The sequence below is a fragment of the Lissotriton helveticus genome, chromosome 1_2 (genome assembly GCF_964261635.1).
Source record: "Lissotriton helveticus chromosome 1_2, aLisHel1.1, whole genome shotgun sequence".
Lineage (NCBI taxonomy): Eukaryota > Metazoa > Chordata > Amphibia > Caudata > Salamandridae > Lissotriton > Lissotriton helveticus.
In genome coordinates, this window is record NC_136058.1 from 10477006 (window position 1) to 10549094 (window position 72089).

General features: G+C 43.3%; 1 long non-coding RNA gene across 2 annotated transcripts; it reads left to right on the plus strand.

Annotated features, from left to right (window-relative positions):
• Nucleotides 1–12112: 12112 nt before the first annotated feature.
• Nucleotides 12113–57237, plus strand: LOC144797721 (uncharacterized). Of its 2 annotated transcripts, XR_013603454.1 has the most exons (5): nt 12113–12213; nt 12316–12422; nt 53224–53364; nt 54037–54521; nt 56267–57237. It is a non-coding gene; the product is annotated as an uncharacterized LOC144797721 (long non-coding RNA). The 2 variants fall into 2 exon arrangements; XR_013603453.1 differs by lacking the exon at nt 53224–53364.
• Nucleotides 57238–72089: the final 14852 nt, after the last annotated feature.

Below are 72089 nucleotides of genomic sequence, written 5' to 3' on the forward strand. Positions count from 1 at the left end.
CCGGTCCAGGAAAGACATGGCTTGGCAATTCGGGCTGGACTGTTCCCATGAGGCACAGGGTCAGACTGATTTGCATATAGCCATGTCTGAACTGGGGTGGCAGAGTGGGCTAAAGAACGGTGATGGATTAAACCCAGATCTTTTGACTGGGTGTGAGTGTTTGATTGATTCAGATGCTCCATCCATTACCACCCCCTTTTCTACCACTTTTGGCAGCCATAAGTGTGGCAGGGTATGCTCAGACGTGAGTCCCTTGCTCACTTTGCCACTGGATTCAAGCAAGCCGGCTGAAGACGGCTGGAATGCCAGAAACCGGTCTTCGGAAGCTTGTTTCCGGTCCAGGGAAGACATGGCTTGGCAGTTCGGGCTGGACTGTTCCCATGAGGCACAGGGTCAGACTGATTTGCATATAGCCATGTCTGAACTGGGGTGGCAGAGTGGGCTAAAGAACGGTGATGGATTAAACCCAGATCTTTTGACTGGGTGTGAGTGTTTGATTGATTCAAATGCTCCATCCATCACCACCCCCTTTTGTACCAGCTTGGTCTCCAGCAGACCCCGCTGCTGCTGCAGGCGTACTTTTTTTTCCCCAAAAAAGTTGCGGTCGGCACACCAGTCTCCTTGGTAAGTGTCGCCACTTGCTTCTTCTGCTCCTTACTGGCAACTTTCTTGCTAGAGGAGCTAAGGGCAACTTTTTTTGGGGCCATCTTCTTCAGATGTAAGAACAGCAGGCCGCAGTTGCAGAGTTGTCTGTGGCCACACGTGACGTTGTGCTGCACACACCGAAGCAGGACTTCTTCCTGGCACTGATGAGGAACCATGAATCTGATGATTCGTCTTTCTGCACCTAAAAGCAAATGAATCCAGAGGAACATCAGTTAAATAAATGTTGCATATGTAGCGCTTCAATTAATAGTTTGCAAGTAAGCATTTTTATTATACCAACCCCCCAAAATGGAAAGACCAATAAAATGCACCACTGACAGAGTACCCCTATGCATAATGGATGAAACCATGGCAGACTTGGTGCAGGCCTATGGCACAACAAAGCACACTGCCTGGCTTCAAAATGGCCCCTTAACCCCCACCACATGGCCAGGCCCTGCCTGTACCAGTCCTCAAAATGGCCCCCACCCACATGGCCATGCCCCATCAACACCCCAAAAAATCGAAAAACACACAAAAATCAACACAATCCAATGCCATCCATGCCCTCAATGATGTTCACATTCAAGACACCCCACAGAAAGACTAGGCCCATGCACCACTGAGTAACCCTGGGCATAATGGATGAAAGCAAGGCACATTGGATGCAGGCCTATGGCACAAAGCACACTGCCTGGCTTCAAAATGGCCCCTTAACCCTCACCAAATGGCCAGGCCCTCCCTGTACCAGACCTCAAAATGGCCCCCACCCACATGGCCATGCCCCATCAAAACCCTAAAAAATCGAAAAACACACATCAATCACCACAATCCAATGCCATCCAAGCCCTCCATGATGTTTACATTAAAGAGACCCCACAGAACGACTCAGTCCATGCGCCACTGAGTACCCCTGGGCAAAAGGCCCCAACAACAGCCAAAAAAATAATAATCGAAAAACACACAAAAATCACCACAATCCAATGCCATCCATGCCCTCCATGATGTTTACATTAAAGAGACCCCACAGAAAGACTCAGTCCATGCACCACTGAGTACCCCTGGGCAAAAGGCCCCAACAGCAGCCAAAAAATAAAAAAACACACAAAAATCACCACAATCCAATGCCATCCATGCCCTCCATGATGTTTACATTAAAGAGACCCCACAGAAAGACTCGGTCCATGCACCACTGAGTACCCCTGGGCAAAAGCCCCAACAACAGCCAAAAAATCGAAAAACACACAAAAATCACCACAATCTAATGCCATCCATGCCCTCCAAGATGTTTACATTAAAGAGACCCCACAGAAAGACTCAGTCCATGCACCACTGAGTACCCCTGGGCAAAAGGCCCCAACAACAGCCAAAAAATCGAAAAACACACAAAAACAACCACAATCCAATGCCATCCATGCCCTCCATGATGTTTACATTAAAGAGACCCCACAGAAAGACTTAGTCCATGCACCACTGAGTAACCCTGGGCAAAAGGCCCCAACAACAGCCAAAAAATCAAAAAACACACAAAAATCACCACAATCCAATGCCATCCATGCCCTCAATCATGTTGAAATTCAAGACACCCCACAGAAAGACTCGGTCCATGCACCACTGAGTACCCCTGGGCATAATGAATGAAAGCATGGCAGACTGGGTGCAGGCCTATGGCACAACAAAGCACACTGCCTGGCTTCAAAATGGCCCCTTAACCCCCACCACGTGGCCAGGCCCTGCCTGTACCAGTCCTCAAAATGGCCCCCACCCACATGGCCATGCCCCATCAACACCCTAAAAAATCAAAAAACACTCAAAAATCACCACAATCCAATGCCATTCATGCCCTCCATGATGTTTACATTAAAGAGACCCCACAGAAAGACTCAGTCCATGCACCACTGAGTACCCCTGGGCAAAAGGCCCAAACAACAGCCAAAAAATCCAAAAACACACAAAAATCACCACAATCCAATGCCATCCATGCCCTAAATGATGTTGAAATTCAATAAAACAGTTGTATCATGCACCCATAACTAACCCTGGTCCTACTGGATACTATGGCTACCCACAATATATTTTATTTAATGTTCTGAAAAAGTTCCAAAATTGTAGTTGCAGCAACTGTAATGCCCCAAACAAACTTACTTGTGAAATGTCTAATCCAAAAGTGATCCAAAGAAAGTCAAAAAGGCCTCAAATCCAAATATCCAGCAGCATCCTTAAAAAGTAATCCTTCCAGGTCAAGATCCAAATCAAAGTGACCAGGACATGAACAAAGCACTGGGAGGAGCCTGCTGGACAGGAACAGGAAGTTGGAGACTGTGGGGCACTTCCTTCCTCCCACCCCCCCAAAATGTACTCCTTGCAAAAAAAAGTGCAGGCAAATGTCAACCTGAGGAGTTATTCTGATAAAAATCATCATTTTCAGAAGGTTTATGCTGCCTGCTGGTGGATTTCTTGTGCAGAATTGCAAATTTTGCAATTTCACGAGCACGAGATTGTTGCTGCCCGCCGCATCTACGTGTTCGAAATTGTTTGCTCCCGCGATGCGTGATCACGGGCCTTTATGACGTACTCGCGTTGACAAACTCTCGCTGTGCAAGGTGGCGGGCCGCGATGACGTAATCGCGGTCGACAAACTCCCGCGGGATCACGCAGCAAGATCCAAAATGGCGCAGCACACGCAAACATGGAGAAAAACAACTCTTCAAGCGCTGAATGACGGCAAGTGAACGCCGCGCGCCGCTATATTGTATTAGTCAAGCGCAACCAAGCAAAAAAATCCGCTGCGTGCGAATTTTCGAATTTTCGGCAAATTCGCGAGAATTCGCGGATTGCGAATTTGCCGAAAATCCGCAAATTCCGTGAGCAGAACGGATTTTACGCCCATGCTTATTCAAAATTTAAGAGGGTGATAGGTCTATAGGAGCTGCAAAGGTCATGTGGTTTGCCCTTAAGAATCACAACTATAGCCGCCACTCTCGTGTCTTCTGGAAGTAGTCCCACTTCTAATACCTTCCTAAACTTGTTGAAGGGGCTTGCTTGCTTGTCACACATTTAAACCGCTTTCCGGACAGCAAGTCTCTCATGGCGTTCTCTACTTCTTCCAGATGGAAGTCCGAGTCTAGCGCTTCCCTGTCATCCAATCCAAGAGACGGCAGTGAAATGTCACGAGGGAAGTCAGTGCAGTCCGACTCCTCCCATGTGGATTGAGACTGGTAAATGTTTTCATAACACTTGGTGAAAATTTATGTCAGTGCCGCCCCAGTCCCACCCTGTGCCCCCTTTATACTTCGAATCTCAGAAACCCAATTGATACTCCTGTCCCTCTGAGCCGCATTCTTCACCAGGTCCCCAAGGGACTTTTCTTTAAGTTTAAGCAAATGCTTGAGCCCGCCAAAATCCCCAGAGTCTGCGGACACCGTGCGCTCCAAGGTGAGTATCTCCCGCTTGAGTTCTTCGCACTGGACAGGTTTTTCTTTATGTTGAGCACCACTCGCCGCCTATACAAAATCCCTCGCCAACACCTTACATGCCTCCCAGAGGATACCGGAGGAGCCAACAGAACCGACATTTTCGCCAAAGTATAGGTCCGTGCGTTCCTCAAAACATTCTCAAAAGTCCTGATCTCGAAACATAAAGGGGACCAATCTCAAATGAAGGGACCAGTCGCGAACTGACCCGTGCAGCTGCACCGCCACCGGCGAGTGTTCTGATAGCCCTTGCACCATATGGCACCCATCCTGAAAAAGATCAGTCGAGATAGTGTGGGTAAAAATATAGTCCAGTCGTGCCCCACTGCCACATGCCGCAGAGAAATTAGTGTATTGTCTCACCCTATGGTTGTGGCAACTCTAAACATCCACCCTGCCCAACGCACGTGCGAATGTAAATAGTGGACCGGCCCCCTTACCCCCGGGGGGGAAGTTGCTCTATCTATGTTGGGTGTCAGTGTGTCGTTCATGTCACCCCCAAGAGCAAAAGACCTGGCGGAAATTCCAATAGAAGATCACTAAGAACCGGAAACATAATGTTGTGCAGGCGCAGGGAAATGTGTACCGACCATATATTCATCACCTGCCCCTCCCAAGTCCCTGACAGAGCCACATATTGTCCCAGGTGATCACACTATGTGCGCTGTATCACTAGAGGGATTGCATTTTTAATGAGTATGGCCGTGCCCCCCTCCAAGCCCGTAGAGACCCTTCCCTTAGGCGCGGCAGGGCCCAACCCGTAATAAGGTGTCATCTGACACAAATTTTGAAGCATCGGATATGAAACAAGAACCAAACATTGAATAAAGCAAAAAACACAGACACCCTTATTAGTGTCCCCCCACTCTGCACCCCTGCCTTGTTGGTCTAAAACTACCCACATCCTAAATAGCAGAGCGCCTGTTGCCCCTATGAACAAACAACGAATGCAGGGCTGTCTGGCACCACCACCCAATTGCGCCCCTGCCTGGGCCCGAACTCCACCCTTCAGCAGATCATAAAGCTGGAGCTTCCTAGATAGACAGTCTTTAGAGCTCATAGTCCGATACTATAGACATATGGGACATGTCCAGATGAGGCGCTTCCTAGATAGCGCCTCATCTGGACATGTCCCATATGTCTATAGTATCGGACTATGAGCTCTAAAGACTGTACCTGAAGCCCCTCATAGCACATACAACCGTGCACATTGAAGAGTCCCGTCCCATACTTACTACTGGATCTGGACTCCGACCTTTCCCCCTTCTTGTGTCAATGTGGAGACTCGAGAGTGCGAAGCAACTACCACGCCAGTCCCCCTCATTGCGGCGAGTCGGTGATCACTGGTGTGCCCCATCTAGCCATTGTTGGACCTCCGCAGGCAACGTGAAGAACAAGGATTTGTCATTGACCTTGAGCTTGGCTGGAAAATCATCATGTACTTTATCCCCTTCTCTCGGAGGGCACGTTTCACCCTGTCAAAGGTGCGCCTCTTCTGCTGCACTCTCACCGTAAAATCTGGGAGGAACCGTACTGTTGAATTCTCGAAAAGGAGGTCGCCACTCATACTACCCACCTGCGAATTTGCGTCCCGGTCTTGAAAGTTCAGTACGCGCACAATATTCGTCCGAGGAGGAGGCCTGGGTTTCTGCTTGGGGATCGGGGCTCTATGTGCTCTTTCCACAGTAAAAAAGTAGACAGTCTCTTAGGCTTAAGGTGGTTCAGGATCAGATCTTCAATGAAGAGGACCATGCTGGTACCCTCCACCTCCTCAGGCACCCCCACCACCCTAATGTTGTTGCAGTGGGCCCTAGCTTCCTGGTCATCCAACTGCGAGGCCATCAGCTTGTGTTGGTGCACCAATTTCTGTACACGTTCCTCTGACTTACACGTCGCAGATTGGAGATCCCTTACGCTCTCCTCAGTCGCTGTGACCATCTCCAAGCTTTTTGGCATGTCCACCCACATTAAGTTCATCTCGATAGTGACCTTGTCGATCTTCGTCTCTAGAGTCGTTCCCAAAGATTGGATCGCCAACATGATAGAGCTCAGGGAGGGCTCCTCTCCGGCCGATTTATCTCCAGTCGTCCCCTCTTCGGATGCCAGCTGGCGTGGCACAGCATTTTTGTCAAGTTTATGGGTCTGCATCGCAGCTGTGGCCCCCTTCGGCTTCATCATGGTCAAGTGCACAATGTTTGGGGGCACAGAAACGCTTCATTGTTGTGCAGTTCCGCTGCAAGTCACTCTCCTGACTTGACTCTGATGGTCCAGATATACCGGCGCGGACCGTGAGTGCAATTGCTCCCCTTGACACTCGCTCCAGTGAGCACAAAACGACCTCTGTGCAGTGGATCCCAGTGTTAGTCACAGCTATAATAGCCCAGCTATATGCCTTTATAAAACTCAAAAAGTGCCCCGGAAACAGATGTTGTTGATAACAACTTCAAAATCAAAAGACAATGACAATTATCATCAAAATCTGGGCTCAGGTGAGTCCATTGATCAGCCATGAAAACTTAAGACAGGTTTGGAGCCTTTTAGTCCTGTTCTTGTGGAGAGTTGTAAATTCTCTGATCTACAATACTAGGTCCTCAAAAGATTATTCTTATTGAGTCAAGTCAAGATCCCACAACACATGCCCAAATGGACATTTCGTTAAACTATGCTGATCTCTCCATTTTGGATAAGTATGATGTACATAATTCCGTGGATGCAAGATCGTTCAAACATCAAAATACAGCTGTACGAAAGTGCCCCTTTTGCATGGTTGCCCCCACTTTTTGCCTAATGTTGATGTACTTTGACTGAGTGTGTCCCGGGTTCCTGCCAAAGATGTACCCAGGGCCTACGTTCTTTCCCTAAACTGTACTGTTGCAAAACTCAATTGGCAACTCTCTGGCCACATGTAAATCCCTTGTAAAATGTACCATAGGTACCAAAGGGTACTGTGACCAGGGAAATCCTCTAAGGGCTGCAGCACTTCTTGTGCCACCGTTGGAGGCCCTGTCCCATATCAGACATACACTCCCGTTGCAGGCTGCTTGTATTGATGCAGAGCAATGTGAAGAGTCGACATGACACACATCTCGGTGTGCCATGCCTACAACCATGGCAAAGGTAAGCCACCCCTCTAGCTAGGTGCACTATACCAGTGTTGAGGGTACAGGTGCATGCGCCTTGTACCCCTACAGTGACTAAGTCAATTCTTAGACATTGTAAGTATAATAATGCTATAAAGAATATACGGTATGGGAGTTTGTCATTACGAACTCCATAGCACCAAAATGGCTTTACTGAAAACCGGGACATTTGGTACCAAACTTCTCAGCACATTAAACCCACACGGATGGCAGTGTGGGTTTTAATGAAAAATGCACTGAGAGGGCATCTTAGTGATGCCACCTGAAAAACAACATAACTCTAGGGTCCTGGCTGAGTGACTGCTTGCCAGTTGCCACCACCTAACATGTTTCTGAACCCCTGTGTCCAGAGCCTGCCGCTCTTAGGGTCCTGAAAAAAGCACATCCTGGTATGAGGTGCTAAGCCTCCTCCCCCAGGATGGGCAGGGTTCTTGAAGCTTCAAAGTCTTGCCATCTTTCTGAGTAACCCCAGTCATTTGCTGCTACCGGAAACTGCCCCCCCCACCGGTTCTGACCCCCACTTTGGGTGGGAGAATCAGAAAGGAAAACCAAGATAGGAGGAGAGGTGTGTCCACGTTTGTCAGGAGGCGAGGTGAAGCAAAACTCTAAGTTCCCGCCATTTTGCAGGTGGGGAGACCCAGCCAACCAGACTGAGTCTTATGCCCCCTTCCACTGGAGGGTAGCATAATCGGGGGCATACCCACCCCAAGAAAGGGTCCCATTGGTCCCGACCTGTACCTACCTGTAACACCCTTAAACTTAGTATTTAGGGGCAACCCCAAACCTTACCTCCTCAGACCAGAGCCAACAAGAAGAAACAAGAAGAATAAGGACTGATCAGCCGTGCTGAGAGATGAAGAGAACTGACTTGGCCCAAGCCCTACCGACCTTTCCCAACCTCAGACTCCTCCAGCAAAACCTTGGTGATTCCTGCAGCCAGCAGCCCTCAAGAACCCAGAGGACCTGCCCTGCCTTCACAATCCAAAAGACTTTGTCTCCTGTGAGCATCCGACTTGCTCAAGACCATCCAACCCGTACTCCAGCCTATTCAGTGAGTCCCCCACCACTCAGCACCTGGGGCCTTGAGCCAAAGCCAGAGTGGTTCAACACCCAAAGAAGGTTCGCCAGTAATCCTAGCCTGGGGTGCAGTGACCCCTGAACCTCCACAAGCTTCTAACCCGAGTCTGCAGCCCGTATATGGGAGGTGTCTGCCAACCACAACCGAAGGTGACACCCGACCGAATCTCGGACCGAAACGACCCAAAGAGCCCAACCACAACTACCCGACCGACTCCATTTGCGAGCCCTTCTGGCCACAAGGTTCCAACTTCCTCACTCTGCTGGATATTGAATTATAAAATGGATGTCATCAAAACATTTGGCTTTAGTGAAGAGGACTTTAATCGCCTCATTGGATCATCTACGTCCTCTGAACAACCTCTTTCCATGAATAAAGGCTCTAACGATGAATGGTTAAAACTCCTCAACCTTAAGAAAAAGGCCAAGAGAACCGAATCCCATGCAGAATTTATGATACAGTATCTTAAAGCCGGAGTGATTCCTAATGGCCTCCGTGTGAGGAATATTCCAGGCTTATTTGCTGAAATTCGCCTTTTCTTGGAAAGATGGTCACTGATTGCAAACCGCTGTTCGAGAGATCTTATGTTATTAATTATTGAAACCGCCAGGGAAGTGGCGAATAGTCTATTGAAAGAAATTGCCGAAATGGAAGACTTGCTCCTAAAAAATGACATGGTGGGTGATGCAAAGCGTAAATTAGAAGAAGTCAACATAGAATTAGACTCTTTCAATGAATACATCTTACGCAGAAAAACTGAAAAACTTTTAAAAAAAATCCGCTACTTCGCTGAAGAGAAGGTTTACCCCTACTTACACGCTCAATACTATTCCTCTAGAGAAATGCCACAGGGAGACCAACAATATTGGTCGGATAAACATCTCAGGAATTTCTCCGAGACATCGGAATCTGACAATGAGGGGGCATCTAACTCCAATGAGAACTTCTCGCATAGAGGTACACCATTTAACGGACCCCAGAGATCTAATCGTTTTTTGGGGAATCGCCGAGGGACTTCCCGAGTAAGATTCAGACCCCAAGAGAATACCCGATACCAACAGAGCGGGTATCAACCAGTAGAGAACCCCCCTCGTTTTCTGGAAACGAGGCGGAACCAATATTGGAGGGAATAGCGGACAATTTGGATTCCTCTACTGTATTCACTATCCCTATTTTTAACTCGTCCAAAAAACCTATAGATAGTACTACAGTAGATCTCTTATCTCGAGGATTATCCTTCGTACCCACCGCTCCATTCAACCTATTTGAACTTCATAGAGACCTTCAATCTTTTTATCGCAAAATCAGACTTAAGAAGTTCTTTATGAATAAAGAGATGAAACCATCCAATAATATCTCAGGGTTCCGACCACCTTCAGTTTTCACACCATCTCTGGAACAGGTTGGTCCAGAGGTGGGTGTCTTTGAAAAAGCAGTGAGTATCAAAATTCAGAGTCTTGCCAAATATGTCCCTAAACCATCATATAACCTTAGATATGATTAATATCAGGCACTCAAGAAGTTGTCGGCTGACAACTCCCTCATTGTTAAACCCTGTGATAAGGGAGGAGGGATAGCGTTGCTAGACAACACTACCTACAAGGAACGTATACTGTCCATGCTTAACTGTCCAGAAAATTTCACCAAAGTGAGTAATTATCCAGCGAGAAGAATTATGACGAAAATCTTTGACATTACCAACGGTGCTTTATCAAGGGGGTCTATCTGCAGTCAGGAATTCGACTTTTTTAACAAAACCTCCTACAAAATACCGGTTATGTACGGACTCCCTAAACTGCACAAAGATCTGATGGAACCCCCATTCAGGCCCATTGTGTCGACGATTGGCTCTTTGACAGAACCACTCTCGAAATATGTCGATGCATGTTTAGCACCCATCATTTGTCAGCTCCCGGCCTATGTCCGAGATACTGGACATCTGATCTCTTAGATTGAAGGCCTCAATTTTAATCCTCAGACAGACCTTCTTGTCTCTATGGACATTGAGGCGCTTTACTCTAATATTCCGCAAGAAGGCGCACTCAAAGCTGTCAAAAAAATGCTTGACGGTACTAACTGTAGATTTGAAAAACTCTTCGTACTTGAGTGCCTTGCTGTAGTGCTTAAAGAGAACTTCTTTGAATTTGATAAAAACATCTATAAGCAAATATTGGGAATCAGCATTGGAGCTGCATGTGCCCCCAACGTAGCGAATGCTTACATGGGGATGTTCGAAGAGAAGCACGTCTATAATGAAGTTGCTCCTTTCTTTGAAAATGTCACCCAGTACAACAGGTATATAGATGATATCTTCTTTATATGGCAAGGCTCCCTAGAACAGCTGAATGAAATCACCCTGTGGATTAATCTCTGTGATCCCCATCTTAAATTCAGCACCAACATCAGTTCCAAGAAAATTGAATTTCTTGATGTGTGGATCTTTGAAAATAACAACCTCCTAGAAGTATCTCTTTATACGAAACCATCTGCACGCAACACTTTGCGTATGTATGATAGTTTCCACCCCCGCAGCCAAAGAAACAACATTCCTTTTAGCCAATTTCTCAGGCTTCGTCGAAACTGCTCTGATCTAAACAACTTTGAACATCATGCAGGAATAATGAAAAAGAATTTCTTAGACAGAGGCTATCCTAAGCGACTTATTAGGCACTCTTACAAGAGGGCCAAATATTACAACAGGGAAAACCTCTTGACACCCAAAGACAAAAGAGAGGATGACAAGCTCGTCATGATCTCTTCTCACTCAAATTTTAATGACAAACTAAGGTTTGTGATTAATTCGCATTGGCATCTCCTCAACTTAGATAAAACATCTGACAAACTAGACAAACCTATCTTTGCGTTCCGACGCAATAAGAACCTGAGAAATGTCTTAGTTAGGGCATCTACCTCAGACCCTTTAGGTTGTGTCCAAAAGAGCATTACAGGAGCTAATCCAAATCTGGGTAGTCACAGGTGTGGCGGCTGCCACGCGTGCGACCAAGTGATCTGTACCCCCGAGCTTAAATGGGGCAAAAGAAGTATCAAGTTTAAGGAGATGTTTAACTGTAAGTCTAGCAATTTGATATATTTACTTACCTGCCCTTGCCCGAAAGGGTATGTCGGAGAAACAGGTAGGGAATTCCGTCAACGATTTTCCGAACATAAATCATGCATCAGAAACTCTCGGATGGGAGCTCCTTTGGTGGCACATTGGAACGAAATGGGACACAAAATCGAAGACCTTAAGTGGTTGATCCTTGAACGGATACACAGTCCCAAAGATGGCAACATCGATACCCTTAGAGGTAAAAGGGAAGTTTTTTGGATCTTCACTATGGAGACGGCTGTCTCCGGGTTAAATGAGTTTATTCCCTGGGAAAACGCTATACAGTAGCATTCCTAGATTATTTCCTTTCATCTCATTTCCACTTTTGGCACAGTCCATCTGATAATTATTCTTTAGGGTTTTTTATTATTTTCTGTACATCCCCTTTCTGCTCCCTCGTTTTTTTGTTTTATCCTGGTGTATTTTTGTGTATTTTTTTATATCATGTCTGCAAATATATTCTTTTTTTCCTTCTTTTTCCTACACCCTATTCATTATTACGAGTATTTTCTTTATGTTTAATAAGAGACTCTGAGTTCCGTCAGTCCACTTTCTATCGCTATGCACTTCTGGGGAACTCGTCAGTCCTCTTTTGCGCTCTTTGTTTATTTCTTGAAGACGTTTATTACCGTTCGAGCGAGGCTTTCAGGTGAAGAGGATTAACCTAGCGCGGATGGGCTTTAAAAACAGGCGCCACCCCTAGTCATTCCCCACACCCCGATGAAGAAGGCAGTAGACTGTTTGTATATCCGGCACGACAGCTCTGAAGTAAGTTCTTATCTGGAAGGAAATTCGGTCCTTCTTACGAGTGCCGTTGCTAGTTTGCAAGCTGTCACCTCTCCAACTAATCTCCCGCTCTGCATTTTTCAGAGTACCTGTCAGAGCAGAAGACTGTCGTGTTTATTCTTTTAAATCAGCCCATCCGTAGCTGTTCTTCACGCTCAAGCATCACACGGGACTCAGTACAGCTTCCTCGAGTAAGTTTGTGAAGCAGCACACCTACCCTGACTATCGGTCTGTTTTTTATGTGCTGTTCTATTTTCAATATAACTACAGGAATACCTATTCTTGTTTCGGAAATTTTGTAAGCACGGACTGTTCTACTCCGTGTGACCTCCTGTGGGGTTCCTATACTACCGACCGGCTGTTCTTGGAAATATACACATTTTCAGCCCATCCGTAGCTGTTCTTCATGCTCAAGCACCATACGGGACTCATTATAGTTTTCTCGAGGAAGTTTTTTAAGCAGCACGTCTACCCCGACTATCGTTCTGTTTTTCATGTGCTGTTTTATTTTTTATTTTCTATATAACTACAGGAATACCTATTCTTGTTTCAGAAATTTTGTAAGCACGGACTGTCTTACCCCGTGTGACCTCCTGTGGGGTTCCTATACTACCGACCGGCTGTTTTTGGAATTATACACATTTTCTCTGAAACCTTGCAGTTATTTTCTGCGTACTTATGCTCTGTTTCTATTCGTCTTTAGTTAACGTATTCTATCTAGCTTTACTTTTTGATACACTGATCGCAGCCTCAATGAGTCTCTGTATACTGTATATTGTAATTTCTTTATCCTCTGACAGAATTTATAATATGTCTTTAAGGGTTTAATGCCAATCGATTTTTCCTCCCCCTTACAGTAATTCGTATTCTGGTACATCCACATGCTTTTAGAGGCCTCCCATTCCAGCCCGTCCTTTTGAAATTGTACGTGTGTTGTTTCAAGAGGTGAGCTATCTACTTCTGTGTGGGAACATTTTTTGTTAAGAGTTTACACTATGGAAAGGAATTCGAGATACGGTCTCGGTCTGTTCCTTTATTTTTTCCCGTTCTGCTGACACTTTTAATTGTAGAGCTAGTGCTTACCGGGCCATCATGAGTGGATTGACAGTTGAGAGACTGTGTGTCCACTATTCATATTTTGTTCCCCTTTATTGGTATCCTGCTCGATAGGACCATTAGTTCTACACTAATTCTCAATATGAAAGTTCTTTGTCCCTATTGCCTTCTAGACATTGTTGTGCGAGTGTAAAAAATCTTTTTAATATGTATATATATATGTGTGTTATATTACACGAATGACCAGCTTCCCTCCCCCCCTTTTTTCCCCCTCATCATTTTAAATTATATCTCTTGCCCTTTTGCCCACAGAAACGCCAAGCTTTGCAACCTGTTGCCCAGCAAAATTGAAATGAATATATAATCATTCCCTACCTGCGCCCTGATGAAGGAATACTTACTGTTGGCACTTTTTCCGAAACACGCGTCGGCGCTTTCTTTTGTTTGTTGGTCTTAAATGTGTTCACAGTTTTCGTCTTTGATGTATATGATGATGGCTGAATGTGTGTATGCCTGAGAGTCTGAGTGAGTGTTGTATATAATGTTTTATTGCTTCTTGTGCTGGGCTAACACTGTTATTGTAAATGTATTCTTAGATTATGAGAAAAAAATCTATTTGAACAAATGAACGCTTTTTTATGAATGTTTCTCGCATTAAGAAATATATGAAAATAAAATAAAATGATTTGATAATTCACAACGTTTCTGTGGGCAATTTTCTAAATGTCTTTGAACTTCCTAGTCCATTAAAGTTATGGGAACCTCCCTCTCATGTTCTTATTGCGATCCAACTCCCAAAGACCCCATTCACCGATCCGGTTGCTGACCTCCTCACAGGAAACCCTGACCAAATCTGCTGCTCCAACCAAGATTAAAGGCCTCCAATGAGAAACCCTGGGATTCCAGACGACCGCATCACACACCCGGCTGCCTCAGTGCTGCTGGCAGTGTAATTATTGTGCTGGCATTGGGCCCTTCAGTGTTAACCTCAACACCAGGAGCTTTTTCTTCCCTCCACCCGGTGGCCTGCTTGTCGTCAATCCCCAAACCAACAACCTTGCGTAGCCTGTTGGCTAACGTGTGGTCCCTGCACTCTACACCCTGCCACTGGTGTTGCGCACCGAGTGTCCATCCGACCGAGTCCTACTCATGGACTGGAACCTAATTTTTGTTCTTTCAGGATTATGAGGTTCTCGTGAGTAACCTTGCAAAACTGTGATTGTACTTATTTCCCTCCTCTTAGGAAATGTACCAGTGTGGTATCTAGGGATACCTCACCGGATAAGAAAAGACACTGTAAAGTAATTTCACCAGTTTTTTGCAAAGTTTACAAACCTGTAACAAAAACAAAGTTAATGTCAAATGCATTTTTGTGATACCTTGCCTTTGAGAGTACGATTCTGCCTATTTGGTTCTAGCTATAAAATAACACCAAATAATATTTATGAACAAACAAATTGGTCTGAGTTCAGACTTTGAATGTGTAAAATCTTTTCTTGCCTGAGCATGTACAATAAATGCTTAGCACTACCCTCTGATAAAGCCTTACTGCTCGCCCACACTACCACAAATAGCGAGTGAGGTGTTATATACCTTTTACCTCTGCCTACCTTTGGGATCCACTGGACTCTGTGCACACCATACCTTGCTTTGGTATAGTTTATCAAGAGCCAGCTTCAGACAACAGCTGATTTTGGTGTATGGTGAAATTTGCTAGGAACAATGGATACTATATCAACAATGTTACATTTTCATTCTAATACATTTGATATTCAGGTGGAGCTATTAAGTACCCTAGCTGTGTATGTTGCTGGGGAAAATTCCAAATTAGACAACTTAACTAACCTTGTGATAAGAGCTCAATTAGATGTCAATAACCAACTAATAAAGTGTACATGCTTCGTGGATAACATGTCTGAACTTCCAACTATTGTTGGGTCCCTTGTGGATAAAGTAAAGAAGCTGGCTTCCCAATCAAAGGCCAAGCCAATGGTTGCAATGCCTTTAGGCAGCAGTGTAGGCAATGCTACTGGTAGTCCGCAGTCTCAAAAACTTCAATCAAATGTTTTTGCATGTGTTCAAAGTGACCAACAACTAGGCCACTCATTCTGTTGCTGTTGAAGATTAATATAGGAAAGCCAAATAAGTTCGAATGAGCCCTGGGGTCAGGAAACGAAGATAGTTCTGGCTTTAGAGAAGATCTGGACAGTGAAGGAAGACTAGTCCCAAGTAATACTGACCCCTATGAGGCTTCTAGTGGTCAGTCACCTGTTACAAAAAGTGCCAGAATGAGACTAAGGAAACCCTGGAAAAACTTTAAGAAGGTTCCAGAAATATTGACATAATCAATTAAGCTGCCCATTTAAAGTTTTCCCATTTTTAAACCAAGTGGTCAGATTACAGAACCTACAGAACAGCAGGATGCAATTTCAACCAGAGTGGGGGAGACTAATCCTGTCCAGAATCAAACATCGGAGGTGAGTTCTCAACCCATTCCTAAGTTATTAGGCCCCCAATTAAATGACTGCTTAGAAATACCAAGGAGGATTGAAGGTCATCAATCACAAATTCTTGCAAATAGTAGAATGGTTTCTGTCCCATATGTCAGTCTTAATCAGACCATTTCAGGGCCCATGTTGGATACTGGAATTAATTCTGCAGGTAAGGGTAAATTTTCCCCTAAGTGTAAACGGAACAATTTGTCAGTAAGCAGTCCACTCTTGGGCACAGAACCCACTAAAGTGTCCTCAGTTGGGCATATACGGAGAAAACATTCCCTTAATGATTTGAAAATAATATTTCGTCCTCAATATGAATGCAAAGGTATTCATGACATTCTGAACAGGGGAACACTTTTGAAAGTAATTTCTTCACTTCCTCAATTATCCTTTATTACATCAGTTGATCTTGTATCTGCCCAATTTAAGTGCGCTCTACCAAATTCTGTATGGAAGTCTACCATCACAACTTGGTCTACCAATGAAATAGTTCATAAAATTCAAGAGTGACGCTCCTACTTCTCAGAATGGGGCATAACGGGTAAGAAACCTACCCCTATAAAATATCCCTCTGTGTTAAAAGTGGCAATTCCAGAATCTGCGACTGTCACATTTAACATAAGAAAAGGTGACATTGAAAAATCGACTGAGTAACTCAGTTAATCTTACCGGTTTTTCTATTACAAATACACTATCAGGAGTTTGTACCTGTTAATTAATGGTCAAAAATAAAAAGTCATTAGAATAGTAGGCCTGGCTGCCAGCAACCCTTTCAAACATATCACCAGATGGTGGGAATTGAAGTTTGCACATTAATAATGCTAACAATAAGCAACTGAGTATCTGTTCTTGGAACATTCATGGCCTTGCCCTATTGTTGCCCAACCCTGAGTCAATCACCTTTTTACAATCTATTGAAATTTTGATGCTGCAGGAGACATGGGAAGAACAAGATACTCCATTGATTGGTTATAAGGAATATAACCTTCCAGCTACGTGCTCAATTAAACAAGGTTGTGCGAAGGACGGGCTCTCATTCTATATGGAAATAGAGCTGAACGTCATATCGCAAGCAATTGACTTGCAGTTGTCTTGGTTACAAGGGGTTATCTTACAGTTTACTCTTCATTTGATAATAATATTGAATCATTATTTGAGTACAACAACAAAACACCATTCAGTTGTTTACTTTGAGGGACATTGTAAAATCTTTAGCGGTACTTTACCCGATAGCCAGCCTAATCATTTCTGGTGACTTCAATATACGTTTGGTCTCTTTTAAGTCTTTAGACCGGTCAGGCAACCGACATGCTAAACTGTGTCCTGATAATCTGCAGCAGCTTGACCTAATCATGCTTAATGAATTGTCCTTGTATAATCAAGAGAAGTTCCAACTTTAAAACATTCTAATTATGGTTCAGTTTTTCACTATACCTTCATATCAGCTGACTTGGACTTTAAAATCCATGATTATAAGGTACTGCCACGAGTGGAAAGTGACCACATTTCCCAGTTATTAAAACTAGACTTGCCAATAAGTCGTAACTATAAAGGCAATGTCCTTCAACATTCGGCTACCTCAACTTACAGTTTAAAAAGTTTGGTTTGGCAACCTGACAATCAGTGCGAAATAATGGATTGAAATACTTTATTGTATGATTAATTAAAATCCTTTACAAAAACAGAAGAAAATGAGAATTAGAAAGGTTTAAAAATAAGATGCATAAAATCAGAATAAAACAATGAGAATTTAAAAAGAAATGGTGCTATAAAGTAACTGTACATAGGTGACTTTGTACCAAAAATGGTCCGTTTAGAATCCGCTCATGTAGTTATGCAACATGCGGGGGATACGCAAGTTGTGGAGGGCATACTGTTCCTAGTACACTTTTTGGTATGGACATAAATGATATTAAAAAGTGCTATGCCAAGTAATTGCGAGCTCCAGTAGTCCTTTGCACATGATTTATTCAACTGTCACTTCTCTGGCCGATTGTAGAGCATTCCAGTAGCCGCGTAAAACTTCCCAATTAGTGCCAGCTCCATCGGGACTATGGTGGTGTAAATGTGCCTTAAGGCCTCCTTGCATGATCTTACGCTGTGTTATATGAACATAGTTCTTAGATACATACGCCTTGGGGACAGCAAAGCTGGGCAACAGCAAATGACATGTTCTGCAGATTCTAAGTGATGCTGGCACAGACAACAGCCGGACCCACTTGACAACCAGTTTTTCCAGAGGGCTCTATAGTCTTGTATTGGCAAAGGTAACAGCCTCACCCTCATGACATTTTGTAGGGCTTGCCATCCAAGACCTGCTTTTAAGTAGGGCTGGCATGCAGTAGTTTCATGTGACTTGATGAGGCCTTCTGCACCCAGGAGTGATCTGATCCGTTCAAGGTCTTGTTGCCTTGAGATGTTCTTGCCACACATTTGTAACTTGATCTTTAGACTGCACTTTGTTAATAATGTGTCTGTTGAAAATTCAGTAGATAGACCCAGTGTTTTTTTGCTCATCAGCGACTATTGTTATCTGTAAAGACCACTTGTAGCGCAGCCCTAAGTGTGCCCGGGCATGCATTGAACACATTATGTTGGAATTTGACTGTCTGTTTTGTATTCAATGTCCATAGCTGTGATGTTGAACTCAAGTCGAATCAATGAATGCCTGGTCGTGTGAGGGAGATTAAAGACTTTTTTATATGCCCTTGTGTATAGGCCCTCCAGTTGTTTGGTCAGCAAACCAGGGAATGCGAGGTGGCCATAGCTGAGTGTAGACATTAACTTGGCTTGCATTACTCATCGGATCCCCTCCATTGCGTGACTTACAAGCTTGTGGTGTAATTTACACAAGCCGTATGTTAGCTTAGCTGCTTTCCCCTCTAGTGCTTTAACCTTCAGTGCTGGTCTGCAGGTATCTATAAATTGTACTCCCAGGTAGGTGTACTTATTGGTCGTAGTTATCCTAAGAGGACCCAGCTGCCATGCCAATGTTAGTTTTTTAACTTGTGGCCAAAGATCAGCATTTTTGTCTTAGATGCATTGGCTATGAGCTTGTTTTCCATGTTGTGATTATGTAGCATCTCTAATGCCCTTTTCATGCCAATTCTTGTGTGATCCAATAAGACGAGATTGTCCGTGTACTGCATAATTGGCAGTCTGAGGTGGCCCAATTTTGGAGAAAAGATGTTAATTTTTAACAGTGCTTCTCCCAGGTCTGCGGTGTATAAGTTAAACAGGGTGGGGGCGATCACGCAGCCCTGTTTTAACCCCCTGTTCATGAAGATCTTGGCAGTAGCACATGTGCTAGTAAGCTTAACTCGCACCCATGTGCCAGTGTAGAGTGATAAAATGGCCGCAAGGAGTTTCCTTGGTATACCCCACTTGGCCAATTTTGCCCACAGAATGTTTCGGTCGATCCCATCAAAGGCGGCACTGTAGTTCACGAAACATGCATATAATCCTGGGGAGGTGGCCCCAGTTGCCTTCGTTGCCAGATATGAAAGTGCGATGGCGTTATCCATGGTCGACTAATTTGTCCGAAAGCCAGTTTGGTATTGCTGGATTACATGGTTTTCCGTGATCCATAGTTCTAGCTCTTTCAAGAGCGTTTTGGTGAATGCCTTGCCTTCCACGTCGAGTAGAGCAATCAGTCTATAATTCCCCGGGTCAGAGACATCCCCCTTTTTATGAATGGGTTGTAGTATGGAGCCTTTCCATGAATCCGGAACTGCAGAGATGTTGTAGCAATGGTCGAATAAGGCCTGAATTTGGTGTGCTCAGTATTCACGATCTTCCCTAAAAATATACCCAGGCAGCCCGTTGGGCCCTGGTGCCCCATCCTTCCTGATGCCTTACAGGATAGTTTTTATTTCCCTTTTTTTTTGGTAAGGCTCCGCCACTTTGCTCTCTTCATATTGGCAGTATTCTACCCTGACAATGCTTGCCATGGAAGTTTTTTGGTCAACATATAGGCTGGTCGCATGACCTGCCCATTTGTTAGCAGGTACAGCATTCAGGGTATGATGGCCGCCATTTAGACCATTAACATGTCTCCAGAATTCCTTGCTTTTGTTGGCTGCTAGAAATGCGTAGATATTTCTCCAATTTTCCTCTATACAAGTTTGTTTCAATTGCCAGGCAATTTTTTTGTGCTATTTTCTTTCTGCCTTCAGGAGTCTTTCCGATCGAATGCACTTTTCCCTCCTGTGCTTAGCTTCTACCAAGCGGCATCTCTTTTTACTCTCAATGAAGATTTTGTTGTCAGTGAAGTTAAATTGCCCCGGTGGGGTATATTTATTCATAGACCGTTTACCTGAAGCCAAGACATTAGATAATGAAGTCATAATTTTGACCCAGCTGCTCTGTTGACCTTATGCATATGTTCTGCTTCCAATTTGTATACTTCGCCTGGCTTATGGGGCCCCATTTAATCAATTTTATTGAAGTTGTTACATTGTGTAGAGTGAGCATATTGCCTGCAGTTAGATGTTCCTTGTGCATCATGCTGCTAATGTTGACAAATACAGAGATTGGTTGGTGATCACTTCCGGGAGTGTACAGAACCTTATACTCTTCACATCTCCTCAACAAATTCTTGCTCAGGAGGATGTGATCAAGCGTGGAGATGTTTTTAAATGTAGGTCGTGGAATCGTTGTCAGCTGCCCTGCGTTATTCGCAGACCCCATATTGAATTCTCTAATACAGGCTTCCATTAGATTACGACTGCGATCTTCATTTTTTGTTCAGGGCCACAGAAGTCTCTTATCTTAAAGTCCCGAGTGATGATGCGTTCATGTCCAGGGTTCTCGTGGAGATATTTTCTAAAAAGCCTAATGATCCTTCTGATGTTTGTATTCGTATCCTTCTTTTTTGGATCGACATAAAGGTTAATTACTCCAAGTTTAAATGGAGTACCCTCTACTCCGAACCCATTTATAGTTATAATCTGGACTTCTGGAGCGTGCATGAGCCATTCCTCGATTTGTAGTTTCAAATTTAATTTTGCAAATATCAAGATCCTGCCACTTTGTCTTCCGAATATGGTTTTTTTCCTAGCCATTGTGTGGAAAGCCTGATAGCCTATGATGTTGCCAGCTATTTCCGGTAGTAAAAATAAGAGAGGGACCACTTAATACTATCAAGGGAAATGAGGTACTACTACCAAGGCAAGAAACAATTCCCTTGACCAAAATTATTTCAAACACAATAGTCAAAACAAACACATAAAATATAGCATCTTATATTCAATGAATGATCATTATCTTTTATTAAAAAATCAGTTGTATTTTCATTCCATTGTACAAAACAATACAACAAAAATCAATTAAAATCACATAATGTTATACACTTATAATATCATAAAACTATAATTCCTCCTTTCTACAAATACACCTAATGCATCAAAAGGCAGGATTCTTTTGTATATAAGACCATTACCAATTTATGACCAGCATAAAAAGAGAGACAAAACAAATGTTAGACATAACCCTTATTTAATACCAGTACACATCCAAAAGAATTCTAGGACAAAACAGTTGATATTTTGATCCAATCGATATTTAACTGGATTGTGTCAGTCCTTGAAATATGTTCGCAACAGCGTCGACGCGTTTCGATGGTTTCCAAATTATAGTACCATCTTTATCAAGACATCAATTTTTCTGTCTCTTATTCTTGTTTTCCACAATGTTTTATCGTATACCCTACAAAAAACAAACATGTATAATCAATAGTCACATCACTATATGATCACTTATCAAAATTCCTGCCAACATACCTGTTTCTTACTTTTTTCCTTAAAAAACATGTTTCTCCCTAATACGTTCAAAATGCAATTGCACATTGTTAATCTGGGAGACCAGTCTAGTCATTTCTTACATTTTTCAATTGATTGATCCTCACGAAACAAGTGACGCTCAGAAACCTGTAAATGAGGATGAGCCAAACTGAAAATACTCATGTCCCTACAAAACAGTGTCATAGATCGGTTCAGTTTCCACCTAGCTCTGTCCATAGCTGTGTGGATCCGAGCTCCATTCCAGAGTAGACGTGGCACAAATTCCGTCCAGATCACCATGGTGCTCGCCCAGGCATCCTTGAAGACTTCCAGGTCCATCTTCAGCATTTTTATCAATGTCAGACCAGATAGAGAAACCAGATCATTTTCACCCAAGTGAATTACTAGTAAGTCCGGCGGACCCCACCTCCCTCACAGAGTGTAGACAAAAAGGAAACAAACCCCACCAATGCATTCCCCCTTTACCATGCCAAGACACTTCATGAGTCTAACTGCAAACGACCAAGAGACCTCCCACAAATTTGGCGTTCTGCAGAAACTGCGGCCCATTTCCAAAGGAATACCCTCCGTTTAACTGTGACCATCCTGTGCAAAGGACCTAGGAGAAAGAACACATATTAACAAAAAGAAGGTGCACTACTTTCTAACATATTTCTCGCAGCATCTCGACCTCCATCTCCCATTTCTGCGTATCTGAGACCAATCCCACCTCAACCTGGCAGCCTCAGTCGCCGCCCCAATCCTAAAAGAATGAGTGCCAAAGTGTAAAGAATTCAACCCCAACCTCAAAAGTACCTTCCTTAAAACGGCCAATAACTGGGCAACAAAAATTGGGCTGCCATCCACATGGCAAAAAATAACTCCCGGCCTAAAAACAGAGGAATACAGAAAAACCTCCCATTCCTGAACCGGGCAACAAGAAACCAAACCACTCCTCCCCAGGAAAACCCACTTACCCCTCCCCAACTTATCCGTCTTAGAGACACGTAGCCAAAGGCGCAATCTATCCCCTCCACAAAAACCTCCGTACTGGCCATGCCTGACCTGTTACGCAAACACAAGAGTTCGGAAGCCCGAAACACCCCCAAAAACCATACAAAACACAACCGAAATTGAACGCACTCAAAATCATCATAACAGCAAGAAGGCAACTGGGACAACATTTGTTGAAGTAAAGCAAAAGTGACAGGCTGCCGCAGCCGCTTAGAACCAACCTGTAGCCTACCCAAACCTTTCAAAACATTGTTAACCAAAACACCCCCCGCCGGAACAATCCCCCACCTGAGCTGCCCATAAAAAGAAATTCCAGCCAGTTTACCAGAGATAGTGGTGTGCGAAAGACCTCTGTCCACCAAGTGTAAAACAAAACTCAACAAAAACTGCTCCTCATACAACCCCCCCTTTGGAAAAAGGAAATCATCACCAAATTTCAAAAATTCCTGCCATGCTTGCAAGTAACTCCGCCGAGTAGAAGTAGCCACTGAATTCTCGACCAACTGGGTGACCCTCAATCCCCCAATGCCAATACGTACTGTGGGATCTGTGCCTGCTCGAGATCTACCCCAGGAGCCAGTCTGCGGAATTCCTTCCACTGAAATCGAGATAAAGCGTCTGCTATACAATTAATGGCCCCCGGAATATGACTCTCTTTAAAAACAATATTAAGCTGTAGACACCTCAACCTGAAAGCACGCCAGAACACTAGCGCCCCTCCCAGAATATGCCAAATCCATTGGCACCAGACGCATCCGTGATTTGTACCTGCCAAAGCGTGTCCTCATCTGCAAAAAACAAGGACACGCCATTAAAAAATTTCAGAAAAGGCAAACATATGGACAGATCCACCCTGACAGCTGTTGTAATGCACACACGATGATGTGGAAAAAACGCCCGGACAAGGACATACCCAACCTTCTACAAAATGTCCTACCAGCTCGAACCATTCTACATGCGATATTCAGGTATCCCAACAATTTCGGAAACTTTTCTGAGTTCCAGTTTATGCTCCTCCACAACTAAAAACAAAAAGGCAGAAAGTTCCTGAACTTTGTTACTGGGCAGATGAAAAGGAAATTGTCCAAATAGTGACAGACTAGCCTATGTCCACTGATTAAAGTGAAACGCAACTGTAAAAAGGTACTGAAAGTTTCGAATAATGCACAGGACACTGAACACCCCATCGGCAAGACCTTGTCAACCTAGAACTTCCCATAAAATTGCATTCCCAGTAAGCCAAAATCAGAAGGGTGAATAGGCAAAAGACGGAAAACCGATTGGATGTCACTCTTCGCCAACTGTGCCCCCTGTCCTGCAGATCTCACCAGCCCCAAGGCATCATCCACCAAAGCGTAAGACACACCAGAATCTTCTGGAGCAATAAAATCATTGGTGAAGGAACCCTCAGGCCGTGACAAGCTATGTAGAAGACGGAACTCTCCAGCTGCCTTTATAGGCACCACACCCAGAAGGGAAACAACCAAAGCAGACAACGGACAGCATATGAAAGGACCAGCAACCCCGCCCGCAGCAAGTTCGGCTTCCAATATTCTCCGTACAACCTGGGGACTCCATCGCGGCCTTCAAGTTATCCGACCACCTACCCCGCCGAGGCCCACGATACCCAATCTTGAATCCCACCTTGAAGCCAATCCTAGATTTAGTCTTACCTGACAAGTGAGAACCCAATGGCATACCAATTCCTGTATAAGGCAATTTGTTGTTTATATATGTTCTTATCCTCTTCCACCTGATCCTTGGATTTAGCAGCGTCCCCTGCCTGCCCATTCGTAACTGCGGCAGCATCCCCTCCAGATTTATCACTCTCAGTAGCCTGGCGCACAGGCAGCGTTTTAGCAGCAACTTGCTCCCCAATCACCTCATCCCCAATACCAATGATCGAGTACGCTTAGTGGGGATACTCTCCCCCTGTTGCAAAACAGACCACCAACCTGCCTTACCTTCTGTCAACTGTGACAATCTCTGTTGAAACACAGCGGAGTCCCTTGTCGCAACTTGCTCGCCGAGGATACTCGTGCTTTTGCTCGGTCCACACTTGACTCCTACAAAACACTAAGAAAAACTGGATTGCCCCAAACAACCCAACTGATTTTGTGGATTAACAGTACCAACATCCCATCACGTACTTCACCCTCTTCCAAATCATCATCATCAATATCCAAATGAAGAACTTCTTCATGCCCAACTTAATCACCACTGCCACCGGGCGTTTCCCCATCACCAACTCCCCCCTCATAAGTTGTCATTGAATACCATCACTGCTCACTGCGCCAAATGTGATGTGGAAACCTCCCCTGAAGGAACTTCCTCAACAGTTTTTTTTTTTTTTAGTAGCCTGCCGCACTGGCAACTGTGACGCTCCTTGAGGAAACATAGTAGGGTCCCCTGCCGGGACTCGATAGCCGAGGCGACTCGCCCTTTTGCTTTGTTCCGCACGTGACTCCTGCAAAAACTAAGAAAACTAGATTGCCCCACAACACCCTGTACCATTTCCAACATCCCGATCCACAGGTATGTCAAAGCCAAGTTCCATATGTACCCCACTGCCACACGGCATTTCGCCATCGCCAACTCCACCATCGTAAAAATGCAATTGAATATAATTGCTGCGCACTGCGCCACATGTAGCAGAAGAGAAATCCGCTCCAGGTCCCCCTCCTGGGCACCCCCCAGAATGAACCGCCGCGTGGTCAGCCCGCAACTTCCTCTTGCCAGGCGAGGACCGGCTCGCTGTATTTATGTCCTTGGCCCTGTAGCCGCGCAAGCCAGACTGCACCTTACCAGAAGACCCTAAATCCCCACTGTGCCATTGGAACCAACCGCCGAATCCGCACCTGACCCAAGACAAACCTATTGTCCACTCCCTCGTGCATGGCCTGCCTTCTGACCAGCAACCACCGAACACGCCGCGGGAGGACCAAAGGGGGGGGTAACAGCCGTGTCCCCATACAAAGCCCCCCACCCACCCCACACGGGGGTACCGGAGTGTAACTCGGGGAGGGCGGGAAAGGCACTTGGAAACGTGTTGGGGGCGGGGCAATGTGCCAGCTGCGAGAGGCACTGCAGAAAACATGGGCTCGATTACAGCCACCCCACCGCCCAAAGATAGAGGCGCACACAGGCAGCGAACCACCCCCATGTCCCACCAACCCGCCGACCTGGGGAACAACCTGCCCAGTGACCACACCCAGCAACTGATAAGGGGGAGGGACAATACATAAGACTGGCCATTAATTTGCATGAGTTGAGCCATGTCCGGCCCAGCCCCACTACACAACATGGAGACGGGGGCACTCCGGTCCACCGCCTCCTCCCAGGCCTACAAAATGGACCTCAAAGGTCACCTCCTCCAATAACACCTCCAAAAGAATTCACAACCTCTCTCTATCATCTGAAGGAAGACTTCCCATTACTGAAAATTCCATGCACTGAGACTATGGAAGGGCCTACCAGTGTGTTCTTGTGGTTGGAGTGTTTGCCATATATTGCAGTATTATCCTTGTACCAATGTTTGGTACTCTTTTGAAACATGCACACACCACTCTACTCTTGTAACACACTGGGTGCTACCTCTCACATTTTGTTTGCCATTGATACTTGCACAAATGTCACCATTGCCAATGTAACGTTTGTTCTTGTGCCTAGGTGTCTAGCATATATTGCAGAATTATACCTCTAAGCGTACTGGATTACTTATGGAACCTGCACACTTGCCACTGTTTCCTCCTGTGCACTGTTACAACCTCATGTATTTCGTTTTTCAATTTCCTTTGGTATGTCTCACCAAACATTTTCCACATCCAGCCACTGCAAATTTACCTTCAGTTTTTACTGACATTACTTCTGAATGTATAACATTGAAGTATTTAATAAAGACACATCCTTTCCAGATACTGACTTCTTCTTGGATAGTACATATCCAGCATGTCACTCTTCAGAATATCTGTCCTGTGTGGCTCGAATACTGCAAGATACTGAATTTAGAGAAAAACGACAGTACTCTGTTATGAGTATTAGCAAGCAGTGGCGGTTTCTGCTGTCGGGTGTTGGGGCTTCGCCCCTTTACTTTCATTGCCAAGGGCAGAGTAAATAAAAGCAATTTGTTGGCACATAAATGTTTTTTTTAAAGTAAAATGTGCACACATTTCGTGCTTTCTGGCTTTGGGGCTGATGCACCCTGTCACTCACTGTGCTTGCTTCCGTTCGTGACAGAAGTAAGCATTCCTTAAATGCTGCCCCTGGGCGTGCCTAAAGTGTAGAGTATTTGCCAGGCTGAAGCTCTCATGGTCCTGAGCCCTGTGAGGTCATCAGCTCGGCAAAGACAAAGCCTTGTCAACTAGTCTCCACCCCCTGATGCCTAGGGAATAAAATCAGCCCCAGGCGTGTTTCACGGAAGCCCTGTATCTCTGGGGCTTCCCGTCAATCAGGGAAGGGAGAGCACGGTCACCACACCCTTTCCCATCAGGTGGCCCCCACCTTGCGATGTACTAGGATAGGATGGAGTTAAGGCTACAGGCAGCTGGGAAGCCAAGAAATCGAGTCTGCGCAGTTTGTCTTCATGAATTTTGAAGACAAACTTTGCAGACTCGAGGTGTCTGCTTCCCGCGCTGCAGATATTTTTGGATGCCTTTTCCACCACATGCAGACTTGTGGATATCAGACACTGCAGATGTCCAGCGCAGTGAAGGAACTTGCCTTGCTTCACTTGAAAATTCACCCAAATCAGTCTCACGATGCTTCAGACCAGCTGCCAAATGAAAAAGAAAAACTTTGCAGCTGGGGAAATGACAAAGTGACTTGCTCGGGCCAGGCCTATTTCAAGAAAGTAAAGTAAGCAATTCAATCAATCATCACTGCTGTATTATAATCTAAATAAAAGGTATAAATGTATTGTTTTTGCATGTTGGAATGGACACATTGTTTTCATACTTTCTTAAAGTTTCTTTTTAGGATCAGGAGGGAGAAATTTGTATTTTATAAATGTAATTTGTAAATACAAGGGGGAACGTATTTACAATTCTTTAGAGTTTAATATGGGGTATTTTAAGTAGATGATTGTCCTTGTAAACAAAATGATCCCATGAGGTGTGCTTATGACATGTTATGACTGACATATTTTCTTTATGGAAGACAATGTGAATGTCAGAGTGGCCGATTTTTCAGTGGTGAGCTATGATCGAGTCCTGGTGTCAGCTCAATATCCTGTGGTTCTAGGCAAATAACTTACTCTCCCTGTCCTTATAGAACATGAATATGTCCTTGTCTCGTGCAACTGGTGCACATGTAAAGTGCACCAGTATTTTAATTGGAGTTTGGCCTTTATAAAACCTGCAAAAAAAATAGTGTGAGAATGTCAGATCTGACATTAAAAACGCATTTACTGTTAATTTTGACCTCATCCAGATATTCCTTTACAACTGATTTGGGGGTCATACAACTAGATCTGGACTCACCAAAACACTAAATGAATTAGCTTTGCAGAGTTCCCTTTTCATTTTGTTTTCGCCACGAAGTACCTTTGATTAATAGTAACATTAATTTACATATCTCTGTTGAAGCTTTTACCTATGCCGCCTAAATAGCCCCTTTGGTATCGCTTTGTTCGCCCAAAGTTGCCAGGGTATGCCCAGACGTGGGTCCCTGGCTCACTTTGCCACTGGATTCAAGCTAGCCTGGCTGATGACGGCTGATTAGCCAGAAACCGGTCCCAGGATGCTTGTTTCCAGTCCAGCGAAGACATGGCTTGGCAGTTGGGGCTGGACTGTTCCCATGAGGCACAGGGTCGGACTGATTTGCATATGGCTATGTCTGAACTGTGGAGGTGGAGTGAGCTAAAGAATGATGATGGATTAAACCCAGATCAGTTGACTGGGGGTGAGTGTTTGATTTGCTCAAGCGCCCCATCTATCATCCCCTTTGGTATTGCTTTGTTCGCCCTAAGTTGGCAGGGTATGCCCAGAAGTGGGTCACATGCTCACTTTGCCACTGGATTCTAGCTAGCCTGGCTGATGATGGCTGATTAGCCAGATACCGGTCCCAGGATGCTTGTTTCTGGTCCAAGGAAGACATGGCTTGGCAGTTCGGGCTGGACTGTTCCCATGAGACACAGGGTCGGACTGATTTGCATGTGGTCATGTCTGAATTTTATTCCAACTAAGATTTTTCTGCTTCAGCTCACCACAACATTGTTGTGCTCAATTCCTTGCTAATTTCCTTTAAATATTGCCGCAACACAAAAATATGCCAAAATAATGTCTTCAATTAGACTGGGAACCATTGAAGTTAAAAACAGATATTGTTTTTTGCTCTTTTTATTTGAAAAAAATTGTTTTAAAACAAGACATGCGCAGGTAATCGCGAACGGCCTCGCAAATAAATCCAGTGCTACCCATGTTATGTTAACTCATACCTTTGCAACCCCAGCCTCACCATTGTCAAACTTCACCAGCAGCCACTGTTAGCAAGCCCTAAACTCACCCATAGAACTCCTCTAGATTTAGAAACCAAACTAGCTGAGCTTAACTGATCCACACATTCATAGGAGCCTATCTTTCTTTAAGAAAGCATTTTCAAACTAAAACTGTACAATTTCTTCAGAAGACTTTTCTGCTGAAATCTTCTCCCACATGTCTTTCATCTCAGGTTTTTTCTGACTTTGCTATATAAGATGTAACGTACAGAGCAACAGCAATTTAGTTGTCTGCAACAAACTGCACATCTATGTTTGCATTCCACAACTTCAGAATCACATGGTTATAGTCATTAATGTACTTGAAGGCCTCTGTTCTTCTTAGGTTGTATGTATTTTTTGGTGATTTCCTTGTAAGTGTATGTCTGCCGGCAGACAAAAAGCTGTTGATAATTCCTTGTGAGATGACAGGTCGTGGGAGTCTGAAATGACATCTTGGTTAAAATTTCCCTTTTGCTCTGTATTTTTGCTGCCAATACTTTCAGCATCTATGATTTAGGAATCATAAACTTGTTCTCTTAATATGATGTCACTACTCTCCTTTGGGATGGAGCAAGTTACATACTGCACAATAAAAGACTACCCTGACTCACCACTGGCTGCTTCAAAATTTGGGAAATCTTTTACCCACAACATGTGAATATGGGGAGCACCTTTGGCTTGGTACTCTATATGCCAAAGAAATCAATCACTTCACCAAGAGGATTTTGTTTTGTTCAAGATGAAAACCATCATTGCTTGAAATTTGTGATTAAAATATCTGCAAACATTTGCAGGGTCTATTGAGCACAGTTCTCCTGGCGTTTTCATATGAATGTCTTTTATATTTGAATTTGGCTCCTGCAAGAACTCTAGCAGGTCATCCCATGCATTTTCAGCACAACTCAGTGTCAGGAACCAAGTAGGTGCTCCAAGGTTCCTCAATGTGCACTTGAGTTCACCATAACGCTGATACCAGTATTCACTAGTCCCACGCTGACATGCCATTAGGTTTATTAAATTGTATTCCAAGTGCTCATCTTTTCCTTGAACTTTTTCCAAAAGTTCTCTAGCTGATATATTATGAATCGTAACTCCTGTTTTTAGAATATGACTCACAACATGTGAGAGGCCAGACAAGTCACTCTCAAATAAGAGGTGAAATATATATGGAATTCAGTGACACAATGTAGGATATTCCGAATAAAGTCTACTACATCTATACTTAGCTGCAGGTACTTGCACAGGCCGCTCGTCATACCTGTCACCTACTCCAGTAGGAAAAAAATGTGGGAAGCACCAAGCTTCTAAACTTTTTTCCTACACACTTAATGGAGCTCCTTTTGCTTCCTTCATTTGACACATCTCAATGGCATCACCAATACCCTCTTTAGAATGCAAAGTGTGGCTGCTATAATGTTCATGAATTTCTTAAGGCCAGGTCTGATCCATGTTCTCAATCTGACCTGTTGATGGAAATGTCTGATCCTCCTTATGTGTGATATCTTGCAGGCTTTCCACATTTCTACAGTAATCAATGTGTTGTACCAGATATAAAGTTTAGTTTTTAACTTTGATAACAGATACTAATACTTGCCATATCTTCTTGTTCTTGGTAGGCGGTAGGTAGGTAGGCTCAATACATATTATAGCCGGAAATGGATGCATTGTTTGGATAAGATTGGACTCATAAACATTTAAACCCTTAAGCGCTTCTGGAATGGGAACCAGTTCTAACTTGTTATGCACAGCTCTAGCAGGCATTTTATGATCCTCTAATTTATTGTAGCAGTACTTACATATAACTTTGTGTGGACAAGTCAAATCTTTCTTCTACAGATAAGTACAGTGCAAACATTTGCCAGCTATCATTACTCTCTTTCACTTTTTAAATATAAGTCAACAGTCCACATTTGAGTCATGTAGTGAGTGCGTCAACAGCATATACAAACATACTCTGATTTTTCAGCACATATTTTCTTAAATTTTGTAATTTCTTTTTCAAAACTATCAACTGTAGTACCTGTGTCCTGTTCTACAACTCCTCTTGTTATCAACCCTTCAATTTCCCTACAGTCCTGTTCTGGACCAAAGAAACAAAACTGCACATCATCACAAACCTTTTCAACCTCTGCCATACTACCATGCAAAAGTGCCCTATTAATTTCTCCTATGCATAAAGCAGGAGTTTTGACATAATACTGCCTCCTTACTAAAGTTTGCTTTGTTGAGTGGTGTACAACTAACATCCTAAAATGAGGAAAGGTGCTTTGTCACTGTTTCTTTGATAAACAAGATAGTGAACATCCCCACAAATGTATATGCTTTCTCAGTTTGCAAGGACCCACACCTAGTAAAGTACTCATTTTGTGTTTTAAACTTCACCTTGGACATATACGTAGAAAATTCCTTAATATATCAATGGATTGCTGTCTAATACTGCAAACACTACGACAATTTCATTTGTATACAGGGGCCTGACTACGTCTCCCTTGTACCTCTTCTGCAATAACTTCTTCTACATTTCAGGGTACCATCACCCCTTTTGCTATAGGACTGCCATTATTTATTTTACAACATTGTCTGCTTTCATCAAAAGCACAAACTAATCTGTTATCCTGGAGATAGCTTTCTTCATTACAAAAAGGCTCCGTACTAGAAATGTGCATTCATTCTCCACTAAAAACTGTACAAAAGTTACATCTATTCACTAATCCTTTCCTCTGGTTTTGTCTCTTCGTGTACAACAGTCATTTGTCAAGAGGCTTCATTCAATTTAGTATCAAAATGAAAAGCTTCCTCTTCAAAGCAATTGCCTTATCCACTACTCTCGCAACTCGTTCTTTCTGTTTCAGTGCTCTTTCCTTCTTCTATACTTCATCATAGTTATCTCTAGATTTATAACCACTCTACTATGAAATATTCTAGCTCTTATTACCTTAAACTGCTTCTGTCTCCTGGAGAAGGTGTTTCCATGTGTTTTACAATCTTGTCTGTTCTTGCAATATACACTTTGTCCACTCATATTGTTTCTCGTAGTCATAATTTCATTTGCTTTATTTTGTAATCTTTACAAATGTGTGCATATATTACTAGGGATGGGCGGAATTTGCGAAGTTGTCTTTCGCAAAATTCCACCAAACGGCAAGAAATCTCCGCGAGCACGTGACATTTTGCGTGCTCGCAGAGATTTTGCTGCGCCCGTCGAGTATCGCCTGTAAAGTGGCGCTATTGTGTTTGCGTGGGCTAAAGCGAGATGCCCCCTTTCACACCCCAACAGTTTAGTGTCCAGACTGTGCTGCACTGGGACAGGTTAGCGTGTGCTCCTCTCAGCAGTCCCAGCACAGGAGCAGGAAGTATAACCACAGGTTATACCTCTCTGTATGTGAATCCCCCAGTGCCACAGAACTTGCAAATTACCCTGATTCCTAGCAGCAGGGAGACAACCTTTCAGGAGGACCAGAGTTTTCAGTGCAGGAAACAATTGCTTGGCCATCACAGAACCAATATGCCATGCATTGTAGGAGGCGATAAATGCAGTCCACGCCGAGCTGTCAGTCAGAAATCAGAGGCCATGTTCCAGCTTGTACGCAGCACAGGAGTACGCTGACATCGTTGAGTAATCCAGGTCTCAGTGCAAGATCCCAGCAGCATGGGCTGAAGGAGCAGAGGTGTTTAGTAACCAGCTACACTAGCGCAGCAGCCATCAGCCAAACCCAGGAGCCAGCGCACCGTGTGTAGCCAGGACCCAGGGGTATGTTGGCGCCCAGAAACCTGCACCCCACCAAGTGCCAGAGCAGGCCACACTAAGGCCTCCGTCCCAGGCCACCCACCCACTGTGAGAAACTACCCACACTCCCCTACAGGCCCCCCAGCAGAGAGAGCGCCTGCACACTGGATGCTGATCATGGCAGGGGAAAGTGCTCCCGGAGTGATCCCCGGCCCACCTGCATCATGACCAGCACCTACCTGATAGCGCTCCAGCCACACTATCACTGCTCCTGCCTTGCTCCAAGCTGGTTCATAGGGTTGGGCAGTGTATATGCCAGGGGAGTGACCTGATGCCAGCACAGAGGGCAGCTCTAACGCACAGCCTGATTAGCCACACCTCTAGGCTGCACTTAGGCCACCCCCAGGAGGCCTGATAGCAGCTCCTGCTGGGGCAATGGTGGCATAGGCAGCTTCAAAAAACCAGTAGTGTTCACCTCTGAGGATTCACGCCTGCACCTCAAACACACCTGCAGATAGAAATCCTTTGAACAGAATGATGGAGCCGGACAAGGTGAGCGGGAAATGGCACTCCCTGTTTAGGCAGCCATCTTTGTAGGCTACAGACCACACCCCCTTCTGAGGATTATTGATTCCATTTACATTATACAATACAATTTTCGGCTGGCCCATCTATACAAGAAAATGGGGGTGTGGGGACTCTCGCTCGCTAAGTTGTGATAACTCAGACTCATTGGAGGCTTTTTGGCTCATTTTTAAAAGGTTTAAAAATACCTCATGCTCCACGAATTCCGATCCGCCGCGATCGCGGAAGTTTTGACATTTTCGCGTTCCGCGTTCGTACCAGTATCTCTTTTTTCTCCCCGGTCTTTCTGCATTTTGCCTCTTTGTAACTAATTTCTGCAAACATACTATAGTTGCTTCTGTTGCTTTTTTGGCCAAGCTTTTGTAGGCATTGTAACTGTGTGTAGTTGTGTAGATATTGTTCTGTAAACAAAAAAAGTTACTTTAATTTTATACCCTTGCCAATCTACCAACTAGTTTACTAATGACTTACACATAATACTAAAACAGTGACATGTTATGTTGCAGTTTTACATCTACAGATATATTACTACATTCACTTACTTCAACTTAACAAACCCAGAGCAAAACTCTATTTATTAGTTACCTTTTACAATGTTGGCACCCTCTTGTCAACACAGCTACTGAAAATCTCACTTCTAACATCTACATGGTGAAATAACAGTTTATCCCTTCTGTAGTACATTTTAAAAGGAACATCAAGGCAAGGTGGCATATTTACAAGCACCATGCACTTTCCACAGCATTGAATGTTTTGACACATCAGCACCGTATTGCGATACTCCATATTTACAGAGCCACGCAAAGCCACTCTGTGTTGCTTTTCATGGCCTTATAAATCTGCCACTTTTCAGGTAGCACTTTGTGTGAAAGAAGCATGCCATAGGTGTTGCTGTGGGTGTTCCCATGCAACACCGATGGATTCTGCCACATATGCAAATTTGCAACAATTCATAAACCTGTCAGAGGGGAGGTGAAGGGACATGCAATGAGGAGAAATACTTTTCTTTCTCCTTTTTTATGTTTCTATGCATGTTGCATTCTGCAGCACACATACAAAGAGGAAAATACCTCTTATAATTGTTTTTTCTTCAGGAAGGTGCATATGGCAGCAAGTTGTGTACCAGCACAGGAGGCAGCAGAGGGATCAATAATATTGTTGTAAATATGACACATCCATGAGCTGCTTTGAAAGTAATGCAGCCTTGTGCGGCCAAATGGCTTGCAGCTCTGCACTGCATTACTTTCTTAAAAATGTAGCCCAAGTGTACAAGTAGATACAGTGTCTCGCCACTATAAATACAAAACACAACATGTGAGCTATTGGATGCCTCTCTGCCACTATGTTAGTGGTCTATTTACTATCTCAGTACTGTTCTACTCAAATGTATCAGATTAAAATTTTATGAAACGGTGCATATAACATTCAGCACGTTAACGTCTATCAAAGTATATACCATACTAATTCTTCCAACAACATGCAACGAGTACGTCATGGTTGCATGTTCTAAAAGACTACATATTCCTCAGTAAAACTTGTAAAAACATGTGTTTGAGGTTGAATATATGAATACTCCCTGGATGATTGAATTGGCGCATAGACAGTACCAGGATGATTTTTGAGGATACAAGCAGTGCCTAAATCTTTCCCTTAGTATATCAGAACTCCATGGGTCATTCCATATCTGCTAGTTACTGCCAGAATGTTTGCATGAGTATATCACTACAATCTGGGTGTTTGGATGAGTGCATGAGTAGTGACTGAATGATTAGATAAGTGCATGACTAATGGCTCAATAATTCAATACATGTATAGAGACTGGTTGGATGATTAAATAAGTGCAACGTTAGTGCCTAGATAATTGCAGGGTAAATCACCATGGGGTGACCCAGTATCCCTCTCCCCCTCTCTTTCATTCACTTGTACATAAGCACGTTTGAATGTCACTATTTTCACATGATGTGACATTATATTCACTTTTTAATCTGCGCCGATTCTTGTAAATTGTAAATAAATCATATGTGTACAGGGTTATTTATGAATGAAGAATGAAATTCATAGATTAAAAATTATTGGTTACCTGAACTCGTGTGATATTGGATTTGCGTTGTGAGCAAGTTCCTTGTTTAGGAGCACGGTCTTAAGTAATTAATGGACTATTATGAATTGAGATGAAATAATGCATATTTTGAAGTGATCAGGTCGTATACCCGACAGAACCATTGTCTATATTTAATAGATAATTGCAGGAGTGCATATATAGTATACAGGTGATTTATACAGTGTATGGCCAGTGCACTCATCATTTATTAAGTACATGCATAGCACCTAGCAGATTGGGTGAGTACATGAGTAGTGTTTCAGTGATTGCATGACTACTTGGCTGCTGCACATGTGTTTTTGGTTCAGTGAACTGGTAGTGTCTGGGTATTTAGATAATACATGGGTAGTGCCTGGATAATTCAATGAGTGCATCAGTAGTGCCTAACTGATTACATAGGTGCATGACTAGTGACTGAATGATTCCATGACTCCATTGTTAAATCTTGAGAGATTGTAGGAAAATGAGTGTACTCCTGGGGTGATTGCATTAGTGCAAGAGTATTCCCTCAGTAATCTAGGGCCAGATGTAGGTATTCTCAATTTACCTACTCTTAAATACTGAATTTTACCGATTCGGTATTTAAGAATAGGTAAATGGGATGTAGATAATTTTTCGGTAAAAATTACGAAAATTACGAAATTAAGAATCAGTATTTACCGACCGAATCGGTAAATACCGATTCAGTAATTCCCATGAATGGGAATTACAGAATCGGTAATAGGGAGAACCCTTTCAAGGGTGGCAGGGTGTTATATTGACACCCTGTTGCACCCCTGAATAGTGCATGGGTGCACATGTGGCACACATACATGCCCTAAGGGCATGTATGTCTGCCACATGGCACTGAATAAAAAGCAAAAAATAGCTTTTTAAAAGGAATTCGTTATTTACCACCAACTAATGGTTGGTGGTAAATAACGAATCCTTAAATGTAAGAAGCACTCACTTGAGTGCTCCCTACATTACAGATTCGGTAATTTACCGAATCGGTATTTTAAGAATTCGGTAATTTACCGATTTCTTAAATTACCAATTCGGTATATTGCCGAATCCTGAAATGTGGCCTCCTACATCTGAAAAGCCTAATACCAGTCGCTAACGGCCGAAATTCGGTAATTTCGGCCGTTATCGACCGGTGTTAGGCTTCCTACATCTGGCCCCAAATTAATACATAGCTACTGGATGAATAACAGGTTTACTACAATAGTACTCTCTACATAATGAGTAGAACCTGAGTATTTGCATGAGCTCATGGGTGTGCCTCAGTATTTCAATGACTGCATGGGTTGTAAGTGTGTACTTAGATGACTGCATTGCTTCAGCACAATTGTTACAATGACTCCATGGTTACAGCCTTATTAATTGCATAATTAAATGGTTACTGTCTGGGTGATTAGATAAATGTATAAGTAGTGCCTCAATAGTTTAATGACTACATTGTTTCTGCATGCCTGATTCGAAGAGTACATGCGTAGGGTCTAGGTAATTGAAAACTCCATGGCTACTAAATCATTGATTTGATGACTGCCTCACTAGTGGCATGAGTACCTGACTACTGCATGACTAACTATGAAAGTATCTTCATTACTGTTAGATACATAACAGTTGTGAGTATATATCTGACTCATTGGTTATCTCTTCTTTCAGTATCAAACTACCTGTTTTACTGTATATATGCTTTTCTACTGAGCTATGTGTGACTAAAGTCTAGACATCACACTTAGTATATAATTGCTTACATGGATCTCTGGGAGTATACATTGCTTTGCTACTGAGCATGCACATGAATCAGTAAGTGTCTAAAAAGGAAAACAACATTTTAAAAAACTTCAAAGCACAAAACCTTTTGTGAATGGTATAGCTACATCATTTCTCAAATACTTCTGCTTCTAAAACATATACTTAGCATTGTTCAAACAACATTTACACTCCAAATGAAGCTAGAATCAAGAGATTTCAAGGAATTCTGTAGTAATAATCCTTCTCAATTGAAGGCAAACCATGTTTAAAGAAAAAAAACACCAATCCTCACTATATCCATGAACTTTTTTTCAGCCTTAGTGAACATAGAACACCATGTAAACATATATGCACCTTTAAGCCATCTTTCCCAAAAGATATACCTCTCTGCAGCTTTAACTAAATTCAAACGCCCCACAGTATAAATAGCTATCTGCAACCACAAGAACCATATCTTACCATCTAAGCCGATGATAAGCGATTATATAAGTTAAAAACCACATTGACAAATACTTCTCTTTATCTACCTAACAAGTACTTCTTTCTAATTCATAGACAGGCAGACAACATGTTCTCATCTTTTATTTGAGACTACACTACTCCTGTGTAATAATGTTATAAAAAGTAATACAACTCCCAGAATGCAAATAACCGATGTCTCTCTTCTGCACATGATATTTAGACATTTAAAACATTCTTAGCTCCTCATTACGACTTGTCACACCACTTTACTATTATTTTTCAATTAAGTACATAAGGTAATAAAGAGGCACTAATTAATTTTTCTCTTACTTACCAAAACATTCACCACTAACCTCTTAAACACAAACCCTCTAATACATACAGCTCATCTGATGTATTTTATTATATTGCTATGATATTCTTTTTTTATCAAACTCACATATACATCTTCATTTCTAATGTAATTTTTTATAAAGGATTAAAAAGTTATGTACTTACCTGTGAATTCGTTTGTGGATTATATTGTTGTTTTAGCTCTTTCTGGATAGTTTTGACACTGTTAGGATTTGTAAAAACTAAGCACAAGAATGGCACACCACTCTCATACAAAGCAACCAAAAAATGGCAGCCTCTTCAACTTTGTATTCCTGTGATCATGAGAAAGGCAGTAAATGAAATGATATCTTTCATTTTAGACTGCACTATCTCCAATTGTGAGTGGTTAGTATCTATAAACCCTTTCTCTCTCTTTCAAAAAGAGATTCCTATCTATGTGCGTTTGCGATATATTCGTGTGATCGAGGAAGAATTCCGAAAAAAACAGGAGTTCAAACCTATATCTAGCTTCATTAAAAAAATATGTAAATACTAAACAGCAGTTCATTCCACAGTCCTGATTTGGAAAATAAAGCTTGTCATTACTTAAATTGTGTCATCACTCCTCAACTTTTTATTTTTGTAATGATATCGTCATTGGCATTTTATTATTGTACATTCCATTGCATAGCGAATTAGTGACATTTCCTGTTACATTTTTGATGGACACAAAAAATACAGTATTTGTCAACTATATACAGTGGATGTGGCTGTTGTAGGTGAATGTAAACATTAGGATAAGAGAGGCCATTTCCAATGACCAGTGACTCCCACATATTTGACCCAGAGGGGCTGCAGGTCTTTAGAGCTTTTGTATTTTGCATTATTAGATACTGTAATATGTGTAGTGTCCCATTTGCTCTGGGGTCATCACAATTAGGTGGAAGATACTATATAGCTATTTAATGGGCCTGCTTGCTAAGTCATCGCAGGTGTATAACCAAATAAACATAAACTAAAAAATAGAACTCAAACTAACCTAGGTTGGCAGCTGGCTACCGTAGACCGCCACGTCACATCTCCAGTATTTCCAACATAACAGTCCTCAGAGGACCCACTGTCATCATCAGCACTATTGGGGTGGCTCGGGTGGTCCCAAGCAAATAAGGCGTCCCTCCAGAGGTCTGCAATGGGGTGCTGGCGTAAATCCTTTAACTCTTCCCCGCGGAGGTCTCTTCCCTCGGATTCTGCCTACTTAGATGCCTCTTGTGTCCAGGTAGTAATCTGAGGACCTGTGGCCAGCTTCCACACTAGTGCAATCCTTCTCTTGGCCAGCACCAAGGTCAGGTCTATAAGTCTATTCCCCACCTTGTTCTTAGGTGGTCTGGTGAATAGGCCAAGTAAGTAGACCGCTACTGATAGATTTAGAGTAAGTCCTAGTGTGGATTTCATTTTATGAGGCACTGCTTGCCAGAAGTCCCTCAGTATCTCACAGTCATGTGGGGGAAGTCTGCATCTAATTGACTACATTTTGGGCAGCTCCTTGGTTCTCCACCAAAGGCTGCATAAAGACGGCGAGGGATCATGTAGGACATGTAAATGTACATGTATTTATATAGCGCAAATCACCGACACGGTATCTAAGCGCTTGCTTAGGGAACCCGTCCTGGTATTCCCCTGTGAGAAACCCCGGCAGGGTGTCCACAAGGTGAAAGCCAGGCATCCCGCCGCGAGGGGCCGTAGTGGAGATTAAGCAAGCTATTGCCCAGAGTCGCAGAGTGTGACCCCGTGTGTCGAGTAGGCACCGGAGCGAGAATTGTCGAGTCCATGGAATTTTTGAGCCCGAGACCCGCCGAGGCGGGGAATCAAACCCTGGTCCACGGTCGATCTCAGATTCCGGGTCTGCCGCCTCTAACCACTGAGCCACGCTTCTCCTTGGGGACATATGGACATAATTAAATTGAATGTATTTTAGGCGGGTACTACGAGATGCTTTCCTTGGGGATTCTAGCATTCTGCTTCATTCTGCATCAGTAAATACTCTGTCCAAAAGATTCTCCCATTTACCCCTTAGTTTCAGTAATGGGGTTAAGGACATTTTAAGAAGGGATGCATAAAACCATCTCATTTGCTGTACCCAATGTAACTAGGGAGTGAAGCACAGGATGTGTTTCTGGTTTGTCCCTATTCATACCCCACAACCGTCCAAATGTCTCTATTAGCACCTTATATATGATAAACTGTCCTGGTGAAAGTGTGCTCCATCAACCAGTTCTGCAAAGGGTAGTAAACCTTTGTCTGGTAGTAATCCCCAACTGTCTCCAACCCTACCTCGTCCAGGGCTGCCAACTGCTCTACCCCCAAGATCGACTGTGGCTCCCCATAGAGCAGCCCCACCAGGGGCAGCACCGGGGAGTATCTCGGCACCCTACGTATGCGCGTTATGCAGCACCTCCAACTCTGCAATGCCATAGTTTGAAGCATCGAGGCATATGGGACCTTAGTAGACCAATTCAGGAGTTTTGCCAGTAAAAGACGTGGGTGCAGCCCAGGTAGGTCCCTTCCTAGTTTACTTCCTCTAACCACTGGGACACACACTGCAGTTGCGCTGCCATTTGATAAAATTCAAAGTCCAGCACCCCCATCCCTCCCTGTCTCGTAGGGAGTTGTAAGATTCGTAATGCCACCCTTTACCTCCCCCACCCAAATAAGATTTCGGACCAGTGCATCTAGTGGACGGAACCATCTTGCGGGCATCAGCACTGGTAAGTTAGTAAAAAAATTCAAGAGGCGAGGTAGCGTGACCATCTTGGTAAGGGAATGTCTAGCCCTCAGGGGAAGCCTCGGGGAGCTCCAAAAACTGACACTAGAGCAGAGCGATCGAATAACTCTATCTAAGTTGCCCTCCTCCAAATCTTCCAATCAGTGGAAAATCCAAATACCCAAATATTTAAATATATCGGGGATCCAATTATGCTCCACAGGGAGCTCCTGGGGTCTAGGAAGGGGACAGGCGACCGGTTATAGGTACGTTTTACGCCGCTTAACCTGGAGGCCCGAAAATGGTCTGAAGGCCTCCAATAGATTGAAGGCAATTTCTGGTGCCTCCACAGCGTCTCCCAGGTAGATCAATACATCATCCAGATATAAGGAGATAGTATGAGTTTTCCCACCTTTTATCAAGCTCAGGCCCATTCCCCCCAAGAGGAAGAGAGCAGCTAACAGCTCCACTGCCAATGCGAACAGTAGCGTAGACAAGGGACATCCCTGACATGTACCATGTGTTATCACATATAGTGGGAGATAATCTTACCCGTCTTGACTCGTGCCATGGGTTGGGTGAACAACAGCCTTACCCACTTCCCCATCCTTGTCCTAGTCCCAGTCTCTGCATGACCTCGAGTAAGTAGTCCCAACACTCAGTATCAAATGCCTTTTCCAGGTCAACTGATAAAAGGGCAGTCTGTGGGTGAGTTTTGGTGTTCGGGTGATAGAGAAGTGAATACAGTCGGCAGGGTGGATCAATTGTTTCATATGTGGGGGAAGTCTAATCACTCCTCAACTTTAAAACATTTTTTATGCCTCTTTAACAATCTCACCCCAAATACATTCTTAGCTCAGTGAACCTAACAACCCAGTGGAACCAGTAGGTCACAAGTTCACAGCACATTTTAGAAGGAATGAGATCCAGTAGGTGTGGTTTACTCCACAGATTCAAATGCATATAAATGTCACAGCAAAGCACTTACCGGGGGCAGGGAGAGGAAGCCCTACACCGAAGCCGCCACCGCCAGGGGTCACCAGCTGCAGGGATCAGCGCCGCCGCTCCGGGACCACAACTCCCGGCTGCCACAGCGGCGGCGCAGCTTCTGTGACGCACCGCAGCGCCAGGAGGCGCCATAAACAGCGCTCTGCCCGGCGGAGCGGGGGGACAGCAAAGCACTTACCGGGGGCAGGGAGAGGAAGCCCTACACCGAAGCCGCCACCGCCAGGGGTCACCAGCTCAGTATCAAATGCCTTTTCCAGGTCAACTGATAAAAGGGCAGTCTGTGGGTGAGTTTTGGTGTTCGGGTGATAGAGAAGTGAATACAGTCGGCAGGGTGGATCAATTGTTTCATATGTGGGGGAAGTCTAATCACTCCTCAACTTTAAAACATTTTTTATGCCTCTTTAACAATCTCACCCCAAATACATTCTTAGCTCAGTGAACCTAACAACCCAGTGGAACCAGTAGGTCACAAGTTCACAGCACATTTTAGAAGGAATGAGATCCAGTAGGTGTGGTTTACTCCACAGATTCAAATGCATATAAATGTCACAGCAAAGCACTTACCGGGGGCAGGGAGAGGAAGCCCTACACCGAAGCCGCCACCGCCAGGGGTCACCAGCTGCAGGGATCAGCGCCGCCGCTCCGGGACCACAACTCCCGGCTGCCACAGCGGCGGCGCAGCTTCTGTGACGCACCGCAGCGCCAGGAGGCGCCATAAACAGCGCTCTGCCCGGCGGAGCGGGGGGACAGCAAAGCACTTACCGGGGGCAGGGAGAGGAAGCCCTACACCGAAGCCGCCACCGCCAGGGGTCACCAGCTGCAGGGATCAGCGCCGCAGCTCCGGGACCACAACTCCCGGCTGCCACAGCGGCGGCGCAGCTTCTGTGACGCACCGCAGCGCCAGGAGGCGCCATAAACAGCGCTCTGCCCGGCGGAGCGGGGGGACAGCAAAGCACTTACCGGGGGCAGGGAGAGGAAGCCCTACACCGAAGCCGCCACCGCCAGGGGTCACCAGCTGCAGGGATCAGCGCCGCAGCTCCGGGACCACAACTCCCGGCTGCCACAGCGGCGGCGCAGCTTCTGTGACGCACCGCAGCACCAGGAGGCGCCATAAACAGCGCTCTGCCCGGCGGAGCGGGACGCCGAGCTAAGCCCGGGCAAAGGGCGGGCCCTCTGTGGCTGTCAGAGGCCAGAGGAGGACGGGACGGGCCACCCCACTTGGATCTATTGGAGGAGGAGGTACAGATACTTTTTACCTTCTTATTATTCCTGCATTTGTACTGTCTATTGTCGCTTTTGTAGTCCTGATTCCCATTAATCATGTCCATCTGGGAGGAGCTGAATGCCCTGTGTGGCACGAAGTATGTCCCGGACGCATCGACCCCCCCCTAAAATGGGTAGAGACGCTGACCAACTAAACTGCACTCTTCAGGATGTACCTTTATACCCCAATAAAACCCATGCTCGAATCAACATACTGTTCCGGGGATTAACCAGTAAAAGGAAGCATGATGAGGATAAGGATAATGTCAATGATAATCTACCTAATGTTGACAAAATGTGCACTAGCCCCTCATTATGCCCCTCCAACTCAACTATATTAACACCGGCTAAGAACAGAACACATGACTCGCTATCGCCCCTTCAATTGATCTTACTGGCTCAGATCGAGCAACTGTTAATCTCGGCATTATCACCTCTGATCACAAAAATCAATGATCTAGGGGACAGGTTGACCAGTATTAAAAAAACAATAAAAAAGAACTATTCACCAACTGAAAAATCTGCTACACCTACTTGCCCTACTCCCTCCATCAACTTTGAAAAGCCTAAGCCCACTGCATGCAGGAAAATTCAAACTCTTGAACCCCCCTTCACTACACTCATTCCAAGTGGCCGGAATGCTACCCTTAACCCCGTACTCGTACCCCATAGAGCTCCCAGGACCACTCCAGAAAGAAGGCATCACATTAATCTACCTCCCGAAGCCGCCCCATACGTGACTGTTCTCTCTGGGTCCCTGCATTGAGTCAGGGCAAACTTGAAACACACCAGGACCTGCTATACAAAGCCATTTTCTGGCTAAAACACAACAGACCGTTGCCACCTGCACTAGATGGTGGAATCCTGAGCGTCAGGAGGGTGGGGTGGCTAGGTACGTTGCCCAAAGACATTTCGGGGGACTTGATTTTAATTAAATTTAAGAATAGGAACATTGTCCCCTACCTACGTTCTTCCCAGCCTAAAGAAGGAGATGGCCCCATTTGCATTTGGGACTTGCACGATTTTTATCCCGGCCCCCGATACAATCCGTTACCAAGACAAATGTCATTGAATCATAATTCTTGGTGAAAGGGGATTCCGTGTACCCTGTGCTATTAATTCTGTACTTTTTAACTAGTCTTGACTATGAACGCACTTTGATTAGTTGATTAGTTAAATTGTTTTTAGTTTGTTTTAATAGTTGGTTTCTTATTACCTTGTAAAGATATGATGAGTCATCTATGTATGTATGTATTTTTTTTCTTGTTACTTTTATGGTTTTAAACTAAAAACCGAATAAAGCTTATTTGATTTGATATAAATGTCTGTATTACATTTTTTTTAAACAACAGCCAATAATAAGACTTCTTTCTGAACCATCCTACCTATTTGTATTCCCTTTCATGCTGACAGCATCCAATAAAGTATACATACACATATATATATATATATATATATATATATATATATATATATATATTCAAACCATACAGTCCTCACTCCTAGGACCGTTCAACAATTAAGGGCACTCTCAGCACTTTCATGTAGTTTTCATTGCCATATTTATTACAGCGCTCCAGATATCGTATCAACAAACATGTTTTGGCGTTGCCGCCTTCGTCATCTCGATTCCTGACTAGAGCATCACTTTTCCTCTTAGAGTGTCATGTTTCCTACAAGGGAATCACTTTTACTACTAGAGCAGCATGTTTTCTACTATGGTGTCACTTTTCCTACTAAAGCGGCATGTCCTACTAAAGCAGCCATTTCTTACCAAAGGGTCAAATTTCTAAGAAAAGCGTCACCTTTCCTCCTCAAGCGTCATATTTGCTTCTCAAGCGTCTTGTTTCCTAATGGGTCGCCTTTCTTACTTGAGCGTCACCTTTCTGTCTGAAGTGTCATCCTTCCTACTCAAGTATCAACTTTACCACTCAAGTGTCCCCGTTTCCTAATGAGTCAACTTTCCTACTTAAGCGTCACCTTTCCTACTTGAGCGTTACCTTTCCTACTTGAGCGTCACCTTTCCTACTTAAGAGTCACCTTTCCAACTCAAGCATCACCTTTACTACTCAAGCGTCTTATTTCCTAAAGGGTCACCTTTCCTACTCAAGCAACACCTTTCCTACTCAAGCATCACCTTTACAACTCGCGCAATTCATTTCCTTAAGGGTCACCTTTCCAACTTGAGCATCACCTTTCCAGCTAAAGCATCACCTTTCCTAATCATGCGTCAACTTTACTACTCAAGCATCTCGTTTCCTAAAGGATCACATTTCCTACTTGGGCATCACCTTTCTGAATGAAGCGTCACCTTTCTAACTAAAGAGTTGTTTTGATGGACGCCTCGCTAGTTAAATGGGCAATGCGTTTGTTTTAATTGTCTCAACTAGCCCTTTGTGAGTTGGACAGTGCATCGATTGTTGCAATGCAGGTAACCACTCCCAGGGATCACTTTGCATGCTTAATAAAAAATTGGGGCAGGCATGCGTGAAGACTCAAGATGTGTTACAAGGGTATGTTAACAGTGCGCATATGTGTGACTCCTTGCATTCATGGTGCAGTACAGAGTTTTACATAACATTTCTGTATATGTGCAATTGATAGATGTGCTGCATGGGCCCATGTTGGTCAAAGGTCTGATGACATGATTATAAATATTTGAAGCCTACGTCTAGTCGATGAGATGTGGGTGTGTAGATGTCTACTGGGACTGTGACATGAACACAAAGACCAAGATTAGAGTCATGCATTTATTTGCCGGTTGAACGTTCATGATATGGTAGTTACAGCTTCATCAATGTACATGTGAGTCAGCTGAAGAACTATTGCACAATGTGTGTGCAGCAGAGTAGTGGATGTCTCCCCCATCCTTCCCATCCCATGAGACATTTGTCCGCACACATATATCATGCTCATGGCACATACAAGTATAATCTTGCACACCATTGGGGGCGAGTACAGCAATCTCCTCTTGAAATGTCGACACAACAAAACCTGGCCTTGAGAAAACAAAAGGTTCACTCTACAATATTGTGGGCCTTGCAGAGTGCCTGGTTGTAGTTTCTCTTCAGCTCGGTCTGGGGGTGTGCATATGAGGCCATGGCTATGGAATATATCCTTGACCAGCTGAAGTAGAAAAAGATAGGACAACTTTCACTGTTACAGATGCACTCTGGTCCATGTGTGTAAAGTGCATTTGAATGGTCATACACATTTCTAATGGTTTTTCACAGTACGTGTTAGTCACAGAGTTGGTCAAAGGTGCCTCTTCCATTACTCTGTGTAGTGGCAAATGATGAGCATGGTTTGAGGCATAGCACACTTTTACATCCTGGTTTACATGTTGGCCCTGTAACTTTCTGTCATGGTTATTTGGAGATGGTCATGGCTACTCTAAGTTATTTGCTCCCATTACATGTGTGAAATAACAGATTGGAGATCTGGTAATTGGTTAGTTGAACCTCCTTAGGTAGGTTGTGACATGACTGATATGGTTTACACTGACACAGGCATATGTCCATGGTAATACACATCTGTCGTTGTTGGCTTACATGACATTGGTGCAGGTCTTTCATGGTACATTTACTTGCCCATGTGATGTTGGGTAATACTTTTGATGCAGTTTACAGATGTCACATGGATTGTTATGCTATTCATTGCCTGCCTTCCTCTATATTTTTTGGCAAAATAGTTAACATGGTGCAATTAGCTTCACACATATGTATTGCAATGTGGGCCATGCTCATGGGGGACAGACTGAAGATTTAACGAGGACCTGTGTACCACATGAGTAGCCACAATACATTCACATGTATGTGTAGGAGTAGAAGTTGTAGGGTATAGTGTAAGTGTATGCCTTATATTTATTATCATAGGTGTGGGAGATCCATGTTGAGATTAGTGTCCTGAGCACACTGTGGTGCCTTGTCCAGGTTGGATAATATTCTATGATTATGACATTAGCTGTGTTAACATATGTGAGTTGTGTGTGCCTACCTTGCATTTATTAATACTTACATGACGCAGGTGGTTTCAACGCAGGTTCCTTTTGACGCGGGACTCCAAAAAGTGATGCATCCTCCAAGATACATCATCTTGTAATTATGGAGTACTGACAGCGGAGCCAATGAGTCAAAAATGTTGATGCATTGGTGGCGCAAGCTCCTTGTAAATAAACCCCATACTTTTTAAAAGTACACTGTTATTAACAAACTGGTGAAATCTATTAGCTGTTCTGCAATTTTCAGTCAGTATCCCTTGAAATCTTCTCTAAGGCACAATGACAGGTTTACAATACAAGAATAGTATGCCACTCTCAGTACAATAGAACCAATAATGGCAATCATTCCCACTCTTTTTTCAGTCATTCTGATATACTTATCAAATCATAACTTTCCTTTCATTTTATCTTTTTGTTATTCCTCATCTCAATGGTCAGTTTTTTTAACACTTTTTTAGTCTTTTGTTAAGATGCTCAGTTTGGTAATGTTTGTGGGCAGATTTCCAAATCTCCCTTGTAACTTCACAATAAATTAGCACATGTATACAGGAGTCCGTTAAAACATTTAACATTGTACTGTTATTACTTTGCATGAACATTTTATTTTATAAGATAGTTATAGAAAATAAGAACTCCTTTGTAAGCAATGTGTCTAAACCACTCTCCTTTAACTTGGAAATTTCCATAGCAACCTGCTTAGGAACACTCTCTTGTACCAGTAGTTCAAAAGTTCAGAAGTTTGAATTGAACTCTTGTTTTCTGTGAATTGGGTACTGCTTTACACTGCTGTTTTTGTACCTGTGACTGCTTGAAAATCTGTCCTAGGATCCCCGTTACTGTGTTTAGGAATGTAGGGGGCACCCACCAGGCCTTCTCTTTTGGGTCTTTCAATAGTTAAAAAGATGCTAAGCAGAGTGTGTCTGAGATCGCTGAATCTGCTTTAAGGTTTAAAACTGTGTTGGAAAGTGTATATAGCCCTCATTGTTTGCTAGCAAAAGAGATTTATTGAAGGGCGTGAAAATCAGTATTTAGGTCAACTTTATGAAAGCCTAGGGTTCAGGGCATCTTAGCCCTGGCGTCTAGGTGAAAGATGGAGAGGACAAAGGCAGTTGCCTGTTTGGGCCTGTTCAGGACTGGTCAGCCCTAGGACCAGAAATTCTGCCCTTTTTGCTATTCACCATTGCCCACCTTAATCCATCCACACCCACAAGCATATTAACACACTCACAGCAAATGTACTCTATTTATTTATTTCAAACAAACCCTATACACGTTTTAATGTCTCAGCACCCACTACAAAACTACACCTATACACCCTTCTACCCTAATTACCACACAGTGGCACTCTCACTTACACACAAAGCACAACTCTATCCCATACCACTAACCAATCCACTCATCACCAACACAATCGAAATCCATACCATACGTAACAATTTTCCACCCTCTATTTACTCCTAACAGACCCCTGTCTATCATCACCAAACCTGTACTCAGCCATCTATCTTTTCATCCACCATCCCCCTCCTCTTCTTCTTACCAAAACAACACAACTACACAACTCTTGTACTCTACTCTACCACACTGCTTTGCTCTTCCTGCAATCAAATCTAAGACAAACACTCATAACTCTTGTCTACCCCTCACACAGCACATGCACTCTTTTCCAAAACACATCACCCCTCCCTTTTCCTTGCACCTTCCACTCACCAACAATACTTTAAATACAAGTACTCCTCAGAAAACAAATACATTATCATCTCTTCTCACTACTCCACAAACATAAAACATAACATACACACCAGCACAACAAAATCACACACTCACACTACCTCATAGTACTTTGCCACAAACTAGAAGCATATAGTCACTCCTATCCTCCCAACTACTTAAATAATACACACTCCAAACCCACTCTACTACCAAGCTTTGTCACTTACCCCACACCAAACACATATAAAGCAACACAGTACCTATCTTCTAACTGCCTCTCATCCATTGGACAATTTGGATCCTTACAACATGACCCACATACTGTACCACCACTCCTAGCTTACACACCTTCTACCCTAAACAGACGCAAACAAATGAAACTACATGCCACCCTTCACAACTTTGATTCCCCATGTCTACTACACAACAAGCCTGCTCTAGAAAAACAACACAGCTCACCAACTCACTCTCAACCACCACCTCCACCACCTATACACACAGACCCATCAAAATGCCTTCTTAGCCTGCTGGCTGAGGAACAAGAAAACAGCTACACTGGTATCCTCGTACAGCAAATACCAACACTAAGGACACACTTGCTTCAAGTCCATAAAACACAGCTTACTCTTCTACAAAATAAAGTCACACCATCACCAAAACACATTCTCTAAACTGCCTACTAATAAATGCTTAATTGCGCTAAAAAAAACAAGCATCACATCTACGACCTTCTATCTGACACAAAGCCTGACTTACTCTTCATAGCTGAATCATTGTTTGGAGATTACATGGCTCCAACGTTGTATGAAGTTTTTCATCTAGGCTATCAAACTATAACGCAAAATTGTATAGGGAAAAGAGGAGGAGGCCTAGCTATTGTACTCAAGCAAACATTAAATATTACTAATACTGACGATGTCTCCATACAAGGGTTGTGAGGCCCTGTTAACCGTATGCAACCCTACACAATCTCCCCCCTTTAGCTTCATATTTCTTTACAGACCTTCACCTAGCAATGCAGCATTTACAGACACACTTCTAGCCACAGGTTGAAACATGATAGCATTTCACTCTAACCTATGCGTTCTTGGTGACCTAAACATTTGGTTTGACATACACAATTTGCCCCATTCCCCAAAAATCCTCACTGGACTAGATGGACGGAACCTACATCAGATCGCCCACAAACCTACTCACACTTCGCTGGACACATCCTAGATGTAATATTTGCAAAACCAGAAACAGTTACCTTTGAAACAATTCCTCAAGTTACAAGGTCAGACTACCATTTGATTGCTTTCCAACATAACACAACACAAAGCAACACACGTAAAACCACCTTACATGCATCCACCTATCGGCCATGAAACAAACTCAATTTTGAATACTTAGAAACACAACTAACATCCAATACGGATCAAGGCACAATAAATTCCATTCAAAAACTACATGAGTGGCTACAGGAAGCTTTTTATATGCTAATACCACTAGAACAACAAAACAGAACAAAAGAAAACAGGCACCTTGAAGAAATACAGAGCTAAAAGAGATAAAACGACAATTTAGAAAGCTGCAACGCACCTGGCTCAAAACTAACACCAATTAAGACAAACTTCACCTACATAAGATTATGCATGTCAGAAACTTAAAAAGCTAAGAAAAGATACTATTCAGACAAATGAAAATGCTAAATGTGCAAATAAAAAATTCTATATGTTTTCTCACCGAATTTCGTATTCCAAATTGCCTAGAAGGTGCTCATACCATTACTCAAGATTTCACAGGGACACTGAAAAATCATTACACAATCAAAGCAGACATGATGTGGACTCCTAATTAAAGCAAAGAAAAACCATGAGCATTGACCCTTTAAAAGAAACCTTCAAGAGTAAACTATCCCAGCCTCTGCATTCTATCCAACAAATATCACACAATGAAATTATGTAGCTGGTCAAAGAAAGCTTGCCTGCCAGCAGCCCTTCTAACCCATGTCCACCACAAACCTTAAAGAACATTTTTCTAACTAACCCTGCTACCATACTAGTAAGAAATATCATCAACGATTCCTTAACTACAGAAATATTTCCAGAAAACCAAAAAAAGTCATACATACCCCCATTACAAAAGACAACAAATCTGGACCCCCTTAACCCTAATAACTACAGACCAATTATAAATGGTCCTTTCTTGGGCAAACTGCTAGAAAGAGCAGCATTCACCCAGATGTCACAATTCATTGAATATAATTCCGTTCTTTCAGACTCCAGACTTCCAAACAGGATTCCGTCAGGATGAAATATATAATCTGCCCTCATTGCCATATGGGATGACATTAAGAACACCGTTGACCGGAACAGGGTTGCTGCACTACTTCTCTTGCACCTCTCCGCTGCCTTTGATACAGTTGACCATGACACCCCCATACAAAGACTTTACGAAATGGACATAGACGGGACTGCCCTTGAATGCATCACATCCTACCTTTGAAAAAGAACTATATCTGATCTTTTTTACATACATTATAACCTCTTACCCTTTTCACCACAATCCAGATGGTGCTTGTCTACATCAATGTCTGATTTTCATGTATCGTTATTGATTTCAAATTGTATTACTTTTTGTCTAAATACAATAAAATATTGGAACACAAAAAACAAAACTAATGACATCCATACCCAACTTTTTTCATCCAAACCATACTTCACCAAAAGTAGGGGTCCCACAAGGCTTCATCATATCACCCAATCTGTTTTAACATCTATATGAATTCATTACTGATCAATGAATTTAACCTCACATGCTATAACTTTGCAGATGACACACAAATACACCTTAAACTGGAATACCCCAAAGATATTGGAAACTCACAAATGCTCAATTTCCTCAGAGCAGTTGGCCAGTGGATGTCATGCAGGCATCTCAAAATGAATGCTTCAAAATGGAAATACTCACATGTGGCAATTGGAAAAATTATGACCCACTCGCTGCCTGGCCTGACGATCTGGGAACACTGCCTAAAGTATCAAAGGAAATAAAAAACCTTGGAAATACCATGGACTCCAAGCTATCAATCAATGCCCAAGTTGATAAACTAGTGAGATTAAGCTTCATTACTATAAAAACTCTGCAACACATTTTCCCCACCTGAGATTTCCACACAAAGTCGAGCCCTCTATATCTCTTGTTCTGTATAAACTAAATTATACCAATAGCCTCTGTCATGAATCATCTTTATCAACTATGAAGAGACTACAATGGATTCAGAACTATGCTGCTAGACTGCTCTTACATATGCAGCCATAAGCCCACATCTCCCTTGCCTTGAATGCCTACATTGGTTATCAGTTGCCAGAACATCCGCGTCCAAGCTGCTTTGTTTCACCCACAAAACGATACATGGAACAGATTTCATTTGCATAATCAAAATCATTATGATGACTGATATATTTTATTTTTTCTTTGGAGCTGTAAATATATTCATTTTGGATGTTCCAAGATGGCGATCAAAGTTTTGACCGTACTCCATAACTATTTCCTCATATATTGTGATTTCATTAACACAGGAACATTAAATTGCAAGAGGTTTAGTGATAAATTAGGTATGCTACTGGAGTTTAAAACTGTGATAATAGATATGAAGCACAGTTAAACAATATGTGTTTTGGAGTTTGAAAATGTGAAGTTCGGATGTTTCAAAATGGCTGCCAAAGTTTGAAATGTGTGGGGTAAATAGTCTTGTGTATATCGAGATGATACTTAATAAGGAGAGTTCAATCACAAAAGATATATTGATGAATCTGTATAATTTTTGAGTTTTTAAAATAGTCCAAACAAACATGTAGTCCTGCTAAAATATTGAATAGGTGAATCATATGAGGGTATATATTCCCCAAGATGGAGACCTTTTTTTTATGAGGTTTGAATACACCTTTCGATCAACACAGGTGATGTTATTTACCCGGGGTTCCGTCAGGTTTCTTATCGCCCAGTGAAAATTCCAGTGGGAAGACGTTGTTGACAGTAGAGCCTCCATTCTCACAAGTACATTTAGAGATGGGAAACCTTTGGACCGACACTAGATTGTGTAGATAGAGTGCATAATTATGCACATTTATTGTATTTGGATACTGGGACACAAAGTTAGAATAGATAGATTTTGTATGATATTCAAATCCCTCGACTCTGAAGATGATTTTTGAATTTACTGAGTCTGGTGATTGGTATATTGTGGGTGAAAGGACTAAAGCCCTGGCCATAAATTGAGAAAGCAATGTGGGGGCCCTATGCAATGGGAAACCATGGGACTTTAACCGAGTGACACAAATATTTTTGAATGGTGGTGGGTAATTACCACTGAACGGGTCTGAAATGTTAGGATGCAATAAGGGAAAGGCCTGAATTTAGCACAAAAAAAGGACAGATTGAACTTTTTATGTCAAAATATTAGTCTATACAGGATGCATAATGGGCTTTGTATTGTAATTTTCTTAGGATCACGAGAACCCACCCTGAAGTGAGATGAAATAAAAGATTTACTTAATTCTGGCTTGAACTGATGGTTTAACATTGGAGATGGATTAGATTATACGCTGAATATTTTAACCTTTGGATGAAATACTGCCAATTAATAAGGTATATCACTTGTACATAGATCGATTAGAGCAAATATGAATACAAAGTTTTTTTAATTTTAAAATTGTCATGTTTTATTCTAGGTCAGAAACAATAAAAACAAGATCATTTGCATATTCCTCTTTTATGTTGGAGGCTAGAGTGAAATAAAAATGGAACTTGTACATTCCAGTTGAATGAAAATGAAAGACTGAAAGGTGTGGCATCTATATTAGGATATTTGATACCCTCACATGTAACCGTGGTTTCAAGAGTAGATCTGAAAGGCATGACAGAATATTTATAACAAGAAATAATTACATTATGGTCCTCTCTCCTGCAGATGATTGTAGTGATGTGTCTGACTATAGAAACTGAGAATTAAATGCCTGGAACATTTAAATAATAATGGAAATTACTGCACAGTATTTAGAGACCTGAATTAATGGCACCAATTTGAGTCACTGTAAATTGATATAAGTGCGGAAGTTTAAGTCTTGGTGTTTCTTTCAATTTTTTTTATGGTATAGTGGTTTCAAGCATCTGATTTGTAAATTAAATGCACTGGTGTTGTCAAAATGAAAGTTTGTATTGTGGTTTTATGATCAATATGTGTCTTTTGTAATAGTTTTTGTATGATGTCTGTAATTATACACGGTTTCAAAGGTTTGTAATTTATATGTGTTTCTGTAGCCGTGAAGAAGTCTGTGTGGACGAAACGCGTTGGCAATGACTGGGCACAAGAAAATGGTTTAAAAAAAGAATTTTTTTCAACAAAGAAGCCAATACAATAATTAAGAAGATGGAGTATGTGCAGTATTTGACACCTTGAGATAAAACATTGTTTTGGACTGTTTAAAGAAGTATAAAAAGAGACAGAAGCATTCAATTTGCTGAGTCAAAAGCTGAATGAGACTGCCAGTTAACTCCCTGGTGATTAGCAGCTTTACCACAGTGTTCTAATGAGCAACTAGAGTGGTAACATATCAAATGTATGTCAAATATGTGCATATCTAAAAGCCAACTTCATGGAATTGAAATGGAATACTGAAAACATTTTCTACTGAAGATACTGCAGTAAATGAGGAAATTAAGGAGCTTCATTACATTCTCCCAAGATGGCCACCATAGAAAAAAGAGCCGAAATGTAGCACAAATATCATCAAAATGTAGCCCAGGTATAGCCCAATGACATAAGTGTGCACAATGTGTCTTCTTTTTTGTTTTTGTTTTACACAGTGCAGACTTGACTCGAAAGTATTGGGGTCCTTTAGCGTCAGTTTCATTACATTATTTAGTGGCGATCTCAGCAACAGGGACCTGAGGTGCACAGGCGGTGTCAGTTCTAACCCTCGGAGGAGCTTGCAAAGTTGTGCTCCAAGGAATTTTATGGAGCTACTGGAAAACGTCATGAAATTCCGCTGGTTTCCATAGCCTGTTGGAGAAACACGCACCATTCTTGCTCCAAGGCCCCCTGCACATCCCTTCCCCTGTCCCCCCAAGTAGTAAGGCCTGACCTTACCTGTCCTTCACCTCTTCCTTGGTGGGTGGGTATGGCGGCACCCGCTGTCCACAGCAGTGCAGCCCGGCCACCAGTCTCTTAGCCACTGCCTTCCATCCTGGTTCCTGCTCCTGCTGCTGGCTACACTCCTCTTGCGCTGCTCCAGCTTGGAGAAATCAATTAACAGCAAGATCTGCAGTGCTCATGGCGTATAGCGTGAAGGCATGCCTGACCTGATGAAATCCCATGAGAGGGTCAGTCATGCCTTCATGCAATACATAATTCGCACTGCAGTTCTTGCTGTTAATTGAACTCTCCAAGCCGAAGCAGCGGAAGCTGAGTGCAGCCAACAGCAGGAGCAGGACACCATTTGAGAGGTAAGTTCTAGACTCCTGGGCACTGGTAAACTCCGCTCCGCTGAGTGTGCACAGTTTTTGAAAAGTTTGCACTCCAAACTGAGCACTAAATTCTAAAACTCTACAAACTCCGCTGGCTGATCGGAGGTAACTGCCCACCTTTAGTCAAATCCATTGCCACAAGTGTGACTATAGGATGGCACCAACCACAACAAACGCAAAAATAGGGTATCTACCACTGACTGAGTTTTGATCCAGGTAAGAGCATTAGGCCCCTCATATATGCACATGGAATGCATGTGTAGTTTAAGCAGGAATACATACACATCCCTGAAGAAGGCCCTGATCCAATTGGACTCTTTGCATGAGTCTGAAACATGTTGACACTGTAAAATCAAGGTGAACTGAGCAGTAAAATCTCAATCGTAAACTTGTAATATAATTTTTAATCATACCCCAATACCCTACTAATAAAGAATCATTTTGGGTATACTGTGAGGTATTTTTTTTATCTGGATCCCCATATTATCCGTTAAGATATTATCCAGGAACTTCCCCCCAAAAATTATTTTGGTTGAGTCCGCCCTGTTGGTATTGATGGAGCAAGGATACAAGAAAATGAAACTTGCTTGGAGCAATCCCTCATTAACAGTACTAATTGGTAAAAACAATAAAAAAACAAAATGAATATATGCACAACATCTACATTTGGGGAAAGAGCTTTACGCATGCTTAATTATTGAATAATAAAATGTAACACTACTAAAACTCGCATTAAACTGGAAAATGCTTTAGTGCATGTGCAAACCAGAATTATGTAGACAAAAACGTGACTGACCCTTTTGAGAAGGAAAACTCTCACGCATGTGCAGAGATTACTAACATTAGGTCTTGAGGCACCGCAAGCCTTGCATATGCGTGCCTGAATTTAAAGAGAGCTGTTGCTGCTAATGCTTTTGCTTAAAAGAAAGCAAAATTAACATGGGATAGAGTTGAAGTGGGAGGTGAACAGTGAAATTCACATATTTGAGAAATTAACATCTGTCTATGATTCCTTTATTACTAGTATACGTTTGGGCCTAATATGGCATGCAACAGAAAAAGATGGCAACGTAAATGGAGGCAAGCTAATCCTGCACAGTGGAATCCTCATGTGACCCGCTGACCATGCCGCTGACAGACTGCCAAGAGTCAAGGACGACAGCTGTGTGAAACCTCTTCTCGACTGTGAAACTGCATACAAGATGTATCTGATTTGCAATATTAAACATATGAGAAAGTAAAAAAGACAGAATAGTGAATGAGCTAAAGGGGAAGGGTTTGATAGACAAAAGAGTTTATTAAGAAATTAAATATGTCAGCATGTGGTGATGACAACTCCCCTGTCCCTGCCCAATCAGAGTTCATATTTCATCAAGATTTGTAACTTAAAAGGATGAGACATGCAGAAAAGAAGACTAACTAGAGTGACTTAAAATTTAAGAGTTATTATGCATGTAAGCGAGGCAAGCACGGGTGCAAGGGAGAGGCAAGAATTACTGCTGCTGAGGAAGGAGAGAACAGACTGAGAAGATTCACTTCTGAAAGACACCTGATTAGATTGAAGATTCTGGAAGAATATCGAGGAGGGAGAGAGTGTGAGAGAGGGATGTGTTCTGGTGGGTCGGGTCTGTAGAGAAGTTTAGTAAGTATTTTCCTGTCCTGATTCTGTCCTATAGTCTTTGTCTCCTGATATGTTATATATACAGGGACCTCTACCAGTCCTTTGGCTAGAGTGCTGATTTTCCCATTATCACCCTTGGGTAACTAATATTCTGTCTTCAAATTTGCATATTTTTGCAAATTAATGATTTATTATGCATTTTGTCTCTTCATCTATCCACTCTTAATGCATTGATTTGTTGAATGATTCTGTGAATTGAATGTATTGCTATATGAATTTTCTCTCCCATGAAAGTGATGGAGCTTGCACTGTGAATTTGTGCTAAATGAGCGTTCATTTATGACTGAGATTTAGATAAACTTCATTGAATCTTACCCAGAGTCTGTGGTTATTTCACTGAAATCTGTTGGTTAATTGTTTATATCACCATCAACTACTTAACTAATGGTCCATCGACCAAAGGAAGAGTGTTGATCTGTGAAGATTAGTTAGACATTGAATAAAATTTCTCAGGAATAAAATTGAATCTCCAGTGGGTTACCTAATCAAGATCAAAGTGAATTACAAAACTTGACCCCCAGCGAAACAGTCAGGAAACTTAATTTTATATATAGGCCCAGTTTAATTTTTGTTGATTGTGAAGTGTTCATCCTTGACCTTTCGCTGAATCAGTATCACCTCACCAGGGTGTGACTAGGCACCAATGATTAAGCGTGTCACAATCAAGTGTGTAGGGTGTCTACTCCAATATATTTGAATACCCCCATAGGACAACAAAGTAGTGGACCCATTGGCCCTGCAACCTCGCCCAGTAGCCCTTATGTGAGATAGTACATTACACAAGGACACGTTCATTTTGGTTTTAGGCATGGGGAGATTAAGGGCCTGATTATGAGTTTGACAGCGTGGGAGTGGGGTGGCAGCCCACTGCCCCGCTCTCACACCACCAAGCCTCACTGATGGCTGCCACCCCCAGATTACGAGTTTTCTCATGGTTTGGTGGATGGTCCTTTGGCGTTCCCACAGCAGTGCCTATTAAGAAGGCACCGCAATGGGAACACCAAAAGCTGTTCCTGCATGGGATAGTTGTAGTACTGCAGTCAGACCACTGGTGCGGCAGTACCCGATCACCACCAAACCTCTACCACAGGTTTGGTGGTCCTATGGACCACCCAACTTGTAATTAGGCCCTAAGTGATTTGACCAGAATCACAGGAAGTTGAGTTGATGCCAAAAGTTGAACCTGGTTCCCCAGTTGCAAATTTGCCAGCTCTGGCCATAATGCCACATTCTCTCCCCTAAGTGTAGCAAATAATTAAGCGATCAACTGAATAATAAAAAACATAAATTCAGAAAATAATTTAAAATCACTTTGTTGCTATTTGAGAGCTTAGGAAATGTGTCTTCATTTTTATTTTTTTGAGCACTAACCATAATTTCAATGGTAAAAATACCTTCTCATTTTTATAATTTATAAAGGCAATTCTTTAGGTATTACAGTTTTGATTACATCACGATGACATCAGCTGTGCCACACTTTTATAATAAATTTAGAATGTTAGCAATCTAGTTGTTCATTAAAACTCTGTGGGGAGGCAGAGGTCAGGGGCATGGAGTCAGACAACGGAGGGCAAAGAGGAGGGGGCAGAGGCAGCAAGTTGACCATGAAGGGCAAAGGGAAAGGGGGGCAGGGGCAACAAACAAGCCATTCAGCACAGGCAAGAGGGGCTGTGGCAATACAACAGATCACTGGGGGCGAAAGGAAGGGGCAGTTAAAGTTGAACCATACATGCCAACAGACCTGATCCAGGCAGGAAACTCCCAATGTTTTGAAGCTCAATGGGGCTTTATTTTAGCCACATCCCAGCTAAGATATCTTCTTTTTCAGTGTTAGTCAAAGAGGTATCTCACTTCCCTAGTTTTTTTTCTTTTCTCTATGCTACAGCCATACCACAGTGCTCACCTAGACAGACTACTCTATCATCTACTTCACCATCTCAGGTTCCCTGGCACTGCCTCCAAGCAGGCCAGCTCCTCTCACCATAGCTAGAACAAAGTATCAGAGAGCCAGTGGACCGACACCCTCAACACATCCCGCGTGAATACCACAACCAACCTATAAGAGGCTATTTCCCCACCTGGATCACAGATTGCACCGACAGAGTCACCCTATCAAGCCTACCAAACTTAAGAGACCCACCAAACAAGCCATCTGGTACGCCATAGAACTGAGAACTGAAAAACGCGACTTCAAGCAACTAGAAAGGAAATGGCACAGAAGCAAGGAGCCCACAGACTAAGCCACCTTCAAGTAGTTGTTCAACCAATACCATCAACTACTGAAAAAGACAAAAAGGAGCACCCTAGCCAACCCCATTAAAACTATTCCCATCCACAGCAAAGACCTCATCAACATCGTCAAAGAGTTCTCCAACCTCTCAGCCACCAAAAACACCATCGCAGATTGTCAGGAACTATGTGACTCCCTGGCATATTTCTTCTACAACAAGATCTCTACCATCTACAAAAACATATAACCCAACCCACTGCTGCCGACGCCCTTCCGCCTCCTCTCTCCAACAGATGCTAGGCCCAGTGCCACCTCCCAGCACCTGCTCACCACTTGGGATCATTTCACCACACAAAATACTACAGCCATAATGAACTCTGTCCACTCAGGAGCACCCATGGACATCTGTCCCCACCACATCTTCAACCTTGGGAGCAAGATGATCAGCAGCAAGCTCACCACTATTTTCAACTCATCCATAATCACAGCCTCCTTCCCTGAAGCTTGGAAATACACAGAAGTCAATCCGCCAACTCTCAGAACACCTGGAGATCAACAATCTTCTGGATCTCTCCCAATCTGGATTCCTTGCTAAGCACAGCACAAAAACTGCCCTTATTGCTGCCACTGACGACATCAAAACCCTCCTTGACAGGGGCGAAACAGCGGCCCCAATGCTCCTCGACCTCACAGCACTATTCAGCACAGTATCCCATCAAACTCATATCAAGAGGCTTCATCACATTGGAATCCATATCAAGAGGCTCCATCCCATTGGAATCCATGGAGAAGCTCTCAAATGGATGCCTCCTTCCTCACTGGAAGAACCAAGAGAATTTGCCTACCACTGTTCACCTCAGAATCCAAGAACAGCATCTGCAGCATCTCTCATGGCTTGTCCCTCAGCCCTACACTGTTCAACATCTATATGACCCCCTTGGCCATCATCATCATCAGAAACCAGGGAATGAAGATATTTTCCTACGCAGATGACCCTCCTGCTCATCCTCTCCCTATCAGAAGATGCCTTCACCAAGAAGGCCAACTTCCGTAAGTGTATGAGGAGCCCCCAAACTGGATGAAAAGCAACTGTCTAAAACTCAAACAGACAAAATAGAAATGCTGATCTTCAGAGACAACACATCCCTCTGGAACGACTCCTGGTGGCCTTCCGAACTAGGACCATCGCCCACTCCGATAGACCACGACCACAACCTTGGCATCATCCTGGACAACAAGCCTACCATGAAAACCATATCTACGCAGCATCTTCGCACCTGCTTCCTCACTCTTCACATGATCCATAAGATCTTCAAATGGCCCCTCATCAACACCAGACGTATCGTCACTCCATCTCTAGTCACCAGCCGGCTGGACTATGGCAACGCAATCTACATAGGAATCACTACTCACCTACTGAAGAAGACTACAGACCATACAGAAGTCAATGGCCAGAATCATCCTTGCCCTCCCCTCTTCAGACTCATTCAGAAGAGATGCCAATTCAAGATGCTGATCCTTACCTGAAATGAAATGAAATGAAATGAAAATGTGACTTATAAAGCGCTACAGTTGCCCTGAGGCGTCCAGGCGCTGAAAACAGATGGGGCCCTCTTGAGGTATTTTGCTAGGCATTAAACAGCAGGGTTTTTAGCTGTTTACGAAAAGTGGTCAGGTTGGGGTAATGCACTACACAATCAGGGACCAGCATACATTAACCACCGCCTGAACTTCCACCTTCCTTCCGGAGATCTGTGGTCTGCCTCCCACTCACTCGCGCACCCCTGCATCCCATGAAGCAACAGTGGAGGATGCTCCTCCTCCAACTACCTGGTGAAAACCTGGAACAGCCTCCCTCTTCTCTTATGGACTTTATACTGTCTCCTGGAATTCAGAAAAAGACTACAAATCTGGCTGTTCAATAGCACCTTGAGCAACTATACCTTCAGCGCCTGGATACCCTCATTGTGAGCTGCCACACTTGTAAATCCTGATCCCTCTTACCAAGTTCAACATGTTGGCATCTATGGTACATTGGACCACAGAGCGCAGGAGGAATGGGGTAGGGACATAGACCAAAACAATAGGGTGCAGGAGGGAGGTAGGCAGGGCCATCAAACTGACCTTATAGGGCAGGTGCCAGGTTTTGCATCAGCAGATAATAATTCCACTCATGGCAAGTTGGAGGGCAGGGGAGCACAACATATCAAGGAAAGCAATAGGGAGGGAACAGGACCATGCACATGGACAATACAGATCAGAGGGAAAGAGGCAAGGGCAGCAAGATGACCATACGACAGACATGAGGGGCAGTTGCAGCTCAATAGACCACAAAGGGGTGGGCATAGGCCATTGGACCATGGAAGACAGGAGGAAGGGGATAGTGGCTTGCACATGAGAAACAGGGGGCAGGGGACAGGGCAGGAGCAGCAAGCTGACCATGCAGGGCAGGTGGGAAGGGCACTGGAACCACCACACACCATGAAAGGTGTTAGAAATGGGGACTTCTGGTTGGCTAAGGCTTGCGCCAAAGCCAGGCAGAAACCACCACTCTAGTCAGGGCAAGGAAGTCACCCGCCAAGATAACCCCTGCTCACCCCCTTGGTAGCTTGGCATGAGCAGTCAGGCTTATCCTGGAAGCAAGGTGTAAAGCGTTTGCGCGCGCACCCAGCAACAACACCCAAGGCCCACCACAAAGGAAACTCCACACAAGGTTATATATAAAAATAGCCTTTGTATTATACCAAACACATTAGATAATAAACACACAATTTACACTGTGCCACTGGCACGGGGGGAATTTACAGGGGATTATATACACCGGACAGGGCCACATGGACCACTGTCAGGAATAAGCACTTGGTAGAACTAGCACTTTGTAGAAATAGCACTTTGTAGGAGTAGCACTTAGAACATATAATAATTGTAGCACCAAATAGTAAATGTTGAACACAACCAGTAACCACTGGTAAAAGGTAAGTACACCCTACGCAATCCTAAACACCTTAGGCATATATCACGCAGGGAACCAGGAACTCACTAGCATAACCTATACTAGGAAAAACAACCTCCTAAGCATAAAAATACATTTAGGGGTATAAGCAAGAAGCATTGCATATTATGCATAAATCACATCAAGGTCCAGGTTGCGCCACTGCGCCAAAACCTAAACGTAGCAGCTTCCCACTACTTGCTGAGCAGCTGAGGACAAGAACAGGGCCTAAACACTGCAGCTGGCACTAAGTGCTGCGCAGCTGGGGAAGGCCTAAGTAGGGGCGAAGGAGTGCGACTCACTCCTGAATCCAAAGACATGTCCTTAGAAAGGAAAACCTAAATGGTGCAGCTGCCCACGACTTGCTGGGCAGCTGAGAAAGTTACCAATGCGACATGGGCTCTCGCTGGTCCTTAGGGGTTAAACTGAGCCCAAACGTTGGAGCCACACGGGCTCTGGAAGGAAATGAGGCACTCAAAACACTGTGGAGCGCACTAGCACTGTAAATAGAGAGTAGGCTAGGGCTGGTGCCATCTAGGCTCTGAAAACAACTGTGCGTCTCGGAACCCTCTAGGCTCTGGGACAAATAATGTGCATCTTGGAGCCTTCCAGGCTCTAAACAATAATGAGGGGCGGGGAGCCACCTAGGCTCCTTAAGAAAACCCGCCCCCTGTCGTTGGTGCGGCCCACTGGACACATGGGCCGCTCTGACTCGGTGCCCGCACTGGCACTAGCACCACCTATATCATTTGCTCCCTCGGGGAGCGAGAGCGGGTATTCCACCATTTCCCCCCTTCTCAGCCCTACTCACCGGGCTGTTAGGGGTGCTCCTCTTCACTCGGCTGAGGCAGGCCTCTGCTCCTCTCCAGTGCGGTGCCTGCGGGGCTCTCCTTTCACCTTGGGAGCCCCGCCGGCCTAGCACCGCGCTTGTCTTCTTGTTGGTGACCCCGGGGCTCTCTCCCACTTACGGGAGCCCCGGGCAGCCTGAGGCCATCACTTGGACAGCTTCTTTTCTTCTCCTACCGGCGCGGGACTGTCGACCAATCCCAGCGCGGCGGTGGGTGGGACTTCCTGGAAGCAAGTGGAAGTCCCGCCCCGCTCCAGGCGCCGGGGTACCTGACTTCCGGTTTTGCCGCGGCGGCGGCGCTTGCATCACTTTTTCGGGGGGCAAATAGCACCCTCGGAAACAAAAAGAAATGTGGAGGCGGGTTGGGCACCCGCTCTGGACGCCAATAAGCTGGGTGGGCACCCACGGCAATTATGGGACCAAAAACGAAGACGCAGGGTGGGCACCTGCGTACTGAAGACTTCATGGGGGAATCCCTCACGCCGGGATTCCCTTTAGCACCGTGCTGCACTGGCCCATGCACTCCTGCTCAGCTGGGCAAGGGAAAGGTAGCGCTTCCAGGCACTAGAGGCAGCCACAGCCCTGGGGCTGTTGTAAACGTATGTAGGGCCCTATTTAAATATTCCAGATTCAGGCCCTTATGTGGTTATAACAAAACATATCCTTATAAAGGCATAAGAATCACATCCATAATTAGTCATAGCCAATGCAGTCCAAATACGGCAAGGCTACTCCCATAGACTCCTAGAAAGTACAACGCGTTCTTTAAACAAACCAAGCCTCCAGCAGCCCGGGAATTCCCCCTGCTTTTGTTTTGATTTGTGCAAGAACTCCTGGAGTCCTGAAAGAACTGTCAGGTTTTAGTGACGTCTTATGTCCAACCTTACGTCAAACTCGGCACCTTCCAGGTATAAATATACCAACGTTGCCTTAAGCAAACACACTGTGGTTTGGAGCAGAGCGGCTATCTACTTGCCCGAAGCCCAGCTGATGCGAGTGCTGAAGGAAGCCGGCCCTCCCATTTGACGCACTGAGAGAGACGCTGTCTTTTCTCCTGCCGAGAAATCCAGCTCCAGTGTTTCCAGTCACCCTTGCGGATTTCTGGGAGATCGAGTCCTGAGAATGAGATACAAGACCTCCTTCATTCTATAACCAAGGTACGGAGCTGATTAGATCCTCAGAGAATTCTTGATTCAGATTCTTGGCAAAAACTAACTTAACTTAAACTGCAGCTCACTTACTCCTTCCCACGTACTAGGCTTAGGTTAGGTACACCGGGGTAGGTGTATCTTAGAAGCACCAGTTGAGTACGTTTAGTCAATGATTTTATGTATGTATATATTTTATCCATTTTAAGTATCATATGGCTCAGAAACCATGTAAATGCTTTTACAGTATTATTTCATAATACTCCTTTTACTGTACGCACTTTACTTTATAACAAGTATTACAATTGTGGCAATTCACTTCTCTTGCATGAGAAAGAGGACTGCTCAATAAATCACAACTTTTATTGAAAATGCCCGTCTCTCTATTTCTCTGTACTCTGGTGAAACTAAGCATGCACGATTGACTGAGTGAAATAGCTGTCTATTGTTTTCACACGACTCTGGAGATATACTCCTTATTCTGGAGCAAAGTTGTCATGTTGATGCGGTTGTCAGAAGCTAATCCCTTCTTGTCTATTCAGGAAAGTTAACACCTTCCTGTTTGCTCGAGAAAGTGTCTAGTGACCTCTGAGCTAGCTGGCATTCATAATTAAGTCTAACATATTCAATAGAGACCTAGTCGACCTCAATCCTACGTCTAAACTATCGTTTATGTTATTCCAAAGCGCAGAGCCTATTGGGACTAAAGGAACTACACTACATGGCGCCCAACGTTTGGTAAGGCGATAATCTAATCAATCAATCAATCATGCCATTTGTATAGCGCACTACTCACCCGGGAGGGTCTCAAGGCGCTTGGGGGGAGGGGTATGCTACTGCTCGAACAGCCAGGTCTTGAGTTGTTTACTGAAGGCGAGATGGTCCTGGGTCAGCCCAAGGTGGATGGGGAGGGAGTTCCAAGTCTTGGCAGCCAGGTAAGAGAAGGATCTTCCTCCGGCGGTGGCTCTTCGGATGCGTGGTACGGCTGCGAGGGCGAGGCTGGTGGACCGTAGCTGGCGGGTGGGCGTGTAGAAGGTCAGGCGGTCGTTGAGGTACTTGGGGCCCAGGTCGTGGAGAGACTTGTGTGCGTGGGTGAGGAGCCAGAACGCTAGATACCAGAGTAACTCAGTCGTGCTTTTCACACAGCCCCTTTTTCCCGTAAATACTCCAATAGACGTCTGGAGTGGGTAAAAGGTTAATATCCGCCGGAACTTAGTAGGATGAGAGTCCTATGTATTAGTTTTTGGTTTAGTCAACGTTGAAGGATATTGTGTTCCAAAATATTGTGCACCTAATCTTTGTTTCCTTGAAACTTGCTCTGCAAACAAAGCTTTCTGTCAGAAAAATGGGGGAAAGTGAGGATGAAAGACAGAGAGCTGGAATAGCAGCTCAACTTTTAGCGGATGACACAAGTCTCCAAAATGAAAACCCAAATGTTATAATCATTCCGGTAAACGTAAGAACTATAACTCTTAAACTTATAGAAAATGGACTATCACCAAGAGGTGGTACAGTCATATTTGTGGTAGAGGCCCATGAATATCGGCAGGCGGAGGTATTCTATTCATGGATATATTTTCCAGAAGCACACGCTGTGAGACAAGATTTCCACTATTACAAAATAGAGGAATCTCCAGAGGAATACGCTCCTTTCGAGGACGTTGAAATTCTACTAACATACCAAGAGCACCTGCTCTGGTTTAATGGCGCCCTAAAACATCAAAATCACATCACCAGGCTTGGTCCACTAGGTAGACCAGGAGCCACATGGCCGGTTCTAGCCAGCTATACACCACACCCTGACATTGAAAAAATGTCAGACCGAGAACTTTTAGCTCAACTAAAACAACTCATTAAAATACATAGACAATTGGTCCAATATGTCATGCGGACTTCCACATCCAACCAGCAATAAGAATTCCACAACACACCCCTCAACAGGGGAACACAAATAAAATCACACCACAGAATATACAATAAGCCATTGGCAAAATACCCGCAAAATGGGAACAAATTCCATTCTGGTTAGCTCAAAAAATAACTCAAATAGAGGCAGTATTTCCTGATACTACACCTCATGACAAACACAGAATTCTGACTATCTGTCTTCCAATGGGGTTCGCACCACATGTGGAGGACTGTGACACTTGGGGCACAGTCTTTGCTTCGATATACACAAAAACACATGGTGTTCCGTCTATGGCGGTTATTCAAGACGTACTAAGACAGATTCAAAATGAATACGGTCCAGAACCTGATTTAACTCTAGGTATGAAATTACTGAAAGACTTTAAGCAAGTCTCGGCTATACTACTAGCCAACATAAAAGGAGAAGCAGCATCTGTGGCGATCCGCCAAAAATTTAAAGAAACAGATATAGCAGAACAACCTTTTGAACTTGCCAGAATCATAAAAAAATCCTGTAAAGAATTAGGTAGAGATAGTTTGGGTGGGAAACCACTAAAACCACAACTAACTGAAAATCCTGAAAAGACATTTATCAAAACAAATCTCAACACTCCAAAAAAGAGGTGGGAGGGTAATAAACAAACTACTCCCAGAGAAAAACAATTACAGTCCAGAGGAAGGTCTCCTCACTGGAGAGATAGATCTCCAGAACGAGGAAGAAAGTCTCCCCACAGGGAGCACTCTGAAAAAAGATACAACCTTAGAGATAGGGATAAATTGAGAAAACCTGACAGATATCAAGATAATGATACTCGTCCCTCTCGATCTTTTCAGACTTCCTCACAGAAATCCGAAAGAAGAGGACAGTCAGAACACAAGGAAGAGCACGTCAAGTCCAAAGACAATGAACCTGCTCATCAAAGTAAAAAATTAAAATTTCCAAAAAAGAAGGTAGCTAGTATTAAAATAAAACATACCGAGGATTCTGAGGACACAACTGAAAAACGGAGAATGGGCCCAGACAATGCTAGACAGCGCAGCAGAAGGGACCATAGCTTGCAAGATCCTGATGAATCTTCTGGAGACAGTGGACATGAATGAATACATTCAAGGGGAAACTGCAGACACCACAGTTAGCAAACCCCATATATTATATGAAATAACATTACATATAGAGGGGGGCAAAACTAGGAAAATAAAGGGTCTCTTTTGGGATAACCTTTCGAAAGGCTATGATATCCTTCTAGCAGAAACAGACTGGCCAGCAGAGTTTATCAGGGAGTGCCCAAATGGCGGAGAAATGATTATGCCTGCCTTCTCAAATCAAATTCCAATTCATAAAAAATATACATTTGCAAGAAAATGGGCAGTGGCCCAAGCCCCTGCATTAAATAAAAATCATGTAGGATGGGATGAGGATTCTCCTCACCATAAAATTCAGTTAAAAAATCAACCTACTGCACTAAGGCAGTATCCTGTTAAGCAAGAAGCTAAAAAAACAAGTCAGGGAGATCCTAGATCAACTTGAATATCAGGGGGTGATTGAAACATGCACCTCACAAATGAACAATCCTTTGTTTCCTGTCTCCAAGCCAGACGATTCATATTGTCTAGTTTTGGACTACAGACACCTAAACTCATGCTGCAAAACTTTTGCAGTACAAAACTCACACATTGCCGCACTAATGAATAACATCATGCGCAAAAAATATAAAACAACATTAGATATCTCAAATGGTTTCTTTTGTCAAAACATTGCACTGGAAAGCAGGTATTTGACCGCTTTCTCCTGTGTGGGGGCACAGAAACAATTCTGTCGTCTCCCACAGGGATTCAAGAATAGCCCAGGATTATTCTCAGCCAGGGTAACAGAGTTACTGCAAATGTATGATGATGAGGCATTATCTTATGTCGATGACATCTATCTTACAGACGACGACCTGGAGACACACTTGAAAAGAGTGAACACCATTATACTTGGGTTCGCATCTGAAGGGTATAAATTCAACTTTAAAAAGTCACGAATTGCCCATCTAACTGTCCTGTTTTTAGGATATGAATTATCAAGTGAAAGCAAAAGCCTAGCAGACAATTTCTTGAGAAATGTGCACTACTCCAAGCTCCAAAAACGCTGAAGAACTTACAATCAATTCTAGGTTTCCTGAATTTCGGAAGAACATACATTCTAAATTATGCAGAGAGGGTTAATCTTCTCTATGAATTAATAAAACCTGATTTCAAACCAATTAATTGGACTCAGAAACATACAGAAATTTTATGAACATTACAAACAGACTTGTTAACTAAAACAAAGCTGCAAACACGCGCAAACTAACACAACCTTGTAATCCGAGTCATCCCAGGAAGATGCGGATTCACATACCTTACCTCTAATGAGGGAGAAACGGTACCAATAGCTTATAAATCACACTGGTACACACAAGCTGAAATGAAATTCAGTTCTACTGAAAAAATTCTGACTGCGGTTCAAACTGCTGTAGCAAAAGAAAGAGCCCAAGCCCAAGGCAGGAGCATATCTGTTTTAACAGCAGTATCAGCCCTTGAGACAGTAACAAGACCACGCATTCCAAATGCAGTGGCATTAGATCCAAAATGGATACAATGGGAAAATTCTCTTGCTGCAGAAGACGTGAAACACGCTTTTGATCCAAAAATGAAAAGACTAGAAGATCTAGAATACGAAAGTGAATGTACCCTGTCAATCGAAATTCTGCCTCTCGAACAATACACCTGTGTAATCTACACGGACAGATTTGCACAACACTACGTTGTGAAAAAACAAGTTTACAATGCAGCATGCGCGATTGTTAAAGGTCGCTGGCGCTTAGGTAAATTCAGACCGATGGTCACCAAAACTGAATCAATCAGAAACTGTACAGCTCAGCAAGCTGAAATAAGATCTTTAAAGATGGCGCTTGAAAATGCCGATCGCGAATTCCCCACACTAATAGTGTGTGATTCGCATTACTGCGTCCAGTCTTACAATAATGACATGCAGACATGGATCAAAAAAGGTTACAAAGATGAAACTGGTGCCACAATAAAGGATAAAAAAATTTGGGAACAAGTAGTTCTTTTGCAGAAAGAACTACAAAAGACTCACGTGATACATGCACTGGGTCATTAACGTGATGGCATTCACGTTGCAGGGAATTCATTGGCTAACAGAGCCACAGCGGCAGCTGTCAAACCGGCTTCCGTAGCTACAAAAAAGCATAGTAAAAAACAGATAGACGGTGAAACGCTACTAGCAGTAAAAGCCTCAATGGAAGGCAAATATGCGGCGTTACCTCTAAATTATCCACTCGGAAATAAATACATCCTTTTGCTCAAATCCCTGGAGTGGGGGATAGAGTAATTCCAAACACGAACCGGAGAGCTTACTTGATTCAAGAAGCACACATGGGAATGGGTCTGAGGCACCAAGAGATCTTGAAATCTCTAATATAATTACTATCACAATACTGGTGGCCGGGGATGAACGTGCAAATTTACAACTTTGCAACAAATTGTCAGGACTGCAATAGAGATTGCAGTGGTAAACCGGACGAGATACCAGCCCAGATACCTTTATTAGAAAGCATTAGGCAATCTATACGCAAAAATCCAGATGGAAAAAGGCGATCCCATAATTATTAAGACGAGATTCATTTAGATGAGGCCCCAGCGCTCGGCTGACGCCAGAACTGTTATAAAAGATTTGCTAGTCTTTATCGGCACATACGCAATTGGCATGCTACATTCTGACCGGGGTCCTGCGTTTAGCTCTCGGGCTTACAAGGAGGCCATGGCCAGCATGGGCATTGCATTGCGGTACTCTAGTCCATTCCATCCCGAGGGAAATGCGGTAGTGGAGAGAAAAAAACGTGACATAAAGCAATCTATAACGGCGAGGGTATTAGGTTCGGGTGATGGGTGGGTCAAACATCTAACAAGTGTCCAACGTAGTCTTAATAATCTGCCAAGAAATTCTCTAAGAGGTATCACTCCATACGAACTTTTGTTTGGTACCAGAATGATCATTCATGACCTTGATCGTCACACTTCAGTGGTGAAAGAAAAATCCTGTGATATCAAAGATCGTTTGGCTGTTTTACAGGACTTAAATGAAACAAGAAGAAGTCTAAGTAACACAAAGCTGAAGCCACTGAAGAAAAACCACCTGTCCCAGCAAGACCTGTCTGGATTCCAAAGATTGGGGATCTAGTCAGAGAGAAGATCGCGGTGAAGAAGGAATTTGGGCCTTCTTACAGAAAAGCAGTACCTGTTTTAGCTGTCAGCGGAACAAGATCGGTAGTACTACCGCCCCTTGCTGGTAAAAAGGAGAACAGAGTTGAATCAAGCGACCTGGTAAAACCACAATCATGTGGCCAATAATAAGTAGTAGGCCCAGTGGACTCCCAAGAAGTAGCAGGAGACCAAACCTTGCTACAATCCAAGAGGTTCAAACTGAGAGACTAATCACTTTTGATAAACCTACAGTGAATAAAAAAGGACTATGCAACAAAGCCTTGGAACTTGTGCCTCTTGAAACCCAAATTGCAACAGTTCGTCAAGAAACACCAGTCTACAATGATGTAGCCTCTGAACATACATATCCAAAGATTACTGAAAATCCGAAAGCAATTCCAACAATTGACAGAACTGCATCTGGCTACTTCATGAATTTCGATGACTTTTCTGATGATCCAAGTGAACATGAAGAAACGCCAGCAACAAAAACTTTGAAAGAAAAATTGACTGAGCTATTTCATCAACTCAAAGAAACATATCTGATTTCACCGTGGATTGAATTATGGATTGTGTTAGGTGTACCTTCCTCCTACTTTGACTCATCATGATTTTATGTTTGGGTAGATTCATTGATGGAAAATATAATACAATGGACACAGCAAGTCAGAACATCAACTTGGCCCTAAAGCCTCACAGATCTTCTCACTTTGAAAAAAGAGAACTGTCATCAGTGAACATCACAGCCAATCCTATACATGGGGGTGTAGCATGGGACAACATGGATTACGAAATCTATGGCCCGATTGAGCTCTTGAAATATCCACACCAGTTCTAGGTTTCCTTAAGTGACTTTGTGACACCAAGTACTTTCTCTAATGATTTGGACTTTGAAAACAACACTTAACTTTACTTACAGAAGGTGCTGACTTGCGAGATTTCATATTGGGACCTCTAAAACAGCGTCAAAAACATTTCATATACGCCGGTATATACACAGCTTACAACGAGGCTTGGAAAGTAATGCAAATTGAAACTGCTGAAAAAATACGAGAAATTGATCGTATTAATTTGGAAAACCACTGTCTGTAGTGGACAGTGGATTAACGACTCTGTCCTCCAGAATTTATTCACTGGACAGCATTGTATCATTTGCTATTGATATAATAGCATGAAACAACAAAGGGTTTGGCTAAAGCGCAGTAAGGCCGCGCCGTATATGATTCTCAACAAAACAAGTTGCCAATACTGCTATCTGATTTGATACATTTAAATGCACAATGACTAAAACAATTGTAGCATTATGACACAACAGATTGTGGATGGATTAGTCTTTTTATTTTTTAGAATATTTTCAATTATTCAAAACAGTAATATTTTTGATTATGATGTTATCATTGAAAATAATTAGAAATTAATAATAGCCCCCCACCATATACATTAATAAAAGGTTCGCATGAACCCTGGTGAGGCTATTTCACGTTTTTTCTTTCTTTCCTTTCTTCTTTTTGACTCACACATTGCTTGATTGAGAGATGAATGTGTAGGAAAAGTGTGTTGATTAAATGACAGATGATGAATGAGATTGGTGATTGTAGTGCCAAACACTTTTTAGTATAATTCTTCCTTCTTTCCATGTGTCCTTTTTTGTAAAAAAAACTCACCCTTTCGCAATTAAATAGATTATAGATTTTTATATTCCCTCTCCCTTTTTGGAATTATTCCAGAACCTTTGAAATATTACTGTTTTGAATAATTGAAAATATTCTAAAAAATAAAAAGACTAATCC